The 72,089-nt window shown below is 43.4% G+C and overlaps 2 protein-coding genes across 2 annotated transcripts; both read left to right on the forward strand.

The window, feature by feature from the left end:
- The first annotated feature begins 36,565 nt into the window (after positions 1-36,565).
- Positions 36,566-37,244, forward strand: SPRR4 (small proline rich protein 4). Its single transcript, XM_020903568.2, has one exon. The coding sequence runs from the start codon at positions 36,581-36,583 to the stop codon at positions 36,806-36,808; it is 228 nt and encodes a 75-aa protein (XP_020759227.2). The 5' UTR covers positions 36,566-36,580; the 3' UTR covers positions 36,809-37,244.
- An 18,312-nt stretch (positions 37,245-55,556) lies between these two features.
- LOC110143825 (cornifin-like) lies at positions 55,557-57,356 on the forward strand. The gene is made up of 2 exons (XM_020903569.2): positions 55,557-55,603; positions 56,639-57,356. The coding sequence occupies exon 2, from the start codon at positions 56,658-56,660 to the stop codon at positions 57,045-57,047; it is 390 nt and encodes a 129-aa protein (XP_020759228.1). The 5' UTR covers positions 55,557-55,603; positions 56,639-56,657; the 3' UTR covers positions 57,048-57,356.
- Positions 57,357-72,089: the final 14,733 nt, after the last annotated feature.

The following is a 72,089-nucleotide window of genomic DNA, read 5'->3' on the forward strand; positions in this document are numbered from 1 at the left end:
TTTTCTCAGTGGTGGGTAGGCCAGAGGGCTGAAGCCCCCATTTTTTCCCTTGTAATACCACAGGTGAAAAACCAAAGCCACTTGCCCTGTTTTCTCACCAGTTCAGGCTGAATGTGGTTCTGAGCCCAGGTTAAGTCAAGTTCAGAACTATAATGAGTTCAATGAATTTCCCAGAGAGCCGCTCACCCCTCAGTTGTCACTTTCCTAATGCTCTTCTGTGTACCCTGCCTGGCCCACCCCTCACCCCATCAACCAGAACATCTTGGAACACTGCCCTCACACCCCCTCACACCCAGCACTGTCCTAAATGCTTCCTTGGGACCATCCCAGATGCCAAGGTTCTAAATCAAAAGTCACGAGTGGGTTTGAAAATCCGAGGCAGCCAGGCCTTGTAAAGTGATGGAGAGGTGGGGCAGGGGCCGGAGTGATGGTACTGTCATCCCCAAGTCCCGCCAAACCAAGAGGGAAGTTGCCAGCCTAGGAGGTGACTAAAACCTGGAATTTGAGGAAGGTACATTCTACTGTGACTAGGGCCTAATTAGGACGCCCCAATCCTAGGCCACCTCATGGCCTCAGACAGGGATTCGAGATGTATAAAAGGTGGACAGGCTCAGAGCATCCCACAGCACCCTTCAGCATCCCCGCACTCCAGCAGCTAGTGAACGAAGGTAAGTCTGACAAAGGAGCACCTCTCCTGGAAGCCTGGCTCCACGTGGTCCCCACTCTGCTGGGAACTGAGGCCACAGATTGGGGTGGTTGGTCAGAGAGGCCTCATTTGGGCATCTCTCTCCTACGTATCATTTCAGACCTACCTATCTTGGGCTGCAAGTCAACAGCCGAAGGGTACTAGAAGTTGGGTTGAGATGGGAGAGGAGGGTCTGCCGAGAGGCCCATGCCTGAGGCTCCTGGAGGCCTGTGAGGTGTGAGTTTGTGTGTGGCCAGGCGCTGAGCAGGGCTGGGTAAAATGAAAGGGAGGCAACCAGCTCAGGGGCAAAACTGCCCTTAAGTGGACGGTAAATGCAGGGAAGAAGGAGAACTCCTTAGCCATCGGGGTACGGAGGCCCCGGGAGCTCAGAGCAGCAGGGACCAGGCCTCGTGGCGCCGTGGCCACGCCCTGCTCTGAGAGCTGGGGACGGCTGCCTCCAGCCCCCTGTGCAGAGTGCTTATGGAGCAGTTACTTCCCTCTCTGAGTTTTGCTTTCCTCAACTATAATTAAGCGTTGAGCTAAAAGGTCCTCCTTGTCTCTAGATTCCCCTTTTCTACGAATTCTCTTAGAGAGCGGTTAAGATGCTCCTTGTTAGCCTTTTAAAATTGTTAGAAATTTATTTAATAAGTCAAAAATCCTTACAACAGTACTTATCACGTGCTGATTCTTGTGTGTGTATATACATATTGTGTGTATATACATATTTATGTGTGTAAGTATGTGTGTTTGTCTGTATGGATTCTTATATATTCATTTACTGCTTCCAATGACCTTAAGAAAAGGACAAAGAAGTTAAGCAACTTGCTCAGACTCACGCAGCTGGTTAATGGTTTAGCCAAGACTCAGCTCCCAGGAGATCTGGTTCTATATTCTACAATTTTTGCTGTGGCAGTGGATTGCTTTTTGTTCTCCTTCTCACTGTCTTTCTTTCTTACTCTTTACTTCTCTCTCCTCTTTCTCTCCCTTTTAACATCTTTGTTTTCTTCTACCTCTCTCCCTTTCTCTTCTCCCCTTTTCCTCCCTTCCATCTCTCCTTCTTTCCTCCCATGTTTGTCTCAAAACAACAACAACAACAACAACCAACAACCTTGAAATGGCTTACAAACTGTAGCTACAATTTATACAGACACACACACATGCATACACACACCTTAAATCAGTGAAGCCACCAGGGCAAGGTCAAAGCGGGGTGGGTGTGAACAAGGCAGGAGGTTCTCCCAGTAAGGCTCCAGCCTTCCTCACTTCTGTGTCTTTCTGCTTCCAGTGCACATCCTGCCCAGAATGTCTCAGCAGAAGCAGAAGCAGTGTGCTCCCCCACAGCTGTGCTGCCCCCCACCGAAACAGTGCTGCCCCCCGCCCCAGCCGTGCTGCCCTCCACCGAAGCAGTACTGCCCCCCACCCCAGCCATGCTGCCCTCCACCAAGGCAGTGCTGCCCCCCACCCCAGCAGTGCTGTCCCCCACCAAAGCAGTGCTGTCCTCCACCCCAGCAGTGCTGCCCCCCACCAAAGCAGTGCTGCCCCCCACCCCAGCCATGCTGCCCCCCACCAAGGCAGTGCTGCCCCCCACCCCAGCCATGCTGCCCCCCACCAAGGCAGTGCTGCCCCCCACCCCAGCAGTGCTGTCCCCCACCAAAGCAGTGCTGCCCCCCACCAAAGCAGTGCTGCCCCCCACCAAAGCAGTGCTGCCCCCCACCAAAGCAGTGCTGCCCCCCACCAAAGCAGTGCTGAGCCCTGCCTCAGCAGACCCAGGAGCCTTGCCAGCCTCTACCTAAGTGCAAGGAGTCCTATGCCCCCAAGTGCCAACAGAAGCACTCACCCCTTCAGCAGTGCCAGAAGTCCAATAAGAAATATGCCCAGGCATGAGGCCAAGGGCTAACCCACCAGGAGAACAGAGAGCATGGAGCCCACTCCCCTCTCTCAGTCAGCTGTCAGCCCCACTCACCCCCGGTTCCTGGAGGCAGCCACTCTTCGGGAAAAGGCGGCAACAACAGGACGGCAGCTTCCCGGATCTCAACCTCTTATTAATTAGCAGCTGCAATTTCCATCTCAGATGAGAATCTGGTTCTAAACCGACTATTCACCTTTGCTGACACGTACCTACATCACCCTGTCGGCTTCTTGGAAACTTGGGCAGCATGCCCAGATGCCGTTTTCTAACACCCTTCATTTGCTGCTCCTGTTTTCCAAACAATTAAACACAGTTCTTCTGGCATTAATGTCTCAGTTCGATTATTTGTATTATGTTTGCTAACCCAGAGCCCTAGGAGGGCTAGGTGTGTGGGTGCAGGTGGAGGAGAAGGTATGGGGAGATACACTTTTGAGCTGAGAAACATTTACTGTGGTCCTGCCAAGGTGAGGAGAAGAGATGGACACTTCTGCACCATGCAAACACATCCTCTATCCATGGACAATGAGAACACCCCTTAGAAACAGGGGCATATGATGCCCATGTGCAAAAAAAAAAAAAAATTCCTTATCCTTGTAAGGTGCAGAAAGAGTAAGGGAACCCTCAGCCAGGAACTACATAATAGAGAAGAGGATTGAAGCAAGTAAGTTGTAATTCAAAGAACACATTCCAAAGACTGATGGGCCTGGAGTCTCAGTGGTAAAGAATCCATATGCTAATGCAGGAGACACAGATTCAATCCCTGATTCAGTTGTAGAGTGACTGGGCCCGCGTGCCACAGCTATTGAGCCTGTGCTCTAGAGCCCTGGAGCTGCAGCTACTGAGCCATGAGAAGCAGCTACTGAAGCCTGCGCACCCTAGAGCCTGTGCTCAGAAGCAAGAGAAGCCACTGCAATGAGAGGCCAGCACACCAGGATTAGAGAGTAGCCCCCATCTGCCACAATTAGAGAACACCTGCAAAGCAGCAAAGACACAACACAGCCAAAAATAAAGAAATATTATTTTTTAAAATGTGTTTAAAAAGTTCTCCAGAGTAAAAGAAAAGATCAAAGTTTCTTCAAGCTAGCCAAATGCATAATTAGGATATCTACTCCCAATATTTATTAAAATTGTAGCCCCCATTGTTTCCCCCATGGGGATTCTCCTGGGCTATTTTTCTCTCACTGCCCTCCTACTTTCAGTTCCCTAAATTCTTGGGGTATGCAGATAGTCTGGTCATTCAGACCCCCAGGTAATCCAAACTTCTTGTTTCTACTGCGTTCACTATCCCCTTACCTTCCCATCAAATCCTTCTCTCACAAAGTAGTCCATTAATAGGAGTATTTGAATCTCTGTTCTCATACCTACCTCCCCTTTCATGACAGGGGAGTCACTAAGAACTAATAGAAGTACCCAAAAGGAGCCAGAAAGGAAAATAACATAAACTAAAAGTCTGAATTATCCCAAACCTATTCTGTAGAATTCAGAATTAGCTGAAGACTGAAGCTCTAGCTTTGCTTCCCTGGTTGACTTGTCTCTTCCTCTATTGTTCCTTTCCATGCCTTTCAGCTATGCTCCATCCATCCATCAATTCATCCATCACCAATCCATCGATCCCTTCCATCGATCCCATCAGCAGCTCTTTGGTAAGCACCTCCCATCTCATTTGCATAGCATGTAATAGGTGCTGTGAAAACACAGACTCACACACCCAGGCTTCAGATTTCTTGGTTTGATAATCCCTGTAAGAAGACCAAGCTGAGATCCTCAAGATAACAAAGAACAATTAGATGAGATGGATTCTTTCTAAAGGATAACTTGGAAGCTACAGATACATCATTTATGTCTTTGAAATTCAGACGAAACAGAATACCCAGGGCTGATGCAGGAAGGAAGGAGAACTTGGTCATCTCTGTCATCATGGCATCCACCACAGGGCTCCCAGAAAATGTTTGTTCCATGAGGAACACCAGTAGAAGGGGGCTTCAGAATGGGATTTGGGTAGGCAGGGAGGAGCCGTTCCAGAATCAGGTACAGCATGAACCAATGGTGAGAGTCCAGGTGTATCCAGGCCAGCCCTCCTGGGTCTCAGCCCCGGTCCATGGTGGACCGCACCAACTGACCACCACAGAAATCTGGAGAGTGACTCCAGTGTAAACAACTCCCCCGGAGAGCTGCATTCAACAGATTTCAAGTATGACACAAAAAAGCATTGAAAAGCTGTACAAACCTTAGAAGAACCCCCTGAAAATAAATGATGAGCAGTTTTAGACATTTCCCCATAGGGAGATATGTTATTCAGCAGAGCCTCCATATATCTACTCTCGTGATTCTCATACATGACCTTCCCCCAAATTTCTCGTTTGGGTTTTTACTTCTCTTTCCTCATTCCATCTCACTCAGCAGCTTAACAGGAGGTTTACTTTTGCCTCTTTGGGCTCCACGAATGATCATAATCGGCATGTGTACACATGTGCTTATGTGCGGACCACTTTGCAGATTTTCTGTTATCTCCAGCATACTGGTTTTGGATCCCAGATCCACCCTTACACTACTCCAGGTCTCACTTTTCTCATCTGAATAGTGGAGAGAATAATACCTGCCACCTGGGGTTGAAGGGGAGTGGTGTGCAATTTTTGTTGTTGTTGTTCAGTCCCTCAGTTGTGTCCCACCCTTTGTGATGCCATGGACTGCAGTATGCCAGGATTCCTGTCCTTCATCATCTCCCAGAGATTGCTCAAAATCGTGTCCATTGAGCGGTGATACCGTCCAACCATCTCGTCCTCTGTCATCCCCTTCTCTTCATGCCTTCAATCTTTTCCAGCATCATGGTCTTTGCTGAGGAGTCAACTCTTTGCATCAGTTAGCCAAAGCATTGGGGCTTCAGCTCAGCATTAACCCTTCCAATGAACACCCAGGACTGATCTTTAGGATGGACTGGTTGGATCTCCTTGCAATCCAAGGGACTCTCAAGAGTCTTCTCCAACACTACAATTTAAAAGCATCAATTCTTTCGTGTTTAGCATTCTTTATGGTCCAGCTCTCACATCTATACATGACTACTGTAAAAACTATTGTTTTGACTATATGGACCTTTGTCAGCAAAGTAATGTCTCTGCTTTCTAATACGCTGTCTAAGTTGGTCTTAGCTTTCCTTCCAAGGAGCAAATATCTTTGACTTCATGCCCGCAGTCACCATCTGCAGTGATTGTGGAGCCCAAGAAAATAAAGTCTCTCACTGTTTCCACTGTTTCCCCATCTATTTGCAATGAAGTGATGGGACCGGATGCCATGATCTTTGTTTTCTGAGTTTTAAGCCAGCTTTTTCTCTCTCTCGCTTCCTTTAATAGTTCCTCCTCACTTTCTGCCACAGGATGGTGTCATCTCCATATCTGAGGTTATTGATATTTCTCCCAGCAATCTTGATTCCAGCTTGTGCTTCTTCCAGTCCAGCGTTTCTCATGATGTACTTTGCATATAAGTTAAATAAGCGGGGAAACAATATACAGCCTTGATGTACTCCTTTCTCAATTTGGAACCAGTCTGTTGTTTCATGTCTAGTTCTAACTGTTGCTTCTTGACCTGCATATAGGTTTCGCAGGAGGTAGGTAAGGTAGTCTGGTATTCTCATTTCTTTAAGAATTTTCCACATTTTGTTGTGATCCACACAGTCAAAGGCTTTAATGTAGTCAATGAAGCAGAAGTAGATGTTTTTCTGGAATTCTCTTTCTTTTTCTATGATCCAGTGGATGTTGGCAATTTAATCTCTGGTTCCTCTGCCTTTTCTAAATCCAGCTTGAACATCTGGAAGTTCTCAGTTCATGTACTGTTGAAACCTGGCTTGGAGAATTTCAAGCATTACTTTGCTAACATGTAAAGTGAGTGCAATTGTGTGGTAGTTTGAACATTCTTTGGCATTGCCTTTTATTGGGATTGGAATGAAAACTGAGCTTTTCCAGTCCTGTGGCCACTGATAAGTTTTCCAAATTTTCTGGCATATTGAGAGCAACATTTTAACAGCATCATCTTTTAGGATTTGAAATAGCTCATCTGAAATTTCATCATCATCACTAGCTTTGTTCATAGTGATGCTTCCTAAGGCTCACATGGCTTCACACTCCAGTGTGTCTGGCTTTAGATGAGTGATCTATCTACAGAGCCACACCATCGTGGCTATTTGGGTCATGAAGATTTTTTTTTTTGTATAGTTCTTCTGTGTATTCTTGCCACCTCTTCTTAATATTTACTGCTTCTGTTAGGTCCATATGGTTTCTGTTCTTTATTGTGCCCATCTTTGTATGAAATATTCCCTTCGCATCTCTAATTTTCTTGAAGAGATATCTAGTTCTTCCCATTCTATTGTTTTCCTCTTTCTTTGCATTGTTCATTTAGAAAGAGGTGTTAAATAAGACAATGTAAATAAATAATAAGTAGAATGTAACCAAAACTAGGAGGTTTTTATATTTTCCATTTTATTAAACACTTAGAATAAATGTTATGTATTGCAGGGATTTCAAAAAGTATCATTTTATGTAAATTATGCTTTTCCTTTCCATCTGACTGGTATTTGCTGAATAGACTATGAGATTTGTGATAAAAATTTGTGACAAAAAATCTAGAGCTGGAGATGTCTTTCCTGTGAGAAATATCAGGACCTAGACTTTGCTGAATTCGTTCACTTTTTGGTTCCACATCAGCATTCACCAGTAGCTCACCTGTGTGTGATTTAAAAGCAGAGGTATGGAGAAGGAAGTGATGACCCACGCCAGTATTCTTGCCTGAGAAATTGCATGAACAGAGGAACTTGGTGGGCTACAATCCGTGGGGTCACAAAGAGTTTCATACAACTTAGCAACTAAACAATAACCCATACATAACAAGTATTGAATGAATGTTACTGCTGCTTTTACTATTATTCTCCACTTTCTGAGTCAGCAGCAAGACCCTCCACTTATTTCTGCCAACCTGGGTACACAGGCCCCACCCCTGTAGTGAGACAAAGGTGTGAGGGTCAGGATACATCTTAGAGTCAAGGACAAGGACCGGCTGTGTAGAACAAAGGGTCTGAGGGTTGTTCACGGGTGGAAACAATTTACTCCAGGATATAATCACCCCATTTGGTGGTTGCCTTTTCTTCCAGAATCTTCCCTTTTTTAACACTTGCCCACGATGGATACTGCTCTTGAGGTAGTCCTGGGCAGCTCTAGCCCACAGTAAAATTTCTCTGTCAATTTATACAGCCAGCCATGCCTTTCGGAGGCAGACCCTACTCCCTGGAGGCAAGAGCTGAGGCTGATATGCTTAGGGAGTGTGAGCAGGGCAGGGCCATGGTGTGTGCCAAGCACTCCCACACACTGATACCACCCTATTGAAGTAGGTGTTGCTTTTCCCATTAGAGTTAGGGGTGAGGTGCAGAGAAGCTTCTTACTGCTCACAGCAGCAACAGCCTGTAGGTGGTAGAGCTGAGATTCAAACTTGTGATGCTCTGGCTCTCTGGTCTGAATTCTTTGCTCTGACCCTATCAGTTGCTGGAAGAAGCATAAAGTCTGGATCCCATCTTTTCAGAACTTACAATCCACCCGTTTGTTGGGAAGGCAAAGCCAGCATGTTCATACACTCACACATGTTTATACAGGGGTACCTGCTCATGCATGTTCACATACTCACACCTGTTTATACAGGGGTACCTGCTCATGCATGTTCATACACTCACACCTGTTTATACAGGGGTACCTGCTCATGCATGTTCACACACTCACACATGTTTATACAGGGGTACCTGCTCATGCATGTTCATACACTCACATAAAAGACACACATTTGTACATGTGTGCTAAGTCGCCTCAATTGTGTCCAACTCTTTGCGACCCTATGGTCTGTAGCCTGCCAGACTCCTCTGTCCCTGGGATTCTCCAGGCAAGAATACTGGGGTGGGTTTCCATGTCTTCCTCCAGGGGATCTTCCTGACCCAGGGATCGAACCCATATCTCTTGCATCTCCTTCATTGGAAGGCAGTTTCTTTACCACTAGCACTACCTGGGAAGCCCGCAGATCTCACACACACACACACACACACACACACAGGGTTATCATTCAAAGTGAATTCTGCAGATTTGGAGACTGACATTAAGCACTGAGATCCACCAGTGTCCCAGAGGCCCCAGCTGTGGCAGTCATTGGTCAGCAGCTTCCTGATGCTGTAGGTCTGAGCTGACTGGAAGTCAGTCAGGGCAGGAGCTCTGGTGGGCAGGGGGCCTGGTGCAGAGGCTACCTGCCACTTGTTACAGAAGTAGTTTTAACATTTAACTCTGGATTCATCAACACCTATTTATACCTGCTGAATGTCAGCCCTGTGCACATTCACTCTTGCACACTCAAGTTCATCTTCCCACATATATTCATTCATGAGCCCTCCTGTGAGACAAAGACTCACCACACCCTGACACAAAATTGCATGCTGTCAATCACCCTGAAATACATGTTCACATACCAACTCACACTCACAGACACCTGAATGCACCAACACGCATGCTCACTTTGTCATTCTTATTTATGTGCATGGCCCCAAAGCATAAAGTCCAGACCTGTCCCCGGTTTCTGCAACATCCCAACAGGATGTCTGTCCATCGGTCTCGAGTCAATTTCCATAGCACAAAGATCTCAGGATAAAGAGTATGATGCTGAGGGCTTGGAAAGAGGTGTGCCTTCCTCTGGGAAGGCTATAGTTACATATTCCAAATAAAGAAATTCCTTAGAAGGTAGTATGGGGCAAGTAAAAGAACAAACACCCATCCTGGAGCCTGGCAGAGCTGAGTTTAAATCCTCTCTTCCCTACTTTTTTATTGAGTGACCTTAGCCATAAAAGTGTCTAAACTATAAAATGAGAATGACTCAAACTTCAAGGCTGAGTTAGAAACTCGAGCAGAGGTTCTGCCAGGCAGTGGAGGCTTGCCCTTCCCTCTTCCCTTCTCCCTCCCCCACAATCCCCCTGGGAAAGTGAGGCCGTCTCTCAGCCACCCATCTGCTGGGCACACCCCCTGCCATTCCCCAGGGGATACCCAGCTGGTGATGGATTTTAGCAGGTAAACTTTGGCTCCAGCCACCAGGGATTCTTCACAAGGATCCCTGGGTTTGACCCCATTCAGTAGGCTCTGCCTTCCCCTGCATGTCTGTGCTTGGGCTGGTGTTCCTGGGGAATCACAGACAGCTGGCATGGAAGCCACATGGGCTTGGCCTGTGCCCAGGTCTGCTGAGGTCTCCTGGGTCACTGAGTGCCGTTCATCTCAGTGGGGGTGTGTGTGTGTGAGCACTGCGGTTGTCTGGGGTCTCAGTGAGTGTGTGTGTGTGTAAGCACTGTGGTTGTCTGGGGTCTCAGTGAGTGTGTGTGTGTGTGTGAGCACTGCAGTTGTCTGGGGTCTCATTGGGTGTGTGTGTGTGTAAGCACTGCGGTTGTCTGGGGTGGTCCAGGGCAGAGAACAGTCGCCAGTGTTGACTCTGACTCCAGGCTTCTGTTGTTCAGTCCTCTGTCTTCTGGAATTTTTATGCCAGCTGTCAGGTATCAGACAAGGCTGCTTCCAACTTACTCTTTAGCAACATAAAAAGGAAACCATTCTGTGCCCTCCGCTTTCCAAGCAACCCCTGGGCTTGAGTCTCCTCTGTCCCCAAGGGCTAATAGAACAAGGAGGTTCACCTCCTGTGGGTTTTAGGAGGCACTAAATATAGCTCCACATAAAGAGTGTTGGACAGGAGTCATGAGAACCAGTTGCTGCCTAGGTTCTGCCGTGGGCCACCCATTTGATCCTGAGCAAGTCAGTTCCTTTTCCCAGGCCTCTCCTGGGCTTCCTCACCCGCCCATGACCACGCTGGGCTTGCAGGAGTTTTCCTCAGCTTCCTTCCTGCTCTGACTCGGTATACGGTGACTGACTCTAATCATTATTTCTCCTAACAACTCACAGTCACGGAAAACCCTATAAAGAGGTAAGAATGGAATGACGAGATGGGGCCACCCAGGCACTAGAGCATTTTGTAAGGATTCCTCCCAGAGGCTCAGAGCAAGTTTAGCTGAAATCCACATCTATACGTTCAAGTCCCTCAGCCTTAGGACTGTCAGCTGCAAACTGGCACTTGCCAAGAGTATTGCCAGTGACTGAACAGCCAAGGCATTTGCCCTCTGTCTCTGCAAAGATCGAACCTTGTGCTGCTGCTGCTGTCAACCTTCAGCACCCACTGAGAGAGTTCAGGGTGGGGTGGGGCACTCTGTGCTCCAGGGAATCTGGTGGGACAAGTCTTTAGATAGTTGAGTATTTTCAGGAACTGATTTCAGGATTCCAAACCTTGCATTTCCTCATATTTAGAAAAGCACTAAATCCCTGCCTGATGACATCAGCTCCTCGTGACTAGCAGAAAACCTTTTGTAAAATGAAAGCTTGATTGTATTGAACCCCCCTTCACCAAAATCTTATATATAGACTTTCCCCCACTGCATCTTTTGAGCAGTTTCTCAGAGCTATCTGAGGTATTGTTTCCCAGGCTGCAGTCCTCATTTTGCCCCAAATAAAACTTAACTCACAGCTCTCAAGTTGTACATCTTTTATAGTCGACAGGACAAACTTGTTTCCCTCCAGGGAACCAAGATACACACACACAGCCTGAAATCAGTTATATATATATAATATATATATGTATTATACTATGTATATAAATATATAGAAATATTATAATTTCATGCTATAAATATTTTATATTAAATTATAAATATAATTTATGATTAACCTTAAAATTTAAACTTTGTATTTAACTATATTAAATATTTAAACCAAATATTAGATATTTAAAATAAACGTAAGTATGTATATATTTGGGGGCTTCTCCAGAGGCTCAGCAGTAAAGAATCTGCCTGCAATGCAGGAGTCACTGGAGATGCAGGTTTGATCCCTGGGTGGTGAATATTCCCTGGAGGAAGGCATGGCAACCCACTCCAGTATTCTTGCCTGGAGAATCCCATGGACAGAGGAGTCTGGCAGGCTACAGACCATAGGGTCGCAAAGAGTCGGACACGACTGAAGCAACTTAGCATTCACACACACATGCATGTATATATTTATATTTTAAAACTGTGTTTTACTACTCTAAGTGAGGCACTAAACTAGAATTTTAACACTCTTGTGCATGCGTGCTCGGTAACTTCAGTCATGTCTGACTCTTTGCAACCCTATGGATTGTAGCTCTCCAGGCTCCTCGGTCCCTAAAGAGCCTCTTGACGAAAGTGAAAGAGGAGAGTGAAAAAGTTGGCTTAAAACTCAACATTCAGAAAACAAAGATCATGGCACCTGGTCCCATCATTTCAGGGCAAATAGATGGGGAAACAATGGAAACAGTGACAGACTTTATTTTGGGGAGTTCCAAAGTCACTGCAGAAGGTGATTGCAGCCATGAAATTAAAAGATGATTGCTCCTTGGAATAAAAGCTAGGACCAACCTCAACAGCATATTAAAAAGCAAAGACATTACTTTGTCAACAAAGGTTCATCTAGTCAAAGCTATGGTTTTTCCAGTAGTCATGTATGGATGTGAGAGCTGGACTCTAAAGAAAACTGAGCGCAGAAGAATTGATTCTTTTGAAATGTGGTGTTGGAGAGTCCCCTGGACTGCAAGAAGATCAAGCCAGTCAATCTTAAAGGAAATCAATCCTAAATATTCATTGGAAGGACTGATGCTGATGCTAAAACTCCAATATTTTGGCCACCTGATGCAAAGAACTTACTGAAGGAGTCTTTTGGGCTTAGAAAAGAGAACAACAGTTTCAAAGGCCCCTTGCTGAGTCATCTACCTTTGGAGAAAACAAAGCATAACTTCAGTTCCATCCTGATGCTCCAGGCCAGTTGCATCTATCTGGGACTTGTCACCCCCTGTCTGGAAACCTACCACCCCCTCCACCCGCCCAGAAGACTTATCACCCCCTGCCCAACTACAAGTGTCATCTCAACAAAAGAATACACAAAATATCCCGCCTGATTGACGTTTCCCTTATTGCTTCCACAAACCTCCCTATAAATATGAAGCCTCCTCTGGTCATTAGGCCGACTGTCGCCCCTCCTTGCCTGAATAAAGGTAACCTACTTCTGTTGAGGTTGTCTTTCCTTTTCTGCCTCGCCGGAACTATGCCTTACACTTACTCATTGGAAAAGACCCTGATGCTGGGAAAGATTGAGGGCAGGAGGAGAAGGGGATGACAGAGAATGAGATGGTTGGATTGCATCACCAACTCAATGGACATGAGTTTGAGCAAGCTTTGGGAGTTAGTGAAGAACAGGGAGGCCTGGCGTGCTGCAGTCCATGGGGTCACAAAGAGTCTGATACAACTGAGCGACTGGACTGAAATGAACCTGGTAAAGAGAACTGCAGGTGACTGATGGAATGCTTGGAATGCTGAGGCATTCCATTCTGGCCTCTGTGGAACTGGCCAGGAGGCCTCTTTCTTGATCATAATGGCCTTGAGGAAAAAGAGTGAATAGCAAGACACCTCTGCACAGAACTAGAGCTTCTGTGTTGGGAGAGGATAAAGATTAGCTTGTGGTTTTTTAAGGTTGATTGATTACAGCCAGTCACATTCCATTTAAATCTTCACTGAATGTCCTTATTCTATTCTCTGCAGCAAACTAGCTCAGGATGGGGCTTTGTGCCTTGGCTTCCTGCAGACAAAGTGTGTGTGTGCTGTGCACATGCATGCATGTATGCTATTCTGTATGTGGACAGCCAGGAAAGTACCACCAGCTTTCATAATCTTAATAAAGTTTCCTACTGGTCTTATATTAGGACTGAGCCCCCTGTGGAGAGAGTTGTAAAATCAGAATCTTGGTTATAAAGATGCTCATTTTGACACTCCTTAGAACCCATAGTTTGGCCACCTGATGTGAAGACCTGACTCATTGGAAAAGACCCTGATGCTGGGAAAGATTGAAGACAGGAGCAGAAGGGGATGACAGAGGATGAGATGGTTGGATGGCATTACCAACTCAATGAACATGAGTTTGAGCAAGCTCCAGGAGTTGGTGATGGACAGGGAAGCCTGGCATGCTGCAGTACAAGGGGGTCACAAGGAGTCAGACATGACTGAGCAACTGAACCAAACTGAAGTAGAACAGACTGGGAGTAGTTCATAGAACAGAATAATGCTGGCTTTGCTATTCCAGGGAGGCTGGTGACCTGTGGTTGCAGAGTAGATGCCATGATAAAAGGAAAAGTAGAAAAGACAGAATGCTTCCCAGGTGGCGCTAGTGGTTAAAGAACCCACTTGCCAATGCAGCAAATATAAGACGTAGGTTCGATCCCTGGGTCAGGAAGATCCCCTGAAGAAGGGCATGGCAACCTACTCCAGTATTCTTCTCTAGAGAATCCAAAGGACAGAAGAGCCTGGTAGGCTACAGTCCAAAGGGTCACAAAGAGTTGTACATGACTGAAGTGACTTAGCATAAGCATGAGAAAAGACAGAATCAAACAGCTGAAACCAGCAACCTTGCAAAGAGGTGAGCGAGGCCAGGCGTGTACCCAGGATGCCTGCACATGCCAACAAGGATGCACACACAGTTCAGAGGGTGGCTGATTGCCATCTCCTTCTCCCTCTGGATTGGGCCAGGGGTCCTCATGTGCTCACAATCTAGGGGCACACTCCAGCACTAGGAGACTTTCCACAGCTAGACCTGGGCTTCCTAACTTCTTCCCTGCTCATTTGAAGACAGTGCTTTGTTGGAGCAGTGATTCTTAAAGGGAAAAGATGTCAGGGGTCTCTCTCCAGAATCATGTCCAGAAGCTTACCCCAGGGAAATTTAAATGTCCTATGGCTTCCTCTATCACAGCCTTGTCTAACTCAGTGAAACTAAGCCATGCCATGTGGGGCCACCCAAGACAGATGGGTCATGGTGGAGAGGTCTGACAGAATGTGGTCCACCGGAAAAGGGAATGGCAAACCACTTCAGTATTCTTGCCTTGGGAACCCCATGAACAGTATGAAAAGGCAGAAAGATAGGACACTGAAAGATGAACTCCCCAGGTCGGTAGGTGCCTAATAGGCTACTGGAGATCAGTGGAGAAATAACTCCAGAAACAATGAAGGGATGGAGCCAAAGCAAAAACAACACCCAGTTGTGGATGGGACTGGTGATAGAAATAAGATTCGATGTTGTAAAGAGCAATATTGCATACGAACCTGGAATGTTAGGTTCATGAATCAAGGCGAATTGGAAGTGGTCAAATAGGAGATGGCAAGAGTGAATATCGAACAACAGACTGGTTCCAAATAGGAAAAGGAGTACGTCAAGGCTGTACATTGTCACCCTGCTTATTTAACTTACATGCAGAGTACATCATGAGAAACGCTGGGCTGGAGGAAGCACAAGCTGGAATCAAAATTGCCATAAGAAATGTCAATAACCTCAGATATGCAGATAACACCACCTTTATGGCAGAAAGTGAAGAAAAACTTGATGAAAGTGAAAGAGGAGAGTGAAAAAGTTGGCTTAAAGCTCAACATTCAGAAAACTAAGATCATGGCATCTGGTCCCATCACTTCATGGCAAATAGATGGGGAAACAGTGGAAACAGTGGCTGACTTTATTTTGGGGAGCTCCAAAATCACCACAGATGGTGATTGCAGCCTGAAATTAAAAGATGCTTACTCCTTGGAAGGAAAGTTATGACCAACCTAGACAGCATATTAAAAATCAGAGACGCTATTTTGTCAACAAAGGTCCACCTAGTCAAGGCTATGGTTTTTCCAGTGGTCATGTATGGATGTGAGAGATGGACTATAAAGAAAGCTGAGCACTGAAGAATTAATGTTTTTGAACTGTGGTATTGGAGAAGACTCTTGAGAGTCCCTTGGACTGCAAGGAGATCCAACCAGTCCGTCCTAAAGGAGATCAGTCCTGGGTATTCATTGGAAAGGACTGATGTTGAAGCTGAACTCCAATACTTTGGCCACCTGATGCAAAAAGCCAACTCATTGGAAAAGACCCTGATGCTGGGAAAGATTGAGGGCACTAGGAGAAGGGGATGACAGAAGATGAGATGTTTGGATGGCATCACTGACTCAATGAACATGGGTTTGGGTGGACTCCGGGAGTTGGTGATGGACAGGGAGGCCTGGTGTGCTGCAGTTCATCGGGTCACAAAGAATCGGAGACGACTGAGAGACTGAACTGAACTGAATGGCTTCCCTTAAGAGTTCTGCCCTTAACTGCCCTGAAGAGCCAATAACACACACTGTTATACTCATCCAGCCACTTTTCTTCCTGTCCCATTCACTGCCTGTTTGTTCTCCAAACACAGGGCTTGGCACTGATAGTTCCTCCATAAAGCGTACGTAAGGACTAGCATGGGTCTCTGAGGCAGTGGTTTCACGTGTGAATGGGGCCATCTACAGTCAAGGCTTGCTCCCTGCACTCACCAAGTGTCTGGTTGGTAAGCCCTCATTCTCTAGTCTACAGACTCCTTGAAAGAATCATAGCATGTGGCCTGAACATCCTGAACCCTGCCTATCTGCATGCCCTGTGCAGGAAGAATACAGTCAAGAGGCATGAAGAGCCTTGAGTTTGGGGGTGATATGGCTTGACACAATACAGAGTTCAGTCTTAGAACCAAACAGACGTAGACTTGAATTCTGACACAAACATCTCCCAGCTACATGACTCAGGACAAATCACTTAGCCTCTCTGGGTTTCAGTTTCCTTGTCTGCTAAGAGTAGGTAGTATTTTTCTGGCAAGGACTGTTTGCAACAGTGTAGAGAGCCTTGCATTTTAGGTTGCCGCTGTTCAGTTAATGGAAGCCCTTGAAAGTGTCTTCCCTTATCCTCCATCCAGGTTGGCTCTCCTGAACCACAGAGTACTCACCTCTTCCCCACCGCATGTCCTGACCCAAAACAGCCTGTCTAGTTTGAACCCCATTGCCAAGGGAACCTTGGAATTGCACTGGCTCCAGTGGAGAAGCAGTCGGCCCTTCCCCTGAGGGTAGTGTGGCCCAACTTGAGAGACCTTCAGAGGGAAACATACTGGCCCAAGTCCTCAGTTTCTTTGCCTGTAAAGTGAAGGGATCACCAGGGTCACCTCAGCATCTAAGGCTCCACTCTGGGTCTGAACCTGCCCGCTGAAGGAGGAGACAGTCAGCTCAGTTGCTCAGTCATGTTCAACTTTTTGAGACCTCATGATTGACAGCATACCAGGCTTCCCTGTCCATCACCAACTCCCGGAGCTTGCTCAAACTCACGTCAATCGAGTTGGTGATGCCATCCAACCATCTTATCCTCTGTCGTCCTCTTCTCCTTCTGCCTTCAATCCTTCCCAGCATCAGGGTCTTTTCCAATGAGTCAGTTCTTCACATCAGGTGGCCAAAGGTTTGGAGCTTAAGCTTCAGCTTCAGTCTTTCCAATGAATATTCAGGGCTGATTTCCTTTAGGATTGATTGGTTTGATCTCCTTGCAGTCCAAGGGAATTTCAAAAGTCTTCTCCAACACCACAGTTCAAAAGCATCAGTTCTTCGGTGCTCAGCTTTCTTTATGGTTCAACTCTCACATCCATACATGACTTACTGGAAAAATCATAGTTTTGACTAGAGAGACCCTCATCAGCAAAGTAATGCCTCTACTTTTTCATATGCTGTTGAGGTTGGTCATAGCTTTTCTTCCAAGGAGCAAGTGTCTTTCAATTTCATGGCTGGAGTCACCATCTGCAGCGATTTTGGAGCCCCCCAAAATAAAGTCTCTCACTGTTTACATTGTTTCCCATCTATTCGCCATGAAGTGATGGGACCAGATGCCATGATCTTAGTTTTCTGAATGTTGAGTTTTAAGCCAGCTTTTTTATTCTTCTTTTTCACCTTCATCAAGAGGCTCTTTAGTTCCTCTTTGCTTTTTGCCATAAGGGTGGTGTCCTCTGCATATCTGAGGTTATTGATATTTCTCCCAGCAATCTTGATTCCAGCTTGTGCTTCATCCAGCCCAGCATTTCACATGATACATTTTGCATAGAAGTTAAATAAGCAGGTGACCATATACAACCTTGACGTTCTCCTTTCCCAATTTGGAACGAATCCATTGTTCCATGTCCAGTTCGAACTGTTGCTCCTTGACTTGCATACAGATTTTGCAGGAGACAGGTAAGGTAGTCTGGTATTCCCATCTCTTGAAGAATTTTCCACAGCTTGTTGTGATCCACACAATCAAAGGCTATGGTGTAGTCAATGAAGCAGAAGTAGATTTTTTTTGGAACTCTCTTGCTTTTTTGATGATCCAATGGATGCTGGCAATTTGATCTCTGGTTCCTCTGCCTTTTCTAAATCCCGCTTGAACATCTGGAAGTTCTCAGTTCATGTAATGTTGAAGCCTAGCTTGGAGAATTTTGAGAATTACTTTTCCAGCGTGTGAGATAGTTGCAATTGTGTGGTAGTTTGAACATTTTTCGGCATTGCCCTTCATGGGATTGGAATGAAAACTGATCTTTTCTAGTCCTGTGGCCACTGATGAGTTTTTCAAATTTGCTGATATATTGAGTGCAGCACTTTCACAGTATCATCTTTTAGGATTTGAAATAGCTCAACTGGAATTCCATCACCTCCACTAGCTTTGTTTGTAGTGATACTTCTTAAGGCCCACTTAACTTCACATTCCAGGCTGTCTGGCTCTAGGTGAGTGATCACACCATCATGGTTATCTGGATCATGAAGATCGTTATTGTACAGTTCTTCTGTATATTCTTGCCACCTCTTCTTAAGATCTTCTGCTTCTGTTAGGTCCATACAGTTTCTGTTCTTTATTGTGCCCATCTTTGCATGAAATGTTCTCTTAGTATCTCTAGTTTTCTTGAAGAGATCTCTAGTCTTTCCCATTCTATTGTTTTCCTCTATTTCTTTGCATTGATCACTGAGGAAGGTTTTCTTAACTCACCTTCCTCTTCTCTGGAACTCTGCATTCAGATGAGTATATCTTTCCTTTTCTCCTTTGCCTTTTGCTCGTCTTCTTTTCTCAGCTATTTGTAAGGCCTCCTCAGACAACCATTTTGCCTTTTTACATTTCTTTTTCCTGTACAATGTCACAAACCTCTGTCCATAGTTTTTGAGGCACTCTGTCTATCAGATCTAATCCCTTGAATCAATTTGTCCCTTCTACTGTATAATTGTAAGGGATTTGATTTAGGTCATGTCTGAATGGTCTAGTGGTTTTCCCTACTTTCTTTAATTTAAGTCTGAATTTGGCAATAAGGAGTTCATGATCTGAGCTACAGTCAGCTCCCAGTCTTATTTTTGCTGACTGTATAGAGTTCTCCATCTTCAGCTGCAAAGAATATAATCAATCTGATTTTGGTATGGCCATCTGGTGATGTCCATGTGTAGAGTCTTATCTTGTGTTGTTGAAAGAGGGTGTTTGCTATGACCATTGCATTCTCTTTTCAAAACTCTGTTAGCCTTTGCTCTGTTTCATTTTATAGTCCAAGTCCAAACTTGCCTGTCACTCCAGGTATCTCTGGACTTCCTACTTTTGCATTCCAGTCCTCTATGATGAAGAGGACATCTTTTTTTGGTGTTAGTTCCAGAAAGTCTTGTAGGTCCTCATAGAACCATCCTTCAATTTCTTCAGCTTTAGTGGTTGGGGCATAGACTTGGATTACTGTGATACTGAATGGTTTGCCTTGGAATTAACAGAAATCATTCTGTCATTTTTGAAATTGCACCCAAGTACTGCATTTCAGACTCTTGTTGACTATGAGGGCTAATCCATTTCTTCTAAGGGATCCTTGCCAACAGTAGTAGATATAATGGTCATCCGAATTAGATTCACACATTCTTATCCATTTTAGTTCACTGATTCCTAAAATGTCAGTGTTCACTCTTGCCATCTCCTGTTTGACCACTTTCAAATCATGGACCTAACATCCCAGGTTCCAATGCAATATTGCTCTTTACAGCATTGGATTTTGCTTCCATCACCAATCACATCCACAACTGGGTGGTGTTTTCATTTTAGCTCCATCTCTTCATTCTTTCTGGAGCTATTTCTCACTCTTCTCCAGTAGCATATTGGGCACCTACTGACTTGGGGAGTTCATCTTTCAGTGTCATATATTTTTGCCTTTTTATACTATTCATGGGGTTCTCAAGGCAAGAATATTGAAGTCATTTGCCATTCCCTTCTCCAGTGGACCACATTTTGTCAGAACTCTTCACAACGACCTGTCCATGTTGGGTGGCCCTACACAGCATGGCTCATAGTTTCATTGAGTTAGACAAGTCTGTGATCCATGTGATCAGTTTGGTTAGTTTGCTGACTCATTGAAAAAGACCCTGATGCTGGAAAAGACTGAAAGCAGGGGAAGGGGACAAGAGAGGATGAGGTGTTTGGATGGTATCACTGACCTGATGGACATGAGTTTGAGCAAGCCCGGGGAATTGGTGTTGGACAGGGAAGCCTGACATTCTACAGCCCATTATGTTGCAAAGAGTTGGACATGACTGAAGGAGAAACTCAGCTGAAATTGGAAGTAGTTGCACTGGCTTGGCAGCTCCAGCAGGTGGCACTCTGTCCTCAGTTCAGCTCAGTGTAATATGTAGGATGTGGTTTGGCACAAAATCCTGTGAGGAAACAGTTTTATTTAGCTTCCCAACCACAGACAGAAAGTCCTTTGTAGGCAAATGTCAGTTGCCCACAAGCTGATGGCCCTTTCCTTGTGCTATGTAAGCCCAGGCTTGCTCCTCCATCCCCCTCCCCTCCCTTCTCCTGCATCCCACCTCTGCTTACAGTCACCTATTCACACTTGTCACACATGTCTACACACGCCCCACACATGGCACATACACACATACCTGAGTCACTGTCCTGGCTACTACTCAGCACGCACTGGACTTAAAAACGTACTTTCCCTTTGGGCAGAGTCAAGCTGAACTAGGAATACATTCTCCTTGAGAGAAGTTCATTCTTGCATATCTCTATCAGTCAGGATAGGCTAAGTTATGCTTCAGTAACAAAAGAGCCCCACATTCAGTGCCTTAACACAACAAAGGTTTATTGCTTGCTCACCTTACATGTCTACCCAGGGTCAACTGCAGTCCTGCTACACATTAATTTGACTTAAGGATGCAAGCTTACAGTGCAGCTTCAATCAGGAACAAGGTCAGGCTTCATGGCAGAGAGGAAAGAAGGCATAAGGAACATGGCTTTTAAGGTTTACAGTCTTATAGGCAGCACAAGTCGCATGGCTGGGGCTGCCATCATCACCAAGGCAGGCAAGGATACCCCCTGGGGCAGAGGGGCATTGGCTACAAAACACTTATGAGCATAGTGCAGTCTACCTCACCCATGCAAAGAGATTCTCAGATATCTGCCCTTTGTAATTATTGATATCATTGTTGTCTTTTGAACTTGAGTATCGTCCTGGAAAACCTAGCCAGTCTTTGTTAAGTTCTCTTGTATGTAAAAGTCTGCCAAGGCCCTGAATAGGAGGAGGGACTGAGTCTGAGAAAGATAGGTACCTGCTCTTCACAGGCTCACTATCCAGCAAGGAATAAAAGCCACAGGCTGATCGTGAAGTTCAAAGAAGACATGCTTGACATAGGCCACATGTAGAAGCACGAAAAATACGAGGCAGGGAGAGATCCATGATGGGGAGGAATTGGGGCTTGCCTGTGTCAGGCAGACGAGGTAAGAGACTCTCACAGCCACACACCTGGAGAGGCTGGATTCACATATGCTCCAGATGGACTACATATTTGGTTTGTATGAACATATATTTTTTGTATGTCTATTTTGGACAAGGCACTCTATAGGAGTCAAAGGAGTAGGCAGTGTTATTTCTGCCCTCCAGGAGCTCACAGTTTACAAAGGGATGGAGCAGAGGAAACTGTTCCAAAAGAGAATCAGCACCAGGACAAGAGTTTCCATAACAAACACAGATACTAAATGCTGCTTGGGTAATACAGATTGGTGGGGGGTACTCAGGGAAGAAGTAAATTAGTCGTTGAAGTTCTGAGATCAGTCAGGCACAAGTTAAGGACAGGCACTCCAGGCAGAGGGAGTGGCGTGCTGGAAAAAGGAGAGTGAAAAAGATAGAATATTCTTTATATATAAAGTCTTACTCATTAAGTCACGTCCAACTCTTTGCAACCTCATGGCAGTTGTATCCTGCCAGGATCCTCTGTCCATGGGATTTTTAAGGCAAGAATGCTGGAGTGGGTTGCCATTTCCTTCTCCAGGGGATCTTTTCAACCCAGGGATTGAAACATCATCTCCTGCATTGCAGGCAGATTCTTTACCATCTGAGCTACTGAGTTTTTTTCCTTCATATATATTTATCTTTTCTTATATATATATATATATATATATTTATTTAATTTATGTTTATATATATTTTCTTATATATATTTATTAAAAGTATATAAATTATATATATAATTTTATTTATAAATTAGAGGATAACTAGTTTACAATATTGTGATGATTTTTGCCATACATCAGCATGAATTGGCACTTGGTATACATATCTCCCCTCCCTCTTGAACCCCATTCCTGCTTCCCTCCTCATTCCACTCCTCTAGGTTGTCACAGAGCACTGACTTTGGGTTTCCTGCATCATACATCGAATTTCCACGGGTTATCTATTTTACATATGGCAATATATATATTTCAAGACTATTCTCTCATATCATCCCACTATCTCCTTCCCCAACTCTGTCCAAAGTATCTGTGTCTCCTTTACTGCCCTGCAAGGAGGTACATGTATGTGTACCGCAAGTCCCTTATCTGTTCTTCAAGAGAGACTATTCTTTAAAAAAAAAAAAAAACCTGTAAATAGTCAGTATGTTCCGTAATAACCTCTATGGGAAAAGAATCTGAAAAAGAATGGATGGCAACTCACTTCAATATCCTTGCCTGGAAAATCCATGGACAGAGGAGCCTGTCGGCTGCAGTCCATGGGGTCACAAAGAATTGGATGCCACAGGGTGACTAAACCACAACAATATTCATATGTATAACTGAATCACGTGCACCTGAAAACTAATACAACATTGTCAATCAACTACACTCCACTACAAAACAAAAGCTGAATTAAAAAATAAAATTAAATTAAAAAAATAGTTATCATGGCTTATGGTTGAAACAGTAGAGTATCTGTGCATAGAGAAAAAGCCAGGTGGGATAACTGGAGAGAGAGGAGACTAGAAGCCTCTCAGCAAGGGACAAGAGTAGAAAAGGGCCTTTTCACCTCTGTCAGCAACCAGGGACTTTTTCCCGAGGCCTTTGAGGAATCACTGAAGGGTTTATCTGTGGAGTGGCTTGGTTACTATGGATACAAGCTACCTGTATCCAGGTTATTGTCCTGCCCCTTCTTTCTCATCCAGGTCAGGAGCGATGGCTGTGGCAGGGTATGAAATTGCCTGTCAGTCAGCTGAGTAGATGCAGGGTCGGTCACCACATAACGCTACGAGCCCTGGTCCACCCTGGGGGCTTCAGTCATCACCAGGCACTGTCTGAAGCCGAGCCTGGCAGCCCTTGCTTGCTGCCTGTACATCACTTTCCCAAGGAAGGTCTCTGTGGTCAGAGAGCAGGGTATAAACTGGGCAAACTGGCCCAGCTTGTGCCATCCACTAACTTGTCTGTTTGATTTGGTTCCCTATCTTGGCCGCCATCACAGAGGCCCTTCCCTGACCTGAGAGATGATCTGAGCCCCAGAACCACACCCCCAGACCCCAAAACCCAGGGAACAATCAGGCTCCCCAGTGAGCAAATGTCCTCTGGTCCCAAATACCCTCTTACAGGAAAAGAGCCACTGTCTGACCATAACTGCCTCTGGCTGGCGTTCCCTTGAAGTCACATCCACTGACCTCAGTTGACAAGGAATGAAAATCACAGAGAACTCCTAAGAAAAAGAAAGAAAACTAGGAAATGATTTTCCAGTTCATAGTATACACTCCTCAGGGGCTCCCATACACAGGATCCTCTTTTGTGCCATTTGTCCCATGTTCCCAAGAAAACTTCCTTTGCTATACTATACAGAGATCTGCTTTTGAAAATTAGTCATCAGCTAGTTGGCCAACCACTCAGCCAGTCAGTAAATCAGTTTGTCAACCACTCAACAGTCAGTCAGTTGTTCAGTGAACTGGCCAGTCAGTCAGCTAGTTTGTTGGCTCATTTCTTATTTATACATTTGCTTACTCACTTGCTCCATCTTTTAGCTCACTCACTGACTCACTCATTCAACAGCATCCTTTAGTAATTGGGCCATTCACCAACTAGCTAGTCTATCCAAGAACCAATTTTCACCAGGTGTCAGGTCTGTCCTGAACATCTCTCCTTCCCTTAGGAAGCTTGCTGTTTGTGTGTAAAGAAGCACCCCATTTACCATGCACATACACGCATGTGCATACACACACACGCACACAGGCACACACACCCATCCAGGCACCTGGGCCTCTTACAGATAATGGATGGTTTCAGCATCAATCTTCAAGTTTGAGGGAATAGAAAGACAGTGTGGTGGTTGAAATGGGCTTCCCAGGTGGCACAGTGGTAAAGAAACCACCTTCCAATGCAGGGGATGTAAGAAATGCAGATTTGATCCTTAGGTTGAGAAGATCCCCTGGAGGAGGAAATGGCAACCCAGTCTAGCATTCTTTTTTTTTTTTTTCTATTATTATTAGTTGGAGGCTAATTACTTTACAACATTGTAGTGGTTTTTGCCATACATTGACATAAATCAGCCATGGATTTACTGTGTTCCCCATCCTGACCCCCCCTCCCACCTCCTTCCCCATCCCATCTCTCTGGGTCATCTGAAAGATGGTAATGATAACCCTATATGCAAGACAGAAAAAGAGACACAGATGTATAGAACAGACTTTTGGACTCTATGGGAGAAGGCGAGGGTGGGATGATCTGACAGAACAGCATCAAAACATGTATATTATCAAGTGTGGAGCAGATCGCCAGTCTAGGTTGGATGCATGAGACAAGTGCCCACTCTAGTGTTCTCGCCGGGAGAATCCCCTGGACAGAGGAACCTGGAGGGCTACAGTCCATGGGCTCATAAAGAGTCGGACATGACTGGGCATGCTCACCATGTGATTAGGATAAATAAGGAGAGCTATTTAGAGGTGGCAAGTATCTCTGAACTTGGAAAAATGGTTTAGTCCAAAACATACCTGGGCACTTCATCGGTTCTGACAGTTAAGCCAAAGTATATAACCTTGTGTTTACCATTTACTTCAATTCATTCATTTAAATATCATTCATCTTTTCATTCATGCATTTATTTGCTTCTATTTCTGAAGTGGATATAATAGATGTTTGGCTAGTATGGGGGTAGATGACAAACACATGAATATATGAGGAGGGTGAAACTGCTCCTATCAAGGAATTTATATTGATGCTGAGATAAATAACATATATTTTATAATTTGTATGTATACCAAGTAAAAACATTAGATGAAAAGTGCTCCAAATAGTTATAAATAAAAAGTTGTGGGGTTGAGCAGAAGAGGAAAGCACTTCTTTGGGGAGAGAATAAGTGCAGAGGTCCTGGAGAAGGTAATGTTACCAACTGGGGTGGAAACCAAACTCAAGTTGGCCACTTGTCACTCAAAAGTTGATGTTCAAGAGACAGGGATTGGTGGAACAGAAAGACGCTTTATTCAGAAAACCGGCAACCTGGAAGATGGTGAATTAGCATCCCAAAAAGGATCTCGCAGTTGCTGGCCAGAGGACAAACGCTTTCAAAGGAATGCTCCTATATTTTCTCTGTGGGTTGGCAGACTGGTAGGAAGAGAAGCCAGATTTCTAGTGAATACAGAGTAAATGAGTGAGCAGGATCTAGGAAGCAGTCATTTAAATAGCTTTCCTGGAATGGAATTAGCTCAACATTAGCATTAGGAGCAATAGAGGGTTGCAATGTCCAGACACTCAGACTCTCCATCAGTTATTTTTGTTATCCACAGGAAGATGATTTGACTGTTTATAATAGCACCTCTATGTGAAAGACAGCATATTAAAAAGCAGAGACATTACTTTGCCAACAAAGGTCTGTCTAGTCAAGGTTATGGTTTTTCCAGTGGTCATGTATGGATCTGAGAGTTGGACCATAAAGAAAGCTGAGTGCTGAAGAATTGATGCTTTTGAACTGTGGTGTTGGAGAAGACTCTTAAGAGTTCATTGGACTGCAAGGAGATCCAACCAGTCCATCCTAAAGGAAATCAGTCCTAAATATTCACTGGAAGGACTGATGCTGAAGCTGAAACTCCAATACTTTGGCCACCTGATACGAAGAGCTGACTCATTTGAAAAGACCCTGATACTGCGAAAGATTAAAGGAGGGAGGAGAAAGGGAAGACAGAGGATGAGATGGCTGGATGGTATCACTGACTCAATGGACATGAGTCTGAGTAAACTCTGGGAGTTGGTGATGGACAGGGAGGCCTGGCATGCTGCAGTCCAAGGTGTCGAAAAGAATCAGACACGACTGAGCGACTGAACTGAACTGATGTGAAATGTTTATATTTTACATTTCCTTATTTTGATATTTTGAAGACACTGCTGTCAACAGATAGAGTATATTTTTAAGGAAATAAATCATACTGGACCCTTCCAAAAGATTTTTAAATTTTGGTTGGTGACCCAAACAGCTTGAAGCAGTCTTTGCAAAATATGTTAATAAAGGAAATAATGGAAATACTTGAAGGACAAACCTGGCTTCTTTTTCAAGAGTTAATATATCAATAAATTATTGGGACAAAAAATAGTAATTAATTAAATAAAAATAAAGAAAGGCTTCAAGGATGTACCACTGAGGGCTACGTGCAGAACAGTGTAGCTGGCTCCCATAATCATGTTGAAACCAGGCTGGTCGGTGTCATCTTGGTTGTTTTAAGAACAGTTAATCTTCAACTCCTGTGTCAATTTATTCTTTTTCTTGAGGCCAGTTCCTGGAATCGTGAAAATCACAGATTCAGTACAGCTCAAGATGAAGCAGATGATGTCATGACTATAGTCTGGTCAGCACGTAGTTAGTTTTTCCATCCAGTAGCAGTTACTGTACCTGCAAAACAAGTCAGGAATGTGTCTCAGACACTGTTATCTATGTACTTCAGGGAGGAAATAAACATCCTGTGACTGCTATATGACTGATTTACTGTGTAAATTGTAACCAGTTCTCCTGCCCCAGCTGCTATTTTTTTCACTACATGTCTACATCCTTTCAATCGTTAATTCTTGAGCCAGTCATTTGTGACTCAGGAGAGGCCCCTAGCAGACTAAAATCTTTTTCTTTGCAGAAAGGTACGGAAGGGCTTTTGTACCTGTGAGGGCCCAGCGAGGTCCTGCTCAATTTTAGCAACATTTTGAATGGTTCTTAGAGATTACCTTGAATTTTGCTGGGATGTTTGATAGTAGAGGGTCATCACAGTTCAAATGGTTTGAGGCAAGTTTTGGAAACAGCAGTCCTCTTAGCAGCTGTGTTAAGGAGCGGTGGGAGCTCAGATGGGGATTCTAGGTGGTGTCAGCTTGTGCAGGATTTTTAAACAGCTCATATCTTTTCTCCTTCTTCAAGTGCTTCAGTTATCCTCACTCATAAGTCCTAGTACCGTATACCACTCCCTGCTTTAGGCTAAGCCGGGGATGTGACTGCCTGCACACGGGGCCACTTCTGCTTCTCATGGCAGGCATCTCTAGTCAATATGTTCACGCTTTCAGATCAAGCTGAAACTCAACCTCAGTCCTCTCAATTCACTGTTGATTTCAAAGGGATGAATGCGGTTTGCCTTCCCAGACCTAATGTATGTTTATAGGATCTTAGCCCTTAATGGGACTTTGGAGGAACTCTTTGAGGTTTTTCAGGTGGCTTTAGTGTTAAAGAAGCCAGCTGTCAATGCAGGAGACACGAGTTTGATCCCTTGGAAGAGGATATAGCACCCTGCTCCAGTATCCTTGCCTGGAAAATCCCATGGGCAGAGGAATCTGGCAGGCTATAGTCTATGGGGTGGCAGAGTCAGACACCACTGACCACAGCACAGCACAGAGGAAATGTTAGCCAATCACCTCGTATTGGAGAACAAAAATGTTGAGGCCCAGACAAGTTAAGGAATGTGGTCAGTATCTCAAACGCAGTGAGGGGCAAGAATCAGTAGAATTATTTCTTAACTGCCCTGGCTCCTTCCCTATGTCTCTAAGGACACTGTGCTACATCCAAGTGGTATTTCAGCACCACTCGACTTCCAAGAGGCTGACCTTGGCTCTGTTCTCAGAGATGGATGCTTTGCCACTCACCCCCTCTGCTTCCACAGCCAGCTTCAACTTCCACAGGTGAATCCACGGGTGTTCCATTGGAACTAACCTCTCACTAAGTCCATGTCTTTATTTCCCCTATATATAACTCCCAGGACCATGGAGGGTCTTCCAGAAAGGGATGGAGGAAAGAGATAAACTAATCACACATTTTTGGAAACTCATCCTTTTACTCTCCTCTCTCCATGGGCCTGCTTTGAATACTCTGATATAAAGTATCTAATATTATGATCTGAGTGTTTCATTTGCAAACAGATAAATTAGAGGATGAAATGATCCATGTTACAAGTGGATTTCCCACATTAAAAAAAAAAGGTCACAAGGTCTCTTTAAGTAGCATCTGCTAAAGTGTTTGTTGATAGATTATTAAGTAATTAGTGGAGGTAAACCTGAAACTGAAATGTTCTAAGCCATGACTACTGGTTAAGTATTAGGCAGAAACTAAGCTAATGCAAATATCACATGATTATGATTTTTAAAATAAGATGCAATTTGCTCAATTTTAAGTTTGCATTTTACTGGATAAACAGCTAAAATACAGGAAGACGGCAGCTCCAAACCTCCACTGTCCTCTCTACTAGTAACTCAGAATTCCCCTTTTTGGTTTTCTTTGTTTCATTCCTGAAAATAACATGACAAGTATGTTCCATGTGTCTCCAGATGGAAACATCAACTCTTCTTTCCCCCCTAAACCCAGAGGCAAAAGTGCCCTCGTGAAGATGTGTCTGGATAGAGAGTTAGATGATTAGCATGGTCTCTGACAAGGTCCCCTCCCAGTGTCAGACATCTGCTGCCTGGTCACCACATTGTTTGTCTGCAGGGTGGGGCTGGGGTTTCTCAAGTTTTGACTCACCTTCAGAAATGAGGCTTACCTGTGCCCTCCCCTTTCTAATGGAGTCATGGGTACACACCTGCTCTCAGGTGTCTGCTCCCTAGAGAGGCAAGATGCAAAGCCTGAGTTCCTGATTTCAGTGCAACATGGTGCTCTGAGGATGACAGAGAAGATGTAGGACTCATGATCGATTGACCAGGCAACAGTCTCATGGCCTTGCTGGAGCAGTGTGGGTGGGAGTGGGCGCTACAGAGCCATCATTCCACTAGCTTCTCAGGACCCACCTCATCTGGAGGAGGTGTTTACATGAGGTGATTTGAGGGGGTGCCAGGAAGTGCCCACTCCTCTTTTGAAAGAACAATTCATTCTCCCAGCCACTTGGGGTGCTTGGAAATGGGTCATAACTGATCTAAGAGACTTAGGTGGGCCTTCCTTTCTGGGTTCCAGATCTAGCCACCATCAGAGCCATAATTTTTTCATCGATAAAATTAGAAATACAATTAGCTTTCTTCATAGAGTCTTGTGAAAACTGTATATAGAGGTGCTTTATAAGGTTTAATGACCAAAAATATGCACCTGTGTCTGGCAGTGCAGGGGAGGGGGATCAGTTAGGGCTTCTTAGAGCAGTAGTTCCCAGCCATTTTGGTACCAGGGACCAGTTTTGTGGAAGAAATTTTCACACAGACTGGGGCAGGGGAGGTGGTTTGGGGATGATTCAAGCATACTTTTTGTGTACTTTGTTTGTTCTATTGTTGTTACATCAGCTCCATCTCAGATCAATAGGCATTAGATCCCAATGGTTGGGGACCCCTGTTTTAGAGGAAGAAGGGTGGACAGGCTTGATGGGAAAGAGAGCACCTGTCAACCAGGGAGGAAAGAGGATAGGGATCTGGTGCAAACGATGGAGACCACGAGAATCAGCTTCCTAATTCTGCCATTAACATAACATATGCTAGATATCAGCCCAGGGACACAGGCACTTCAGCTGACTGTAAATTACTGTGAAGTCAGGAGACCTGTGATCCAACCCTGGCTTTGACACTAACTCTGTGTGACCTTGGGTCAAGCATGTCCTCATTACAAGTCTCAAATTTCTCCTTCTGTGAAATAGGGATAATGTGGCCAAGATGGAAGTTGAATGCCATAGTTTTGAAAAGTTTAACATGTGAGATGTGTATGAGCTTGAATGACTCTTGGAGATTTATGACCTGGAGGACACAGCCACCTCAAGTCCATCCATGATCTCTATAAAGGCCATCCTCAGGGTATCATCCTCTGAGATGAAAATTGTGTCATAAGCCAGAGTCCATCATTAGATAGAGTTCTCCAAAGTGAGCAATAGTTGTTGATAGACAAAGTAAGAAGTCAAAGAACAGACTGAGGAAAATAGGAAGTAAAATTTATCCCAGAGAGGTTGTGAGGGTGACATGGATATGAAGGGTGGAAAACCCACCCCTTCCTGAGTATCACACATTGATTGATGCCTTCTAGATGCCAGATGTGGAAGAACACCTTGATATGTTTCTACACCAATTCATCCTGCCGCATGCTTCCCTTTTGGAGAATTTGCATCATGATGAACTAATAGAACAAGAAGTTCTTGAGCTACTTGAACAAAGCAAATTTGACCTTGGAGTACAAAATGAAGCAGGGCAATGCTAACAGAGTTTTCCCAAGAGAACACACTGGTCATAACAAACACCTTCTTCCAACAACACAAGACAAGACTCTACACATGGACATCACCAGATGGTCAATACCAAAATCAGATTGATTATATTCTTTGTAGCTGAAGATGGAGAACTCTATACAATCAGCAAAAACAAGACCAGGAGCTGGCTGTGGCTCAGATCATGAATTCCTTATTGCCAAATTCAGACTTAAATTGAAGAAAGTAGGGAAAACCACTAGACCATTCAGACATGACCTAAATCAAATCCCTTATGATAATACAGTGAAAGTGACAAATAGATTCAAGAGGTTAGATCTGATATACGGAGTGTCTGAAGAACTAGGGATGGAGGTTCTGACATTGTACAGGAGGCAATGATCAAGACTATCACCAAGAAAAAGAAATGCAAAAAGGCAAAATGTTTGTCTGAGGAGGCCTTACAAATAGCTGAGAAAAGAAGACAAGCAAAAGGCAAAGGAGAAAAGGAAAGATATACCCATCTGAATGCAGAGTTCCAAAGAAGAGCAAGGAAAGATAAGAAAGCCTTCCTCAGTGATTGGTGCAAAGAAATAGAGGAAAACAATAGAATGGGAAAGACTAGAGATCTCTTCAAGAAAATTAGAGATACCAAGTGAAAATTTCATGCAAAGAGGGATACAATAAAGGACAGAAATGGTATGGATCTAACAGAAACAGAGATATTAAAAAGAGGTGGCAAGAATACACAGAAGAACTATACAAAAAAGATCTTCATGACCCAGATAACTACGGTGGTGTGATAACTCACCTAGAGCCAGATAGCATGAAATGTGAAGTTAAGTGGGCCTTAGGAACCATCACTATGAACAAAGCTAGTGGAGGTGATGGAATTCCAGTTGAGCTATTTCAAATCCTAAAAGATGATGCTGTGAAAGTGCTGCACTCAATATGCCAGGAAATTTGGAAAACTCAGCAGTGGCCACAGGACTGGAAAAGGTCAATTTTCATTCCAATCCCAAAGAAAGGCAATTGGAATTTTCATTCCAATTCCAAAGAATGTTCAAACTACCGCACAATCGCACTCATCTCATGCACTAGCAAATTAATGCTCAAAATTATCCACGCCAGGCTTCAACAGTATGTGAACTGTATTTCCAGATATAAGGCAGAGGAACCAGAGATCAAATTGCCAACATCCATTGAGTCATCAAAAAAAGCAAGAGAATTCCAGAAAACATCTCCTTCTGCTTTACTGATTATGCCAAAGCCTTTGACTGTGTGGATCACAACAAACTGTAGAAGATTCTTAAAGTGATGGGAATACCAAACACCTTACCTGCCTCCTGAGAAATCTGTATGCAGGTCAAGAACAACAGTCAGAACTGGGCATGGAACAACAGACTGGTTCCAAATTGGGAAAGGAGTACATGAAGGCTGTATATTGTCACCGTGCTTATTTAACTTCTATGCAGAATGCATCATGCAAAATGCTAGGCTGGATGAAGCACAATTGGAATCAAGACTGATGGGAGAAATATCAATAATCTTAGATATGCAGAGGACACCGCCCTTATGGCAAATAGCTAAGAGGAACTAAAGAGCCTCTTGGTGAAAGAGAAAGAGAGTGGAAAAGCTGGCTTAAAACTCAACATTCAAAAAATTAAGATCATGCCATCTGGCCCCATCACTTCATGGCAAGTAGATGGAGAAACAATGGAAACAGTGAGAGACTTTATTTTGGGGGGCTCCAAAATCACTGCAGATGGTGGCTGCAGCCATGAAATTAGAAAATGCTAGCTCCTTGGAAGAAAAGCTATGACCAATCTAGACAGCATATTAAAAAGCAGAGATATTACTTTGCTGACAAAGACCCATCTAGTCAAAGCTATGGTTTTTCCAGTAGTCATGCATGGATGTGAGAGTTGGACTATGAAGAAAACTGAGCCCCAAAGAATTGATGCTTTTGAACTGTGGTGTTGGAGAAGACTAGAGAGCCTTGGAAGTCAAGGAGATCAAACTAGTCAATGCTAAATGAAACCAGTCCTGAATATCTGTTGGAAGGACTGAGACTGAAGCTGAAATTTCAATACTTTGGCTACATGATGTGAAGAGCTGACTCATTGGAAGAGACCCTGATGCTGGGAAAGATTGAAGGCAGGAGGAGAAGGGGACAACAGAGGATGAGATGGTTGGATGGCATCACTGATCGATGGACATGAGTTTGAGCAAGCTCCAGGAGTTGGTGTGGACAAGGAATTTTGGCGTGTTGCAGCCCATAGGGTTGCAAAGAGTCGGACACTACTGAGTGACCTGAAGTGAACTGAACTGAACTCATATAGTGGGAGCAGGGAAGAGACGGGTGTAGGTGGAGAAGGTGTTTTATCCTGAAGATGGAAGGCAGGACCTGGAATCTGGAACTCAGGGTGCTACATCCTTGAAGTTGTTAAGCTCAAGAAAGAGGTAGAGTAGGAAACCTGGCTTGCATGAGAAATATGGAAAGGATTACCTATTAAGTGAGGCTGACCCCTCAATATGACCAACGTTCAGTCTATACATGACAGGAAGCTCAGAAAAAACATTAGTCATGGTCTCCACCCAGTGACAGGCACTTGCCTATGGCAGGGACACCAGCCTCTGTGATGTAGTGGAAATGAGCCCTGGGCCAGGGCCGTCCAGTTCCTTGCCTACTAGCTTTTTCTTGTTGAGCAAGTCAGTGAACTTCTTTGGATCTACATGTTTAAACTATAAAATCAGATTTGCACAACTAACAGAATTGCCACAATGCTTAAATAGGGTAAGGGGTACGCTTTGCTCTAATACTGACAGAAATTACTTCATCAATGGCCCTCAACAGGATCCTGAGGTTTGGGGCAGTGGTCCAAAACTGAACCCACCCCTTCCTAAGAAGGTTTTCTTTTCCCAGGAGGCCAAGAAGTGGGATGGGGGGTGGGACCAGGGCACCTTTCTCCCATCTGAATTAGTTTTGAGTAAAGTTGCCAGATTGAGCAAATAAAAATACAGTCTGCCCAGTTACACTTAAATTTCATATAAACAACAAATATTGTAGTATGTTTTCTGCAATATTTGGGACATACTTATAGACATTACTTTGCCAACAAATGTCCATCTAGTCAAGGCTATGGTTTTTCCAGTGGTCATGTATGGATGTGAGAGTTGGACTGTGAAGAAAGCTGAGCACCAAAGAATTGATGCTCTTGAACTGTGTTGTTGGAGGAGACTTGCCAGTCCCTTGGACTGCAAGGAGATCCAAGCAGTCCATCCTAAAGGAGATCAGTCCTGGGTATTCATTGGCAGGACTGATGCTGAAGCTGAAACTTCAATACTTTGGCCACCTCATGCGAAGAGTTGACTCATTGGAAAAGACCCTGATGCTGGGAGGGATTGGGGGCAGGAGGAGAAGGGGATGACAGAGGATGAGATGTTTGGATGGCATCACCGACTCGATGGACATGAGTTTGAGTAAACTCCGGGAGTTGGTGATGGACAGGGAGGCCTGGCGTGCTGTGACTCATGGGGTTGCAAAGAGTCGGACACGACTGAGCGACTGAACTGAACTGAATGGAATATTGAAAAACTCTGCTTATCTGAATTCAAATTTAGCTAATGGCCCTATATTTTACCTAGAAACTCTACCCAGAAGCCCATTTTTTCCCACTCTCTTTCACCATCACTAATATCCAAAGCAGCCTGACTCCTGGTTGGTAGGTGGGGGACAGCACCACCATGTTCTTTGTGTGATCAAAAGGAAGCCTCGTAGAATATCATGTAAGCAGCCCCTTCTGGACTGGGCAAATCTTGAGCACTGTGTCAGGTGTCCCTTTATAATGCTTAAGGGTCTGGATTCTTTGAATCCACTAGATCAGAGTTCAAATTCAATCTCTGCACTTTACTTCCTATGTGATCTTTGCCAGCCTTACTTTTCTCACATGCAAAATAGTAACAATGGCATCATCTTACAGGGATTATAAAGGTAAAATAAAACAATGGGCATGAAAGGTTATCTCAGGGCTGGGCACCAGTGAATGCTCAAAAAATGGCAGCAATAGCAGACAAGGTTATGCTCCTTTTTTTTGGCTGTACCTCATGGCATGAAGAACTTCCCCCGCCAGGAATCAAACCCACCCCCCTTACAGTGGAAACCCGGAGTCCTAACCACTGGACTGCCAGGAAAGTCCTACATTCCTATTTTTGTTGGAAGTGCCCCCAGCCCATATTCCTTCCCGCTTTGCCTCTTCCTTCCTTCCTGTTTCTTATAACTCTAGGTCTACAAGCAGAGCTTCACATAAGTCCTATTTTTAAAAGACTTTGAGTCCTTGAATTTGAGGCGACACCTTAGTGGATGAAGTCAGCTCAGGTAGCCAAGACACAGAATGCTGGAGTATCTAGTGGGTGGTTTTCATTAAAACAGGCCAGTAAAGCAAGTCTCTGGAGGAAGTGCAGGTGGGAGAAGTGGGTTAGGAATTCCTTAGAAGATGGTTATGAAGGCCACACCAGGTGCCTGGGGCAGCCTGGGGACCTTTAAAAGGTTCCCAGGAGTAGTTGGTGTGAACCTGTGCTCAGCCGAATCTCCTAGGGTCTGGCTCATACCTCTGGTAAGTAGTGAGGGATTTGTCCTCCTGGGATCTGCTGGGCCCTTTTCTACTCCTTGAACTGTCTTGAGCCGCTAGGCCAAGCTCCTCTCCTGTTCTTGGGTAACCAGAGAAGTAACATAAGCCTTGTGACAATTAAGAAAATGTCACACTAATTGCTACTTAAGAAATTCAATCTCCCTCACCAATGCTAGGTCCAACTAATTTCCTAGTTCTCAGTTTGATTCCCTAGTAAGAGGAATTTTGTCATTGAGGGGAGATATTTAGAGCTACAGCATTTTGTAGCCTCCTCCAAATCTTTCTTCTGCCTTCACAGTCCTACCAACAAGCTCTCTCAAACTTTCCTTTTAGGTTTACAGAAGCTGGTCTACTAAACATTGTATTTTATACTCTGTAGCCATCATGCCTCTCTATCATGATTGCCATCTGGAAACTATACTTCCTATATATAGTCATGAGCTTAAAAGATGAGGGCCGTGCCTACAAAGAGAACCAGAGACATGTGTCAGAGTTGGAAAGGCCTAAGAGCCCTTCTGGATCAATAGCTCCCAAACAGAGGCATGGAGGTCCAGAGATGGCAGATTTCCCAGAGATGAGCCTGGCCAGCGAGGGGCAAGGTTGGATCTAGAACCTCTGCCTGTGCCTTCTTGACCACTGTTCTTTCCTCTGGACCAGGGTGCATGAATGCTTGCATGCTAAGTCACTTTAGTCATGTCTGACTCTTTGCGACCCTGTGGACCATAGCCCGCCAGGCTCTTCTGTCCGTAGGATTCTCCAGGCCAGAATACTGGAGTAGGTCGCTATGCTCTCCTCCAGGGGGCCTTCCCAACCCAGGGATTGTACCCGTGTCTCTTATGACTCCTGCATTGGCAGGCAGGTTCTTTGGACCAGGGTGTCTCTTGGTAAAATATCCTCCTATAATCCCTTACCTCCAGCGATCTATTTGATCTTCAATTTCCTGGTTCTCCATGGAGAGCCAGAACCACTATTCCCCAACTGCATTAAATGACTTATGTTTACATCCCATGGTAAGTCAGGGGTAGAGCCAGGATTAGAACTGAGCTCCCACAACAGGTGTACTCCAGCCCCGTCACTCATACACCACGACATTCTGTCTTCCCTCTGAGGCAGAATCTGCTCCTGATCTCTTTTTCATGCCTTTCCACCTTCACTCACACTCATCATCACTTCTGAAAGTAGACAGTTGGTATTGCCAACCCATCAGCCAAGATCTCATACCTTGATCTAGTAAAATATCTGGACCATCTTTTCATCCTCAGCTCAGCACCCCATCTTATTTCCTGTTAAGACTAAGAAATACATCATATATTCAATTGGGTCAGGCATCCATGGGAAGATTGAGGAAGATTAGAAATCAGAGTTTCAAAGACAAAGGGAGAAAGAAAGAGAGATTGCAATGAGTGTGTGTGAACCAACTCACTAGTCAACTTGAAGCTGTTAATTACTTACCCTTTGCTAGAGGAGAAAATCCTCTTTAGGAGTCAGAGGGAGAAGAGGTGGAGGGAGCTGATCTCATAGTGTCTCTACCTGGGTTTCTTCCAGGCTCACCTGTTCCTGCAGCCATGTCTTCCCAGCAGCAGCAGCAGCAGCAGTGCCTGCCCCAGATGATCCAACAGCAGCAGGTGAAGCAGCCGTGCCAGCCACCCCCTGTCAAATGTCAAGAGACGTGTGCACCTAAAACCAAGGATCCATGCGCTCCCCAGGCCAAGAAGCAATGTCCACCCAAGGGCACAGCCATCCCAGCCCAGCAGAAGTGTCCCGCAACCCAGCAAGCCCCCAAGAGTAAATAGAAGTAAGGATGGACTGAGATATACCTGCCTGCCATCCAGGCTACCAGATGCAGCCTTCTCTTCCTTCTGTTTCTCCTCTGATCCTCAGCTCCAGGATTTGCCCTCCTCTCCCACCTCCCCCTACTTAGTGTCCAATGAAGCACAGTCAGGATTTCTTCCTACAGAACCCCTTGTCTCACACATCCCTTGCTCCCAGTGTTCTTCTATTCCCCACTCTGACTCTCTCCTAGATGAACATGAGTGAGTTCCCAGCCTCTCCAGCTTCCAGTTTGGCCACAGCTATGGCCCCATCCATGTCCTAAAGCAAAAAATATATCTGGGCTCATGGGGACACCAAAGGCTGATGCATAGCTTCTGTCTCACTCCCTTTCCCAATTCCCCATCCCTGAGCTTCCCTCCTATTTCTTCCTCTAATAAATCTGCGCTTCATATCATTGCCTGTGTCCTGGCCCCAGTCTGTGATGTGGAGGCAATATTGGGGGAAGTGAGTATGTGAGTACACATGTTCTTATCAATACATCCTTAGGGGGCATGGGCATAGCTGCTCTCTAGTAACTAATGACGAGGGATGTCAGATGCTGACACATCTCTGGTAAAGGACGGGGAGAGAAATTCCAGGACTAGTTGACAGGAGTCTGGGAAACTCTTGCAAGCCAGTTGAATCTAAGAAAGGACAAAGAGTGGAAAAGTTTGGGAACTCCCAGCCTACTAGATGAATGTGTCTTTTGCCTATTGGAAGTTATTCTGAAAAAGAAGAAAGAACATACATAAATGACATGAGCATTACCAACCACTTCTACGAACACGTGTAAATGGATTTTTCATGTATTTATTTACTGTCCATTCATTTATTCCTTAACCCACACTCACTCATTCACTTGCTTATTTACCCACTCACTGAATATCTAGCAGATTCTAGCATGAAAATATTTTCCTCTCTGCCATGCTGCTTTTCCAGAGCTCTCCTGAGAGTCTATCCTGAGTTTTAGTCTATTTTCTCATGTAGGGAAAAACTGCCCCAGTACAAGTACAGAGTTTGTGCAGTTTTACAGTTGATTTTGTCAGTTAGCCCAATTTTGTGTAGCTTGTGAAAGAAGCCTAGATTTTACAGCTGGATTCCTAACTCTGGTCTGAGACTGGCTGCCTACATTAGAAAGAAGTAACAAAACTTCCCAATATAAAAAGAGATGAGAGACTTGGAAGGAGAGACCTTGTGTGGGAGGGAGATGATAAACACACAGTCAGATTTTCCTGCTTGGAGTTTTACTCTTCCTTTGGGATTTGCTCACTGAATTCCAGCTGGGCAACAGCAATCATAAATTGCTTCTTCATTTAACACACTGGCCTGAAAAGGAATAATATTATCTTCTCCATTTCCCCTTCAAATTACCATCTATGGCTAATATTTCAAAATAGTCATGACTTAAAACTTGGTAGGTACAGGCATTAACTAGGAAAGTCATAATGTTCTAAAAAACAGTTAAGATTCAGAAGTGAATGCTTCTAAGTCAAAGAATTATTTGACAGTCAAAGAATTATTATCTGAGCCCTGGCCCTTGCATCTGTTATTAATTCCTCTGGTGGGTAGAAAGGCTGGTATATCTTAGCAGACCCATTCCCTCCACCAAAACTCCAGCCAGATTCTCAGTCACCCAGACATGGCTTTCCATGTCTACCAGGAAGGCCCTGGCAAGTCCTTCCACTCAGACTTTTGGGTTCCAGAGATGACAGACTTCCTTGGACTTCCATTAAGAGGAGTGACTGAGACAATGAGCTCTGCTGGAGGCTGAATCCCCAGTCATTAGCTCAGTGAGGGGGAGAGACATCCATGCCTGGGACACGAGTGGCCAAGGACAGAGTCTTAGCTCTCTGTGAATATGAAGGACCCATCTCCTCCATAAGGCAACAAGTTTTTAATTTAATGCCACCAAGCAGAGATTCACAGAGTAACAATGTCTTAGATATGAAAATCTCATTCATATATATGGTGGAAGAAAGGTAATTTGTTCATTCCTGGCTTCCCTTCACATCACTTCGGTTCAGTCACTCAGTCATGTCTGACTCTTTGCAACCCCATGGACTGCAGCCTGACAGGCTTCCCTGTCCATTACTAACTCCCAGAGTTTGCTCAAACTCATGGCCATTGATCAGTGATGCCATCCAACCATCTCAACCTCTGCCATCCCTTCTCCTGCCTTCAATCTTTCCCAGCATCAGGGTATTTTCCAATGAGTCAGTTCTTCGCATCAGTTGGCCAAATGATTAGAGCTTCAACATCAGCATCAGTTCATCCAATAAATATTCAGGACTGATATCCTTTAGGACTGACTGGTTTGATCTCCTTGATGTCCAAGGGATTCTCAAGAGTCTTCTCCAACACCACAGTTCAAAAGCATCAGTTCTATGGTGCTCAGCTTTCTTTATCGTCCAACTCTCACATCCATGCATGAGTACTGGAAAAACCATAGCTTTGACTAGAGGGGCCTTTGTCAGCAAAGTAATGTCTCTCCTTTTTAATGTGGTGTCTAGGTTGGTCATAGCTTTTCTTCCAAGGAGCAAGAGTCTTTTAATTTCATGGCTATACTCACCATCTGCAGTGATTTTGGAGCCCAAGAAAATAAAGTCTCTCACTGTTTCCATTGTTTCCCCACCTATTTCCCATGAAGTGATGGGACCAGATGCCATGATCTTCATTTTATGAATGGTGAGTTTTAAGCCAGCTTTTCCACTCTCCTCTTTCACTTTCATCAAGAGGCCCTTTAGTTCCTTTTGCTTTCTGCCATAAGGGTGGTGTGTATCTGAGGTTATTGATATTTCTCCTGGCAATTTTGATTCCAGCTTGTGCTTCATCTAGCCCAGCATTTCCCTTGATGTACTCTGCACATAAGTTAAATAATCAGGGTGACAATATACAGCCTTGATGTACTCCTTTCCCATTTTGAACCAGTCCATTGTTCCATGTCCAATTCTAACTGTTGCTCCTTGACTAACATACAGATTTTTCAGGAAGGCAGGTAAGGTGGTCTGGTATTCCCATCTCTTGAAGAGTTTTCCACAGTTTGTTGTGATCCACAGTCAAAGACTTTAAAGTAGTCAAGGCAGCAGAAGTAGATGTTTTTCTGAAATTCTCTTGCTTTTTCTATGATCCCCTTCACATAAAGTAACATAATGTCAGAACACAAAGGGGCATTATGCATCATTTGCTTCAACATCATGGACCAAAGAGAAAATGTAAAAGCTCTCCCATAATTCCTATATACTCTGAAATATAAAAATTACTGGACTACTCCAAAACTCCTACCACAATGCTGCAGCATGAGGTAATTACTTTTTCCCAAATACATCATTAAGCTATGATACCTCTGTTTTTTGGTTTACACTACTCCTTCTGCCTAAAATACCAGCTCTTCACTTTGCCCTGTAGGAGATCCTTTGGTCTTAAAGGTCTGGTTCAGATTTTTCCATGGAACCTCACTCAATATCTGGAAAGAACTGAAACCTCCCACAAGCTCTTATGACACTTAGATTTCTATTATTAAGTAATATAATTATTATAATTATTTTATGAATCATGCATATAATTGTTTTTTTGCATTGTATTTCTCTTTTATATGTTTCTTTCCCCTATTATATTATGAAACCTTGAAGTCTAAGATCTTACTATTCTTAATATTTCCCAATTGCACAATGACTGGCTTTTCCAAATAAAGCTAGAACTTCTGATTCTGAGTGAAATGGGTTTGCTTGTGGCCAACTAGCAGTCTAATAAAAGCTAGAAGAAGTTTATAAATATCTGAAGTTGGCTGGGGTCCCCAAAACTCCAGAGATAAGATAACTTAAGAGGCGAGTTGCACTTTGTAACCCTGGGATCATTTGTGAATTCTGGGCATGAGTAGAAGAATGAAAACCTGGATTTTCTACTGTGAAAGACTCGTGGGGAGGCAGAAACCAAAAGAGGTGGTAGTTGCTTTGAGGGGCTTCAAGCAAGTGACTAATTTCCATGTTAGTGAATATTTAGTGAATGAGGGAATTTACAGGTCAAGATACTAAAAACCTAAGCAGAAAGTTTCTGAAAAGAAGAGTGGAGTTTTTAGTAGTTTTAGAAGACATTGATTGGAGTATGTGAACTGCCAAGGAGAAGGGTTTTGGGGAATACACCAGATTGGAAGTTTAAAACTGTAAGGCCAGGGCAAACCAATCTGTTATGATAGAAAATAGAATAGTGATCATCCCTGGAGAGACTGGAGGGGACATAGTGGAGCTTTCCTGGCCTCCAGAAATGTTCTCCCTCCTGTGGGTGATGGTTATGTGGGTGCATATGCATATGCAAAACTCATTGAGCTATACTGAAAATATGTGCACTTTTCGTTTTGTTAGTTTTTAACTTCAATGAAAATAGAGACAAATATCTCATAATATGCGTGTGTGTATCAAATCATATTGTACACCTAAAATTTATACAATATTATATATCATTTGTATCTCAATAAAGCTGGGGAGTAGGAAAGAAACGAAAGGTGTCAATTGCCTTAAATAAATTTAAAATAAATAATAATTTATATAATAAATAATTCATTGAAAGATATGTGAGACCTCTGTACTAAAAACATAAAACATTATTGAAACAAAAGAACTAAAAGCACAGCCATGACATGTGCTGGAAGACTCTATTACCACCTAACAGATTCATACAAACAATCATCTGACTCATTACAAAAAGTAAATAGCATTATAAAAATTAGAAGAGTATTTTTTAATAAATGGTGATGTGTCAAATAGATATTCATATGTCCATAACATTCAGATACATGTTAACCACCACCTTACACATTCACAAAAGTAATCCTTGATACACTATAGACCTGAATTTGAAAATTAAAAATATATGATTTTGGAAGAAAACATAGAAGAGCTTGGTGTAAGCAAAAATTTCCTAAACAGCACAAAAGTGTCATCTATTAAAAATTTAATTTGGTTACATTAAAACTAAGAACTTCAGTTCACCAAAATATACACAACGACACAGACTTGGAAAACTGTATGCACATACACACATATGTATATTCTTGTGTATGCATGTATATGTGTATGAGTGTTTGTATGCAATATAGATATAAAATATAATTATGGTCACTTCAGGTCAGGAAGCAACAGTTAGAACTGGACATGGAACAACAGACTGGTTCCAAATAGGAAAAGGAGTACGTCAAGGCTGTATATTGTCACCCTGCTTATTTAACTTATATGTAGAGTACATCATGAGAAATGCTGGGCTGGAAGAAGCACAAGCTGGAATCAAGATTGCTAGGAGAAATATCAATAACCTCAGATACGCAGATGACACCACCCTTATGGCAGAAAGCAAAAAGAAGAACTAAAGAGCCTCTTAAGAGGAGAGTGAAAAAGTTGGCTTAAAGCTCAACATTCAGAAAACTAAGATCATGGCATCTGGTCCCATCACCTCATGGGAAATAGATGGGGAAACAGTGGAAACACAGTTAGACTTTATTTTTTTGGGCTCCAAAATCACTGCAGATGGTGACTGCAGCCATGAAATTAAAAGATGCTTACTCCTTGGAAGGAAAGTCATGACCAACCTAGATAGCATATTTAAAAGCAGAGACATTACTTTGCCAACAAAGGTCCGTCTGGTCAAGGCTATGGTTTTTCCAGTGGTCATGTATGGATGTGAGAGTTGGACTATGAAGAAAGCTGAGTGCCGAAAAATTGATGCTTTTGAACTGTGGTGTTGGAGAAGACTCTTGAGAGTCCCTTGGACTGCAAGGAGATCCAAGCAGTCCATCCTAAAGGAGATCAGTCCTGGGTGTTCATTGGAAGGACTGATGTTGAAGCTGAAACTCCAATACTTTGGCCACCTCATGCTAAGAGTTGACTTTTTGGAAAAGACCCTGATGCTGGGAGGGATTGAGGGCAGGAGGAGAAGGAGATGACAGAGGATGAGATGTTTGGATGGCATCACCGACTCGATGGGCATGAGTCTGAGTAAACTCCGGGAGTTGGTGATGGACAGGGAGGCCTGGCATGCTGCGATTCATGGGGTCGCAAAGAGTCGGACACAACTGAGCGACTGAACTGAACTGAACTGATATAAATATAAGATATAAAATAGATAAAGCATTGTATTCAGAATATATAAAGGACTCCTAGATCAATAAAAATCACTGTTTTTTAGGTAACCTACTAGAAAAATGGGCAAAGATTTGAACAGGTCATGAAAGAAAATGAGCAATAACTGTATAAAAAGATGCTGAACACTCTCTCTGATATCTTCAAGGATATACAAATTATAATGAAAGCATGGTACCACTACACAATCCAACATATTAGCTAAAATTAAAAGCACAAACAATACTAGGTTCTCATAAGAAATGGATAAATCGGAACTGTTGATGGGAGCCTACACGGGGCAGCCACTTTGAAAAACTATTGCACAGTACTTTCTAACATTGAGCATACACATCTCATCCCAGCAAGTTCATTCTTCAGAGTATATACAACAGGAGTGTATACATATGACACTAAAGCACGTGTATGAAGATGCTCATAGCAGCAGAATTTGTAATAAGTCCAAGCCAAAAATATTCTAAATACCCATTTAATTATACAATGGGATGCTACAAAACAATGACATTAGACACATTATCCTATACAGCATGGGCAAATCTCATAAACACAGTCTTGAGGGAAAGAATGCAGACATTAAAATCACATATTGAATGATTCTATTTACAGAGTCAGAATGACTAGAAGGTGAGAGGAAGGCTGTAGTAGGGGAAATTGGTCAAATTCTGTCTTTATCTGGGTCCTAGGTAAATGGATGCAGCCACTTTGTGAAATTTCATTGAACTGCATGCAGTTTCCTGTATGGGTCTTACCTCATGGTAAAGAATCTGCCTGCAATGCAGGAGATGCAGGTTTGATCCCTGGGTCAGGAAGATCTCCTGGAAGAGGAAATGGAAACCCACTCCAGTACTCTTGCCTGGAGAATCCCATGGACAAAGGAGCCTGGCGGGCTACAGTCAGTGGAGTCACAAATTGTTGGACACTACTGAGGCGACTTAGCATACACACAGTTTCCAATATAATATCCTGCTTCCAATTTTTTAAAGGTTATATTTCCAACCTTAATTTACTTGAAAAATGATGCTTTTTTTTCAATGTTCCTGTGTGTATTTCACTAATTTCCTCTCCCATCATGTCTTCAAACCCCATTCAAAATAAATCAATAAGATTAAAACAATATTTCTGTTCTTCTGCAGAAAGGAAAGTGTACTTAGAACTCTAAATACTACAGAAACGGGGGGAAGGCTCATTGCCATTTTCTCTCTCTATCCTTCTTCCTCCACTTGCCTGGAAAATTCTCTCCACCCCAGAGCAAAATAATGCCCCACCTGATCCACTTGCCCAACTGGGTGATCACAAACCTGGTCGGCTCCTATTTTCTGCCACTGCCTCTTCTGACCAAGAGCCCCTTAGAGACCAAGTGCCCAGGCATGGGTGTCTGCACTGGAGCTGTTCTGACAGTTCCTTTGGAGAAAGGGACATGGGTTCTGTAGTCAGACTGAACAGCACTGAATCTCAGAATCTCTTGTTTCCTAATTGTCCAACTGCATCCAGTCACTTACATCCCGAGACTTAGTTTCCTCATATGTGAAAAACTGTAATGGTTTAATAACAATTATTTGCAGAATTTTTGTGGTGATAATATCTATAAGTTGACTGTATTGTATATTGTATATGCTCAATTGACATATTATATATGCTCAATAAATGGTTAGTCTTACAACTATCTTTTACAACTGGGGAAGGTAGCTCCAAAACATTAGCCTAAGGACACCCCTATGCCTAGAGAGTGGCCATATGGAAGTGTCTCTTCTGACTCAGGAATCTATGCTAACTGTAAATTGTCTCTTTCCCAGCGTGGAGAGCACCCAGGTCCAGGAAAGAAGGGACATGGGTCCTTGTTCTGGCTCTGCTACTAAATAGACCGATGGTTTTCAGTAAGTCCCTTAACCTGGGTCCTTTGTCCACAAAATGAGAAGCTGGATTGGATGTTTTCTTTCTGCCCAACAATTAGGTGGGTCCATGCATTGGGGTAGGGCTTCCTCAGTGGCTCAGCAGGTAAAGAATCCACCTGCAACACAGGAGACACAGGAGACGTGAGTTCAATCCCTGGGTCAGGAAGATCCCCTGGAGAAGGAAATGGTGTATTCTTGCCTGGAGAATCCCATGGACAATTGGGGTGAGGGGTGCTTTGTACTTTTGTAAGTGCTATTCCCTACCCCACCCTCTCTATTCCCATAAGAGTGGATCTGCTGATCTAATATGTAAAGTCCACATGTTCTGGGCATGGGCAAAGTCCAGGAAATGAGAGAATAAACAAATGAAAGAAGGTCAGGGGACTTCCCTGGCCGTCCAGTGGTTAGCACTTCACTTTCCAATGCAGGGGGTGAGGGTTCAAACCCTGGTCGGGAAGCTAAGATCCCACACATCTCATGGCCAAAAAAAAAAAAAGAAAAGAAAAAAAAACCCCAAAACATAAAACAGAAGCAATACTGTAACAAATTCAATAAAGAATTTTTTTTTTAGAGAATGTCAGACTTATGAACAATTTCAGATGAAAGTAAACCAGAAAATATTTTTTAAAAGTTGCAACTGTGCATTTTAGGTTTTGAAAAGTAAAGATTTATTTTGAATTGGCAGAGGAAGGAGGGAGGCGGGAAGCTATAATTTTCAGTACTTTGGGACTCCAAAGTTCATAATTTGGCCCTGCCAGAAGCTTCCTGGATGTGGGAGGCATAGACCTCTAATTCACTGAAGGAAATAAGAATATGTCACTCCAGATATGCCTCTTTGACATAAAAAATTATTTCATGCTGAAAGCAATTAAGAAACAGCAAAGACAGAAAAATCAACCTCCCCACCCCGCTCCTTTTGGCCTAAAAGCAGAATATAAATTCTAATACTGGGGATAGAATCTCATCAGACCAGAGATGGCAGGAGAGGAATCTGCAAACCAATCTTCCTCCATTAGTTCCTGCTCATTTATTTACCTCCCCACAGTCTGCTGCCCTTGGAAACCTAAAATTGCTTTCCTTTGCCCTGTCATTTCTCTACAGATGTATTGGTATTTTTTGAAGATGCTATACAAGCCACAGTCCTGGGCCATAGCTTTGAGTTACTTATTGTTTTAGAGTGATGTGCGCTGTGTGCATTAATAAACTGATTTTCTCTTGTTGATCTCTTTCTTTTTTTAAGGAGTCCTAGGTAAAAACCTAAAATGGGTAGAGGTAAAGTCTTGTTTCCTTTACACTACCAAAAATTGTCAGTATCCTGAGCATGATGGTATACAAGCAGGTGACACAGAATCATCTCTTGGCTTCAGGCCACTGAGTCCAAAACCAGCCCAGGCAAACCAGCCTGAGCCTGTCTTTTGATGATTCCCTGGAGGGAAGGTGGGGGTTCAAGGGTATGTGGAAGTACTTAGCCTTCTTTGAATGGAACTTAATTGCTTTTCAAGGTTCCCAATATCCTTAGGCCAAACACTCACATCCACGAGCATCTAGTTGCATCAACATCAACACCAACAAGTGCCCCAGTAAATTAGCACCACCCTGTACCTCCTTCCACCTGAAGGAGTTATGGACTGGGGCTCCTTGTCTGCATTAAAGTCCTAAGAGTTGAGATATTCTGTTGGAGCAATGATTTTCAAACCTGCTTGCCTCTGAGGACTTAAAAAAAAAAATCAACTGATTAAATAAATCTCAAGTGGAGTCCATAGGGATATTTTTAAAGATACCAGATACTGTCCATTTCAATCAAGGTAGAAAAACTATTGGGTTTAGAATCTAGTGTTTCCCAACTTATCTGGTCACAAAAACCACATGATGAGCACTTTAGAAATACAGATCCCCAGGCGTCCTCTGGCTACTCGTATTACATGAAGATGAATAGGTTGTTGCTGTATTTTAACAAGCACCTCAAGTGACTCTTATGCTTAGGTCAGTTAGGGGAACACTCCTCACTGATGGGTACTGAGTCCCAGAAGCTCACAGAAGGCTGCCCATTTCTCTACCAGACTTCGTATAGGCTGGGACTCCATGCTTGACATGTGGTTGTCATTCAGCAAATATGTGTTAAATAAATGGCTGACTACTTCCCAAATCAAGACAATTATGGAATGTCCTGAGTCACTGGAGACGAGTTTCTAACAACAAATGTACTTCAGACTCTCAGGAGAAGCAGTGCACTTGATATCTAGAATCTATCTGCTATGCTCCGCTCACTACCATAGTCACTTTACATGTATAATCTTACTTAATAGTAGCTCTGGAAGCACATCTTGTCATTCCTAATGTATTGTAAGATAAATTGAGATTGATTAAGGTCTCAGAGTCACAATGCTAAATTTGCTTCTTGGCCCTTCCACCTATTTACCATGTAAATTTGGGCAGGGGACATTCTCTGTGCTTCAGCTTCCACATCTGCAGAAAGGCTTTCATGACCTGCTCCTAGCAGTGATGTTGTGGGGATTAGTGTCAAGTGCCTAGAACAAAGTCTAACACTGTGTAGATGCCATGTCTTCTCCAAGTGATCTCCCCAACTCAGGAATTGAACCCAGGGTCTCATGTGTCTCCTGCATTGGCAAGCAGATTCTTTACCACTGAGCCACCAGGGAGGCCCTAATCAAATAGGAGCTATTATTATTAAGAAACTTTCCCAATCTCTCTCTGTCTCTCTCTCTCTCTCTCTCTCACACACACACACACACACACACACACAGCTAGTAAGGAGCAGAGCTAGAACTTGAACATAAGACTTTATGTTTTCAAATCTGTGATCTGTATTTTTAAATTTATTGTTGTTTTAAAAATTATTTATTTTTTGGTTGTTCCAGGTCTTAGTCGTGGTGCATGAGATCTTTAGTTGCAGCATTGGGATCTAGTTCCCTGACCAGGAATTGAATCTGGGCCCGAGCATTGGGAGGGCAGAGTCTTAGCCACTGGACCATGGAAGTCCCCTCAAATCTGTGACATCTAGAAGCCATTCTGCACTCTGGAGGTGTTTTCTGTAGAGGTGGATCAGTGATGAAGCAAGCACAGCTGAACAAACAAGACGGAACCAACAACTACAAACAGCAGTCACCTCCAAGAGGGTTTTGGACTCTCCGTCCAAAGATGCTTAGTCATGTGGTTATCAGTCTGCCCCTTCAACAGCCCAAGGGGCAATGAGTGATCAGTGGGGGGCATTTATCTATGATATAAATCTGAACCATCCCTGATTCCATTTCAAAACTCAGTAGCCTCTTGTTCTCTCTGTGTATGTCTTTGATCATGTATACCCTATCCTACTTCTATTTCAAGATAGAGAAACTCTGTCTAGAAAAAACAACAGTTAGGCAAATGCTCGTTCAGCTGTGTGAGAATGTCAGGACCCAACCAGGATTCCCCCTCCTCCCTCCGCTCCCTCTTCTTCTTCTTATCCTATTCCTTGTCCTATCCTCCCTCTCCTCCTTCTAAGAGTAGCTCTCCAGCATATAGAATATCCCACAAGTATTGAGAAGCAATATGGCAAAGTTGTTAAGGGGCTGTGTCCTGGCACATCCTACTTTTATGACCTCTTGGGAAAGTTCCTTTTCATTTTTCTGCCTCAATTTCCTTACCTAGGGCATGTCCACATCATTGCCTGATCGGCAACTTTAGCCAGACCCTGCCCTCCAACTTGAGTAAAGTATGGACTGCATGGTCATTGCCAGTAACCAATAACTTATATATAATCTGACGAACACGTGCATCTGCAAGCGTCGTAGAAAACGTGAGAGGCGATAAAGCAACGGTAAAGCCCAAGCGTGTGGCCCCACTCTAGAAGGGCACCCTGTCCTTGGGTCCCTTCTCTTTCACACACACGCACAATGAGAGAAGAAGACGAAAAACACACAGACAAGAGAAAGAAGATTCATGAGATTTGAAGTGAAAGGAAACAATGAGACAAATTAGCAAGAATGACTATGTACAACATTCGTTCATCCTAACAGTGTTTGAAGCACCATTTCATTTAATCTTTACAATAATCTTGTGAAATGCAATTAAAGTTCCTATTATAAAAAATAGGATGTTGAAGTGTTGGAAGGTTAGGTAACTTGCTCAAGGTCATCTAACTAACAAGAGCATAACAACTGGCCCAGGCACTAAGCCTTGGCCCTTTCTTTCTTCTTACCTCAAGTAAAAGAAGCAAGATTTAAATTTTTATCCATCCTTTCAGGGGGAAAGAAAAGAGGGAGGGTAAAGAACTCTGTTCTTAGGAAGACAGGTTTCTATCTGATTCTTCCACTAAAGAAGCCATGAAGCACTATTCATAATAGCCAAGATACTAAAGCAACCTAAATGTTCATCAACGGAGGAGTGAATAAAGAATATGTGGCATATATAGCTATAGATATAGATATTACAATGTGTGTATATATATATATATGTATATATATATATTTATGCAATGAAATATCACTCAGTCATAAAAAAGAACAAAATGATGCCACTTGCATCACGGATGGACCTAGAGGTTGTCATAAGGGAAGCAAGTAAGAAAAAAGAAAGGCAAATATCATATGATATCATTTATATGTGAAATCTTTTAAAAATGTTACAAATGACTTTATCTGTAAAACATAAATAGTCACGGATATAGAAAACAAACTTTCGTTACCGAGGGGGAGGGGTAAACTGGGAGACTGAGATTGCCATATACACACTACTGTATGTAAGTAAATTCCTGATAATGGACAAGGTCAGTGTTCACTCCCGTCCCAAGAAGGGCAGCGCCACACAATGCTCAGACTACCACACAATCACACTCATCCACACGCTAGTAAACCAATGCTCAAAATTCTCCAAGCCAGGCTTCAGCAATACATGAACCGTAAGCTTCCAGATGTTCAAGCTAGTTTTAGAAAAGGCAGAGGAACCAGAGATCAAATTGCCAACATCTGCTGGATCATCAAAAAAGCAAGAGAGTTCCAGAAAAACATCTATTTCTGCTTTATTGACTACGCCAAAGCCTTTGACTGTGTGGCTCACAATAAACTGTGGAAAATTCTGAAAGAGATGGGAATACCAGTCCACCTCACCTGCCTCTTGAGAAACCTGTATGCAGGTCAGGAAGCAACAGTTAGAACTGGATGTGGAACAACAGACTGGTTCCAAATAGGAAAAGGAGTATGTCAAGGCTGTATATTGTCACCCTGCTTACTTAACTTACATGCAGAGTTGCTGCTGCTAAGTCACTTCAGTCGTGTCCCATAGCTGGCAGCCCACCAGACTCCGCCGTCCCTGGGATTCTCCAGGCAAGAACACTGGAGTGGGTTGTCATTTCCTTCTCCAATGCATGAAAGTGAAAAGTGAAAGTGAAGTCTCTCAGTTGTGTCCGACTCTTAGCAACCCCATGGACTGCAGCCTACCAGGCTTCTCCGTCCATGGGATTTTCCAGGCAAGAGTACTGGAGTGGGGTGCCATTGCCGAGTACATCACGAGAAACGCTGGGCTGGAGGAAGCACAAGTTGGAATCAAGATTGCCAGGAGAAATATCAATAACCTCAGATATGCAGATGACACCACCCTTATGGCAGAAAGTGAAGAAGAACTAAAGAGCCTCCTGATGAAAGTGAAAGAGGAGAGTGAAAAAGTTGGCTTAAAGCTTAACATTCAGAACACTAAGATCATGGCATCTGGTTCCATCACTTCATGGCAAATAGATAGGGAAACAGTGGAAACAGTGGCTGACTTTAGTTTTCTGGACTCCAAAATCACCACAGATGGTGATTGCAGCCATGAAATTAAAAGAGGCTTACTCCTTGGAAGGAAAGTTATGACCAAAATATAGACAGCATATTAAAAAGCAGAGACATTACCTTGTCAACAAACGTCCATCTAGTCAAGGTTATGGTTTTTCCAGTGGTCATGTATGGATGTGAGAGTTGGACTATAAAGTCCAATTGAGCTGAGCACCGAAGAATTGATGCTTTTGAACTGTGGTGTTGGAGGAGACTCTTGAGAGTCTCTTGGACTGCATGGAGATCCAACCAGTCCATCCTAAAGGAGGTCAGTCCTGAATATTCATTAGAAGGACTGATTTTGAAGCTGAAACTCCAATACTTTGGCCACCCAATGGGAAGAGCTGACTCATTTGAAAAGACCCTGATGCTGGGAAGGATTGGGGGCAGAAGGGGAAGGGGATGACAGAGGATGAGATGGTTGGATGGCATCACTGACTCAACAGACGTGGGTTTGGGTGGACTCCAGGAGTTCATGATCGACAGGGAGGCCTGGCGTGCTGCAGTTCATGGGGTTGCAAAGAGTCAGACACGACTGAGCGACTGAACTGAACCGAACTGAATAATGATCTACTGAATAGCACAGAGAGCTCTTCTCAGAAGTCAGTAATGACCTTCATGGGAAAAGAATCTGGAAAAAAAAAAAGTGGATATGTGTATTACTGATTCACTTTGCCGTGTACCTGAAACTAACACTCCTGGTGAGCTACAGTCCATGGGGTCACAATGAGTGGACAGGACTGAGTGACTAACACTCTGAAACTAGTGCACCGTTGTACATCAGCTAGATTCCAATAAAGAAAGAGGCTGTTTGGCCTGGACCAAGTCCCTTCCACATTCCACCTCCCTCTTGCGCCCTGCAGACTGGGCCGGGCAGAGGCTCACCAGCACTAGGACTTCTGCGCTCTCTCCAGCTCACCATTCATGTGGGCAACCAGTGCTCCTGTTGCCTCCTGTGCCGAAGCAACCAGGAGGCTTCTAAACACCTAGGTCTGGTCCTTCGTCTCCTTTTCTTTTATAGATGGGGGCACTGTGTGTTATAGACTTTGTTTTCCTTTAACCATCTGAGCCTGAAATGTGGGTGGGTGGGGGGTCAACATTCTGGTCTCCTGAGCTCCTCACAATGTCAGGGGGAGGGTGACAGTAAAACTCTCACATGTTTCTAGATGTTACCATATTTTAAATATGGGTTCCTGTGGTAAAATGATGGGCTTTTGAATTTGGCAAGTCAGTCCCTGTGTGCTCTGGGCCTTGGGGAAGGAAAGCAGGAGGGAGTGACCTCAGTCAGAAAAGGGAGAGTGTGATCACTGTGTTCACAAGTCTGGGGGTCCCCTTCCTTGCTCTGTACACAAGTGAGGAACTAGCTCCACACTCAGAGCTAGCTAGTGGAGGAAAGATTCCCCAGCTGGTCCCGAGGGGAGCAGGGTTTTGACTGCGGAGGAGCAGCAGCCTCCTGTGAAAGGTCAAGGAATTCTGAGAGACGCATTCGCCATCAGAAACCACCCAGTTTCCCCTTTCTTTGTGTGGGAAGTTTATGGAGCCAGGTTCACTGGCTAACCCAACCCTGATGGTAAAAATCAGACCTTCTTTGAAAGGGAGAACTGACTTAATACCAACCACTGGTGAGCTTCAAATGAACAAATGGGGAAAATGATGTCAGGGGTCAAGGGAAAGTTACAGAGTCGGGATCCAGAGCAGTGTGGGGTGGAGCGCAGGAAGCACAAGTCAAGACAGGCAGGAGAACCCAGTCAGGGTGGGGTACTGGGTAACAGGGAAATTCTTTGACATCCAGAGCCAAGACCCAGAGCTGGGTTCAGATCGTCCAGAGCCTGAGACAAGCTGGGTGATACCACAGGACAGAGAGCAGGAAGCAGGTTCCTCAGGCCTGAGAATCTTACCACATGTAGCAACAGATTCTGCCCCAAGCCCCCTATGTCAGGAGCCTGTGAGAAGGAGGTTGGGTGAAGAGAGGGACCTGGCCCAAGCCCAGAGGAGTGTTAAAGTGAGGTGAGAGGCTAGGAGCTCGGCCGTCATCATGGTGCTGGTAGCAGGCCAGAGGGAGACAGATCATTAAACTGGCTGACCATGAACACTGGGTGGAGAAGGCAGCGGAAGCTGTCTGTCCCTAAGCTTTGCTGAACCCTAACTCTCCCTTTCAACTCATTTCTCGGAAATCAGATTATGCCATTCATCCATTCACCCATTCATTGAGTCAGTCAGTCAGTCATTCTATAGTCACCAAGCCACTGAGCAGCCCCTACTTGCCAGGCACCATGGGTGGATGTGGACCGAGGGTGACGGGCGCGCAGTGGGAGGCCCAGCTAGGACTCAGGGTCATAAGAGATGACCGCCTGCGGAGCCAGCATGTGCTCCATAAACATTTAGGTTTGTGTTTGGGGGTAGAGGAAGGAGGAGCTATCTATACACCTGGGTTTAAGGGTGACTAGGATTCTCCGAAGGCCACACCTAGTAACATACTGTGTTTTGAGGGAAGCAGTGACTTCAGATTCATGTTGCGTTCATCAGAGGAAATTGCCAGTGTAAGGACAATCAGGGAATCCCTGCTCTTATGTCCCCAGAAAGAGAAGCCCATGGTGAGGAGACTCTCTAGGATCCGACCATCATGGAGGGAAGCTATGCCTGGGCAGATGCTCAGAAGTATCTACTGCTATACTCAATGCTATTACTGTTAAGGGCACCTAGGTTCTGTCACTATGCCCCTGGGACTTCCTCCAACGTGAAAACAACTATGCTTCAAATGGACATTTAAGCATTTCAGCCTTTCTCTTCCTCTCTTAGACCCAAGCCACTGAGCAATGATAAACTAGATGAGCCCCTTACTTTGCCCTATGCTAACTCATGCCCCTTCTATTTTTTAGCAATGCTGGAAATACCTTCTGTTTATCCCCAGAGCCACTTTAAACATTCAGCAGCTTTCCCCCCTACTTAAGAGGACTTATCTTAGCAAATATTAAGGGCTCACTCAAAAGGCAAGGCTCTTCCTGACCTCACACTGCCACTCACACAATACTTTCCCAGGACTCTGAGTGGGCCCAGCTCCAAGCCAGGAAGGCTGAGCTCCCCCTTTCCACCTTTAGTCATTTTCCTGCCTGAGCTTAATTTGCTCTGTAGGCATTAGGAGCAAGGATGGGTTAGTACAAAGATGAACATAGGATTTCTGTGTGGAATTCGTTTTCTCTTGGGGTCTCTTGTTTGATCTTGGGTGAGTTATTTCACCTCTCACAGCCTCAAACTCTTATCACTTGAGAAGCGTGGATCTAGTGAAGATCTCAGAGACCCATTAAACTAGAAGCTCTGAACTAGGCTGTGACCCTCACCCTAGGGAGTTCTTACTCTGAGGGGAAGGGGTCTTCATACTGGGAAAGCTCCTAGAATGAGACATAACAGGTGTATATTAAGGACTTGTTCAATGTTTATTGAATGAATGAGGATATAGATATTACTATGGGAACACTGTTGAATTGATGGTTTTGAACTGTGATATTGGAGAAGACTCATGAGGGTTCCTTGGCCTGCAAAGAGATCCAACCAGTGTATCCTAAAGGAAATCAGTCCTGAATATTCATTGGAAGGACTGATGCTGAAGCTGAAGCTCCAATAATTTGGCCACCTGATGTGAAGAGCTGACTCATTAGAAAAGACCCTGATGCTGGGAAAGATTGAAGGCAGCAGGAGAAGGGGACGACAGAGGATGAGATGGTTAAATGGTGTAACCAACTGATTGGACATGAGTTTGAGCAAGCTCTGGGAGACGGTGAAGGACAGGGAAGTCTGGTGTGACACATTTCTGAGTCCATGGGGTCACAAAGAACCGGATACAACTGAGAGAATGAACAACAACAGCAACTGTTGTTTTGAGCAGACACATTTCTGATGCCCAGAAATCCTCCCCAAAGACACAGAGCCAGAGAGAGGAGGAAACCATTGCAGCCAGCAAGATTCTCAAGGTGTTGGGTCTGGAGTAGGAAGTGGGCAAGAGGTGAGGAAGTGTTCATTCTGGAGGGCTCCATGAATGGACTGGGGATAAAGGTGGTTAGAGAAGACGACCAGGGTTTCAGGTGGGGGTGGTATAGAGTTGTGTTAGGAAAGAGGGCAGGGCCATGTCCAGAAGGCTGGGTGGAGTGGAGAGAAAAGTTTATCCCAGAAGAGGAATTAGCTCTTTAAAATCTCTGAAATAGGAGAGGGGTGAAGGTGTGGTTGGGGAAAGCAAAGCAGGTTTACCCAGATTAGCAACCAGTCAGAGAGGGGTGAGGTTGGTGGTGGTGGTGGGGGGGTGATAATTAAGTAATTCCAAATGTGTGTAGTTTAATGGAGTTAGGAGAGGACAGGGGGATGAACATAAGGGTGTAGGACATTTCAGACAAGGACTCTATAACCAGTCAATTTCGTGATCTCTTGCATCTACCATTATAAGGCAGACAGCACGTGACCACTTCAGCTCATCTGATCCCCTTCCTTTCCCACTTGTTCATCTGCTCAAATGTGTTCTATCCCACAGCACATGAGGAACAGCCATCCCAAGGAAAAAGGCAGCAGAAAGTGGCACTACCACAAAAGGACTCAGTTCTTTCTTCAGGATTAGCTCATGAAACACTCCAGGAAGCCTGAGGTTCACCCCTCCCCCAAACAAGCCCTATTCTGGGTCTAAGGGGGAGGGGCAATTGGAATTAGGCCCAGGTGACATCACTGTCATGCAGCCAGTGCCAAAGAATATCAAGTGGGTGGTTTTCATCACAAAAGCTGAGCCAACTGATAATTGAGGGGAGTCAGGTGAATCATGTTTGACAGGTAAGGAATGAAAACAGAGGGGCCCCCAACGATTGTATTTCCTTGAGGCAGGGCTCATTCATTGTATAAAAAGCCAGCTGGCCCGTTGACTTCACAACCAACTGGAGCAACCAGACAACCTGTTCTTCTCTGTGTACCAGGTGAGTCTCTGATTAGAACCCATTTGAAATTTTTATTTTATCATTGTTGGAAAGTGGACAGAGGCAAACATGTATAAGAGGGCTGAAGAAGGGCTATCTTTATTGTAAATGAAACATGGTTTGTGTTTGAAAGGACATTAGAGCTGGTGAAGGTAGCCCCTTCAGTGGACAGCTATGGAACTGGGGGTCAGAAAGGAGGACAATCTGTAAGTTCTCAAGGTAAATTAGCGGTAGTGTTATCACTAGAACTCAGGACACACTTAGCAACACCATGATTCTCTGTTTATGATAACTTATTATACAAATTTTAATTCATAAGATGGACCTCTACTGAATATTTATTATATTTAAGGCACAGTGCTAGGCACTGTGGCGGGGATCAAATGGTCACAGAACTTACTCAGCAAACTTACAAGCTAGCAGGGAAGATAATGCATGTACACACGAGTAGATGAAATCTAAAGTAGATAGTGACTGGTATCAGAGAGGGGTCAGGGAAAGGCAGCGGCAGTTTGGGGGAGCTCAAGAAGAGCTCCTGGTAACGACGCATGATGTGAGCTATGATGGAGGAGTATTTGGACCCACAGAGATGGGAAGGGAAGCATTTCAGAGAGGACTGTGTACACAAAGGCCAGAGAAAAGTCAGAGAAACTTAGACTCTATAAACTCAAACAATAAGTCACAGGGTGTTCTGTGTGATACTAGAGGTGTGTACAGTGTGGTTCTTTCTACAACATCACTTTCTAAATGACTTAATATGTGGTCTTGAGTGTTTATCGATAAGGGATGTGACATGTCTGAGGAAGAAAGGGAGCCGAGGAATGAATCCCCCTGAAATGGCAGAGAAATGACTTGCCTTGAAGCTCCTCCTCTTGAAAAAAATCAGAAATTGTCAAAGCATATTTTAACTCTCAAATTTAGCTAGGAGGAACAGAGACTGTCTCCTCTAAAGGGGCCTGAAATGAAACTACTTGGCATTTAACTTGATTTCTTCTCTGTTTAATCAAATCATTGAGTCAGTTTTTCTGTCTCTAGGTCTAGCCTCCTTTGAAGGATGAGTTCCCATCAGCAGAAGCAGCCCTGCATCCCACCTCCACAGCTTCAGCAGCATCAGGTGAAACAGCCCTGCCAGCCTCCTCCCCAGGAACCATGCATCCCTCAAACCAAGGAGCCATGCCACACCAAGGTTCCAGAGCCCTGCCACCCCAAGGTTCCGGAGCCCTGCCACCCCAAGGTTCCTGAGCCATGCCACCCCAAGGTTCCGGAGCCCTGCCACCCCAAGGTTCCGGAGCCCTGCCACCCCAAGGTTCCGGAGCCCTGCCACCCCAAGGTTCCGGAGCCCTGCCACCCCAAGGTTCCGGAGCCCTGCCATCCCAAGGTTCCAGAGCCCTGTCCTTCACCAGTCGTCCCAGGGCCAGCTCAGCAGAAGACCAAGCAGAAGTAATGTGGTCCACATCCATGCCCTTGAGGAATTGACCACCAGCGGCTGAATCTCCTTTCCCATCTGCTTCTGTTGCCCCATTTGCAATTAGTGTGCTGTCAGCCTGAATCATAACCCCTCCTTCTTTGTACCCTGTAAAATGCTTCCCTCGCATTCAGTCTGGAAGGTTCCTGAGCTTCTGAATCAGGTTGTAAAGCTCACTGGCTGAGCTAGTCTTCCGGCTGCTCAGGGCTCATCTGAAGAAAGATGTTGGGGTTGGGGGAATCGAGTGAATCTTCCCTGCTCTGCCCCCATTAAATATGTTTAACTCAACAGCTGACTGTATGTGTCATTGGCTGATAGTTTCCTTCAAGGTTCTTTCATGTGAAGCAGAAACTGTCCACAGCAAGGGCTGGCTGTGAGAGCTGCAGTCAGAAAAGACTGAGACATCGGGAACATGTGTGTGTGCGTATACTCACAAGCACTGCTAGGCTGGCATTGGGAGAGCAGGCAAGACCACCAGAGTCTGTAACTTTGGACAGCCTGAGTTAGAGCAGGACTTCCTTCTTGAAAGAGTAAGTTATTCATATCTAAATCTCTGACTCTACCCACATTGCCTTTATTTTGTTGTTATTTCTTTATTATTATTCCTGTTCCAACATGATTATCTATTCTTCACTCATTCTCCCTGCCTGATGTACCCCACACATGGAGCCAAGCTCTTAAACACACTCACAGACACAAACACACACACACACATCTTCATCCACACATACCTGCCCACACAGTCACACACAGACACACACACACAGATCCCCCAAATTACAAAATACACACACACACACACACACACACACACACACACACACACAATGATTTAATCAACTTGCTCTTTTTTTGTTGTTCTTTCACTGGATCCCCAGCATGAAGACCCCAATACATAACAGCAGGAAGGAAGGTAGCAGCCACAGTGTGTGCCCTAGGAGGAACCTGAAAGGGGTGATCTTCACTGCTATCTCATAGGAACATACACTCACACAAATACACACTGACATAAAGACACACATGCCTTCCCCCTCTCTCCACACACACACAGGGTGCCTCTCAGAGTAGAATGTAAGAGCAAATGCAGCAAATAAAAATGGAAAAGAAAAGTTTAGGCAAGTATAAGGAGGAAAAGAGGTAAATCATATGAGACCAAAATTAAAATAAAGTTAAGGGAGAGCAGATAATAAGATACAAAAGGCAACCTAGGTATCCATTGATCGATGTGTGGATAGAGATGATGTGGTATATACATACACAACGGAATGTTACTAAACCACAATAAAGAAGAGAATCTTGCCATTTGCAGGAAAATGTATGGGCACAGAGGGTATTATGCTAAGTGAGATAAGTCACATAGAGAAAGACAAATACTGTATGATTTCACTTATATGTGGAGTCTTTAAAAAACAAATACCAAAAAACAGAAACAGATTCAAAGATACAGAGAATGAACAGAAGGTCACCAAAGGGGAGGGTTTGAGGTAATGGGCTTCTCTTGTGCCTCAGCTGGTAAAGAATCCACCTGCAATGTGGGAGACCTGGGTTCGATCCCTGGGATGGGAAGATCCCCTGGAGAAGGGAATGGCTACCCACTTCAGTATTCTGGCCTGGAGAATTCCATGGACTGTATAGTCCATGGGGTCGCAAAGAGTCAGACATGACTGAGCAACTTTCACTTTCACTTTGAAGTAATGGGCCAAATAAATGAAGGGAATTAACAGGTAAAAAGTTCCAGTTATAAAGTAAATGTCACAGAGCTATAATGAACAGTAAATACTGTCAATAATATTGCAATACTTAATGGTGACAGAGGATTACTAGACTTATTGTGGTGATCAATTAATGTATATATAAAAGGTGAATCTTTGACCACCTGATGAGAAGAATTGACTCATTTGAAAAGACCCTGATGCTGGGAAATATTGAAGGCTAGAGAGAAGGGGACAACAGAGGATGAGACAGTTGGATTGCAGCACCGACTCAATGGACATGAGTTTGAGTAAACTCCAGGAGTTGGCGATGGACAGGGAGGTCTGGCGTGTTGCAGTCCATGGGGTCGCAAGAGTCGGACACAACCGAGCAACTGAACTGAACTGAACTGAAAAGTTGAATCACTAAGTTGTACACCTGAAAGTAATATATTCTTTGTCAACTACACTTCAATAAAAAAATAAAAGGAAGAAGCCAATTGACAAAAAAAATTTTTTAAACATTTTCTACACCATAAATTGAAATTACATTTACTTATAACACTTCTTTAGCATGTTTCAAAAAAGTAAAGCTGTCCAAGATATTGATGAGCTAGAGGCAAGATTTTTTTCAGAACCTTCCTAAAGCCCTGCAGCTGTTTCCAGAACCACAGCCCCAAAAGAGAGGAGAGGGGATACAGTTAGATCTTGTGTGTGATATCCCACATAAACCCCCAATGCAATACTGAATCTTTTGGGGAAAGCCCTCCACTCTGTCCACCCCATTCACTACAAAGGACTGCAGTCTTGCCCACTGACTTTGAAGCTATGGCCACTAAAGATTAAATGACGGTATCAGGCCGAGGTGGAGTTCTCCCCATCTCAGCTACTCTTCTTTCAGCCCCTTTTCTCTCCAGGAAGTAGAATGTCAGGTCACCCAGCCAACACTAGAGGGCAGGGCACTGCTTGTATGTGAGAAATTTGAAACAAACTATGCACAGGTTGGTGAACTGCAAGTTCACAGCTTGGTTGCAGATCTCATCTGTGCAGATAAAGAAGTGTATGCTTGGTTCTCTTCATAGATATGTCTTGGTTTCCTCACCTTCACACTCTTTCTGTCCTAGGAGCACCGTGAGTCTTCCTGTGTCCTGAAGGAAAAAGAAGACAATTTGGTTTAGATGAAAACTGTTCTTCATCTAAAGATGAACAGGACAACACGCTGTTTCCTCCTGTCTCTGACTCGAAAGAAACTCTCTTCAACCACTTTTCCAGTGGCTTCCAGCATCTCCCTACGTAGTGCACTCAATTCTCTTCAACATTGGTCATCCTTTTCTTCTGTCTCTGCCTTCTGTCTCTTTCTGTTGTATGTCCAACATTCTGCCCCCAATCTCGGCCGCCCCCTCACCAACTACCTGACAAATGATGAGTCTATGTGATGTCTGCTGAAATGCAGAGTGGGCTATACCTTCCCCAGACAATGCTGTGGATTTGACAATGTTCTTTTTTGTTTTAAATTTATTTTAAATTAGAGGATAATTGCTTTACAATGTTGTACTGGTTTCTCTGTACAACAACATGAATCAGCCTTAAGTATACATATGCCCCACCCTCTTGAAACTTACCCCTTCCCCATTCTACCCCTCTAGAATGTCACAGAGCAACAGCTTGAGCTCCCCGTATTATACAACAACTTCCCATTGGCTATCTAGTTTACATACAGTAATGTATGTTTCAAGGCTACTTTCTCAATTCTTCCCGCCCTCTCCTTCCCCTGCTGTGTCCAAAAGTTCATTCTGTACATCTGCATCTCTATTCCTGCCATGCAAATAGGTTCATCAGTACCATTTTTCTAGATTGCATATATATGTGTTAATATACAGTATTTGTTTTTCTCTTTCTGACTTACTTCATTCACTCTGTACAACAGGATCTAGGTTCATCCACCTCAGTTCAACTGACTCAGATTTGTTCCTTTTATGGCTGAGAAATACTCCATTTATATAAATACCAAAATTTCTTTACCTATTTGTCTCTCAGTGGACATCTAGGTTGCTTCCATGTCCTGGCTATTGTAAATAGTGCTGCAATGAACATTGGAGTAAATGTGTCTTTTTCAATTATGGTTTTCTTAGGGTATATACACAGTAGTGAGACTGCTGTGTCATATGGCAGTTTTATTCCTAGTCTTTTTTTTTTTTTTTAAGGAATCTCCATATTGACAAGGGATTAACCTCCAAAGTATACAATAAGCTCATTCAACTCAATGTCAGAAAAATAATCAGAAAATGAGCAGAAGACCTAAACAGATATCTCTCCAAAAACATACAGATGGCCAATAAACACATGAAAAGATGCTCAACATCTCTTGTTATTAGAGAAAAGTAAATAAAACTACAATGAAATATCACCTCATATTCTTCAGAATGATGCTGCTGCTAAGTCGCTCCAGTCGTGTCTGACTCTGTGCGACCCCATAGATGGCAGCCCACCTAGTCACCATAAAAAAATCTACAAATAGTAAATGCTGGAAAGGATGTGGAGGAAAGGGAACCCTCTTGCCATGTTGGTGAGAATGTAAATTGATACAGCCACTATGGAGAGAGGAAGATTCTGAACCCCACTCTTTTAACACTGAGTTGCCACTGTCATTCAAACTGCCAGGTGATACAGGATGCCCATTTTAGCCGCATGGCTGCCCAGCTGTTCTAGGAATTTCAGGGGGCTTGTGTATTAGCTGGGAGATAACGTCCCGCTGCTCCACTTCTCTGTTACTAGGACCGTGTGGTTGCTAAGGAGCTTCAGTCACGTCCAGCTCTTTGTGACCTTATGGCCTGTAGCCTGCCGGGCTCTTCTGTCCATGAGATTTTCCAGGCAAGAATGCAGGGGTGGGTTGCCGTGCTCTCCGCCAGGGGATCTTCCTGACCCAGAGATCAAAACTGCACCCCTTGCATCTCCTGCACTGGCAGGCAGGCTGTTTACCACTAATGTCACCTGCGAAGCCCATGACTAGGACCACTTTATCCTGTAAATAACTATTTATCATAATTGCCACTCTTTTAAAGTTTTAATCTCAACCCACATTAGAGGGTCACATGAGTTAGAATTCTTGATATTCATGTCTTTTTTTCCAAGAAAACATATGACATAGGTGATGATCTTTTGGAACAGTATCTGCTTCATTTTCTAAACCACTTTGGTTTCACAGTACATAATAATGACAGTTTCTTCTTAACACAATTTAGAGGTTGAATCCTGGGGTTATTTGTTGCTTTCAACCAACATTTGCTGTTTCACAAAAGGAGAATTTTCTTTGACTGATGATGTAAGAAGGGAGAATCTTTGTAAGACAGGGAAAATTGCTGAAAGGAAAAAAAAAGTAAAAAAAGAAATAAAAAGCCATTTATTATAAGTTTAGGTGATCAAAGTATGTTTTCACACTTAAGACAGAGAATTTTACCAACTCATTATATGAGCATGTGTTCTCTTGTCTCTACTAACACCTTCATTTATTTCCTCAAACTTTCCTAAGTTTGAATAAAAGTAAACATAGTGCATCCTTTTTTGCTACCATCTGTAATTGTACTATGTGTTCCGAGCTGTGTCCCCTCTAGGATTAGAGACATAGACCCCAAAACCATGCCTGTGACTAAACTGCACAGAACTATACACACACACACACACACACACACACACACACAAAACACACACAAATGAATGCATACATGACTGGTGAAATCTTAATAAGCTCACTGTATTGTACCAATATTGATTTTGATATTGTGCTACAATTATGTGTGATGTTAACATCAGGGAGATGGGGGCAAAGATGTGCATTTCCCTGCACCTTCTTGTGAATCTACAGTTACTGCAAAATTAAAAGTTAAAAAATACATATAGAGCAGAGTGAATGCAGAAACTGATGTGAAAATATAATCATTAAAGAAATCTTCAAAAATTGAAAGAAATCAATTTCAAATTATTAAGGAGGTATTAAATGTGACATTGATATAAAACTTCAATATAAAGGCTTTTCAAACATTTTTAAAAAAAATCATTGGTCTATCTTACACCTTTACCTATCATTTATACATGATTTTCTAGCATCAAAAATTGGTCATATTGAAAATATTGGTTCATTGATTTATGCAGGTCTTATAAATGTTAACATGTTTCATTATATATTATAGAAATCACATTCATTAATATTGCCACTATATCATGAGAAAAAGGCATGAAGTGTTGGAAGCTGTAAAGCTCATAGTGCAATCAAGTAACCAAGACAGCATAACTCTTTCAAAATTATGATTTTGCTGAAAGCACACATTTAATCATTGGCAATAAATACTATTGCAAATAAATACCATTGTTGTTTAACAAGTGGCAACAAACCTAGCATCTGAAAATAATGCATATTTGTTGTCTCATAGCTACCAGGGATTAGGAGACTAAGGCACAGTTTAGCTAGGTACTGTGCTCAGGGTCTCATAGACTGTGATCCAGATGTCCACCAGGCTGTAGCTAACTTCCAAGCTCATTCAGCTTGTTGACAACATTCATTTCCTGTGGTTCCAGCTTTTTGCTGGCTGTCCAGTGGAATCCTCTCTCAGTTCCTAGAATCCACCTACAATTCCTGAGCGACTTCACTTTCTTTCTGGGGCTTCCCTGGTGGCTCAGAGGTTAAAGCGACTGCCTGCAATGCGGGAGAACTGGGTTCGGTCCCTGGGTTGGGAAGATCCCCTGGAGAAGGAAATGGCAACCCACTCTAGTATTCTTGCCTGGAGAATCCCATGGACGGAGGAGCCTGGTGGGCTACATTAGTCCATGAGGTCGCAAAGAGTCAGACATGACTGAGCGACTACAATTCCTAGGGCTCCAAAATTCCATGCCAAGTGAATTTCTCCAACATGGGCACATGGGCTCTTGCTTCATCAAGGCTGGAAGGGGAGTGTCTAGCTCTTGTCTGCTAGTCAGTCACACACATAACAAAATCACAGGAATGGTAATACCATATCCCTTTTTGTAATCCATAGGTCAGAAGCAGGTGACATCACAGGTCCACGTTCAAGGGGAGGGGATTACACGAAGTATAAATGCCAGGAAGGGAACTGTTTTGAACAGTACCTTAGGGTCTGATTGCCACAGATACTGTGAGTTGCTTTCCTTAAAATGACAGGCTCATTTAATTCTTTGTTGAAGAAATGTCTGCTGAATAGCCATCTGATTAACCACAGTTTGGCTATCAGTTATTCTTTCAAGTAAAAATAAAGCTTATGCTTCATGAAGAACAGCTAGTTCAGATCAAAATTCAGTGGACCAAAGGTTTTTTCTTTAGATAATTACCATGCTTTGAAAGGCAGGAGAAATGACATGTATATTACCCATTTTGTCACATGGAATTTCCAAGTAAAGCATATACTGAAGAGTGGAGATGTATTTAAAGGACATTCTCAGCTGGAACTGGCACTGCTCTCTCCAAGTGGATCATAGGTGAAGAATGCAATGATTGCTCCTTTTTAGAGAAGGCAAGTCAGAAGATAAGAGTGAGTAATTTTCACAAAGAATAAGGAATCCCTCACCACTGATGCTCTTGGTTCTGAGACCCAAAACGTTTTTGAAGCTGCCTTCCTTTTTGTTTTTGTTGACCCCTCTGTAGATAACAGATTTCTGCTTTAAAAAAAAAACTTTACACATAAGGAACTAATTTTCCAACTTCTGTAAGAATTGGGCATACAAATGGATAGTAGGCTGAGCTTTTTTTTTCTTTTAATAGTTTGATCTTATTTCTCAAATCCTTCAGAAGCTATTTAGCCCTCCTTCATTCTGACCCTTCTTCAACATATGACAGCCCTGAGAGTCTACTTTTATTGAGATGGTAATTTGTGAGGTTTTGGGTTTTTTAATTAATTAATTAATTAATTTTAATTGTGAGGTTTTAAATCTTCCCCATCTCATGGCTTTGTAAGCTGCCTTGCCTCAGGGGCCAATGCGGCTGGGCCAAAAAGGAGTTGCCTTATTTTTGCAAATCTAGTCACATTATGGATAGGATGGTAGACCAGAAATTCTCAAAGTATGACCTGCAGGTCCCTTGCTGGGGTGAGGGGGAGGGGAGGTCCCTGAGATTTTATCAGAGAGTCAAGACATTGTAAAATAATAAAACTTTTTATTAAGCTATTATTGCATAAATGATTCAATATAAATGAAGGCAAAGAGTACAATTCCTGGTACTTTAGCAAAAATCAAGGCAGTGGCACCAAGCAGTGCTAGTAAATAAGTTATGAAGTTATTTCATCCATATCTGATTTACAAATCTTACAGAGTAAGCAGTAAGCTGCTGCTGCTGCTGCTAAGCCACTTCGGTCGTGTCCAACTCTTAGCGACCCCATGGACTGCAGCCTACCAGGCTTCTCCATCCATGGGATTTTCCAGGCAAGAGTACTGGAGTGGAGTGCCATTGCCTTCTCCGAAGCAGTAAGAGAAACATTCAAATGATTGATATAGTCCACTAAGTCATCGCCTGCTATTCAGGATTTATTAAGCTCTGAAATGTGAAATCCTGTAGACAGCATCTCATAAAGGATGTGTTATCATCTTTATGGGGCAATAATTTGCTAAGTGGAATCCTGCTAGGTGGTGGTGACCAAGTTAGCTAGGAACAGTAGCAGGATGCTGATGATAACAAAGATAGTGATCTTAGAACACCAAAGCGTGTTCCTGGAGCGCCAGAGCCAACACCTGACTCACTGAGGCAGCTCGCATGCCCAGAATTCCCTGTCCAGCCCCTAAACCTGAGGCTGCCAGTGCTCTTTCTCCCTCTCATATTGGGATATTAGGTTGCCCTGCCTCTACTGGGCCAATCAGAGGGCTAAAATCCCACAAAAATGAATCAGGAACAGAATATGTGTGTAGAGAAACAGTCATAAATATGCCAGTGTAGGGAATGCACCAGAGTTCTAATTGCTCAGCCATGGGTATGTTTCTGTCTTATCATGCTTCTTTTCCATATTCTGGGTCACAAAGGCTTACATTTAAATTTAAATAGCCAGGTATGACTAGTGGCTACTGTATTGAACAGCCTAGTTCCAGAGCCAGTTCTAGGGCCTCTAAAATGGTGCTTTAGGTCAATTTCAAGTTTCCTACACTGATCCATCACATGATTTATCTGACCTAGGCACTGATTTCCATCATGGGGCAGTCTTCTCTCTCTTTTTGCATCTCAGATGGAACGTGTGTTTCGTAACATGTCCCAGCCTGAATCCCCACAGAAGATAATCTACAACAAAGTCTTAAGTGCAACTAATTTCTTCTTTGAGAATGTAATCCTACAGAGGAGGAAGAAGGGATTAAGGAAGAGTGAAACTAGGCCAAAGAAAACACAAATCTGTTACAAAGAATGTGTAACAAAGTAGACAACCATCAGGGGCATTTCCCTAATAATTTTTTTGCTTTGCATTTATCTGATAGTTAATTATGTTAAGCATCTTTTACATATCTGTTGACCATTTGTATGTCTTCATCAGAGAAATGTCTGTTCAAGTCCTTTGCTTATTTTTTAAATTAGGTTATTTGTTTTTCTACTGAATTGTAAGAGTTCCTTATAAATTTTGTAAATTAATCACTTATGAGATATATGGTTTCCATTCTGTAGACTGCCTTTTCACTCTGTTGATCCTTCACTGTATAGAAGTTTTTAACTTTGATGTAGTTTCTCATGACTATCTTTGCTTTCGTTGCCTGTACTTTTGGCTTCAAATCCATGAAATCACTGTCAATACCCCAATACAATCACAGTGCATTCCCCTATGTTTTCTTGTGAGTAGTGGAAGGTAGGAGTCCAAAATCCAAATTTTTATTTATTTATTTATTTTGGCATGTGGATAGCCCTTTTTCCCAACACCATTTGTGGAAGAGGCTATTCTTTCCATATTATGTGTCCTTAGCACCTTTGTCAAAGATTGGTTGGCTGTATACATGTGAATTTATTTCTGGGCTTTCTATTCTAATTCATTGGTCTATAAGTATTTATAGGAGTACAATACTGTCTTAATTATTGTTGCTTTGTAATATATTTTGAAATTGGAAAGTGTGCTGCCTCCAGCCTTGTTTTTTCTTTTTTTTCTCAAGATCATTTTTGGCAATTCTGGCTCTTTTGTGGTTCCAAATGGATATTATTAAAAGAATAAAGGGTAAGTGTTGAGGTTAAGGAGAAATTAGAATCCTTATACATCATTGGTGGGAATGTAAAATAAACAGCTGTGGAAAAAGTATAGAGATACCTCAGAAAAACAAAAATAGAGCTACCATATGATCTGACTTCACATTTGTGGGAATATATCCAAAAGAATTTAATCAAATTTTCTGTTGATGGGCAGGGCTATGTTCCCTCCCTATTGTTTGACCTGAGACCAAACTATCGTGGAGGTAATGAAGGTAATGGCAACCTCCTTCAAAAGTTCCCATGCACACACTGCTGCATTCAGTGCCCCTGACCCTGCAGCAGGCCACCGCCAGCCCACGCCTCTGCTGTGTACTCCTGGACACTCACAGGCAAGTCTGGGTCAATCTCTTGTAGTCACTGCTCCTTCCTCATGGGTCCTGGTGCACACAAGGTTTTGTTTGTGCCCTCCATGAGTCTCTTTCCCCAGTCATGTGCAAGTTCTGGCAGCTCTGTGTGGGGTTAATGGTGACCTCCTCCAAAAGGGTTTATGCCACACCTAGGTCTGCTGCACCCAGAGCCCCTGACCCTGCGCAGGCCACTGTGGAGGTGTACCCCCACAAGAGACACTCAAACACTCAAAGGCAGGTCGGACTTAGTCTCTGTAGGGTCTCCTGGTGCACACAAGGTTTTGTTTGAGCCCTCCAAGTGTCTCTAGCAGGTATGGGGTATGACTCTAAATGCAATATTGCCTCTCCTACCATCTTCTTGGGGCTTCTCCTTTGCTCTTGGACGTGGGGTATCTTTTTTGGGTGGAGCCAACATTCTCCTGTCAATGGTTACTCAGCAGTGAGTTTTACTTTTGGAGTTCTTTTAGAGTTCTCGCAGGAGAAGATGAGCACATGACCTTCTACTCTGCCATCTTAAAAATTGGATTAAAGATTTACTGTGCATGGCCCCACCCATCAGAACAGGATCCAGTTTCCCCCACAGTCAGTTTCTCCCATCAGGAAGCTTCCACAAGCCTCTTCCATGAGGGCGGACAGAATGAAAACCACAATCACAGAAAACTAATCAAACTGATCACATGGATCACAGCCTTGTCTAACTCAGTGAAACTATGAGCCATGCTGTATACGGCCACCAAAGAAGGAAGGGTCATGTGGAGAGTTCAGACAGAACGTGGTCCACTGCAGAAGGGAATGGCAAACCACTTCAGTACTCTTTCCTTGAGAACCCCATGAACAGTATAAAAAGGCAAAAAGATATGATACTGAAAGATGAACTCCCCAGGTCGGTAGGTACCTAATATGCTACTGGAGAAGAGTGGAAAAATAGCTACAGAAAAAGTGAAGAGATGAAGCCAAGCAAAAACAACAGCCAGTTGTGGACGTGACTGGTGATGGAAGTAAAGTCTGATGCTGTAAAGAACAATATTGCATATGAACCTGGAATGTCAGGTCCATGAATCAAGGTAAATTGGAAGTGGTCAAACAGGAGATGGCAAGAGTGAACATCGACAGTTTAGGAATCAGTGAAGTAAAATGGACTGGAATGGGTGAATTTAACTCAGATGACCATTATATCTACTACTGTGGGCAAGAATCCCTTAGAAGAAATGGAGTAACCCTCATAGTCAACAAAAGAGTCTGAAATGCAGTACTTGGGTGCAATCTCAAGAATGACAGAATGATCGCTGTTCATTTCCAAGGCAAACCGTTCAATATCACAGTAATCCAAGTCTATGCCCCAACCTGTAATGCTAAAGAAGCTGAAGCTGAATGGTTTTATGAAAACGTACAAGATCTTCCAGAAGTAACACTCAAAAAAGATGTCCTCTTCACTATAGGGACCGGAAAGCAAAATTTGGAAGTCAAGAGGTACATAGAGTAATAGGAAAATTTGACCTTGGAGTACAAAATGAAGTAGGGCAAGGCTAACAGTTTTGCCAAGAGAATGCGCTGGTCATAGCAAACACCCTCTTCCAAAAACACAAGAGAAGATTCTACACATGGACATAACCAGATGGTCAATACTGACATCAAATGGATTACATCCTTTGCAGCTAAAGATGGAAAGACCCTATACAGTCAGCAAAAACAAGACCAGGAGCTGACTGTGTCTCAGATCATGAACTCCTTACTGTCAGATTCAGACTTAGAAATCAAGGAAAGCAGGGAAGAAATCAGGGAAAGCAGGGAAGAAAGCAGGGGAAACCACTAGACCATTCAGGCATGACCTAAATCAAATCCCTATGATTATACAGTGGAAATGACAAATAGATTCCAGAGATTAGATCTGAGAGACAGAGTGACTGAAGAACTATGGACAGAGGTTCGTGACATTGTACAGGAAGCTGTGATCAAGACCACCCCCAAGAAAAATAAATGCAAAGAGGCAAAATGGTTGTCTGAGGAGGCCTTACAAATAGCTGAGAAAAGAGAAGTGAAAGGCAAAGGAGAAAAAGAGAGATACACCTATCTGAATGCAGAGTTCCAATGAATACCAAAGAGACATAAGAAATCCTTCCTCAGTGACCAATGTAAAGAAATAGAGGAAAACAATAGAATGGGAAAGACTAGAGATCTCTTCAAGAAAATTAAAGATACCAAGGGAACATTTCATGCAAAGATAGATACAATAAAGGAGAGAAATGGTAGGGACCTAACAGAAGCAGAAGATATTAAGAAGAGGTGACAAGAATACACAGAAGAACTTTACAAAAAAGATCTTCATGATGCAGATAACCACTATGGTGTGATCACTCACCTAGAGCCAGACAGCATGGAATGTGAAGTCAAATGGTCCTGAGGAAGCTTCACTGTGAACAAAGCTAGTGGAGGTGATGGAATTCCAGTTGAGCTATTTCAAATCCTAAAAGATGATGCTGTGAAAGTGCTGCACTCAATATGCCAGGAAATTTGGAAAACTCAACAGTGGCCACAGGACTGGAAAAGGTCAGTTTTTGTTCCAATCCCAAAGAAAGGCAATGCCAAAGAATGTTCAAACTACTGCACAATTGCATTCATCTCACACACCAGCAAAGTAATGCTCAAAATTCTCCAAGCCAGGCTTCAACAGTACATGAGCCATGAACTTCCAGATGTTCAAGCTGGATTTACAAAGGGCAGAGGAACCAGAGATCAAGTTTCCAACATCCATTGGATTGTCAAGAAAGCAAGAGAGTTCCAAAAAAACATCTACTTCTGCTTTATTAACTACACTAAAGCCTTTGACTGTGTGAATCACAACAAACTGTGGAAAATTCTTCAAGATAAGGAAAGACCAGACCACCTTACCTGCCTCCTGAGAAATCTGTATGCAGGTCAAGAAGCAACAGTTAGAACTGGACACAGAACAACAGACTGGTTCCATATTGGGAAAGGAGTACATCAAGGCTGTATATTGTCACCTTACTTATTTAACTTATATGCAGAGTACGTCATGTGAAATGCCAGGCTGAATGAAGCACAAGCTGGAATCAAGATTTCAGGGAGAAATATCAATAACCTCAGATACACAGATGACACCACCTTTACTACAGAAAGCGAAGAAATAAAGGGCCTCTTGATGAAAGTGAAAGAGGAGAGTGAAAAAGTTGGCATAATACTCAACATTCATAAAACTAAAAGCATGGCATCTAATCCCACCACTTCATGGCAAATAGATGGGGAAACAATGGAAACAGTTATAGGCTTTTTTTTTTCTTGGGCTCCAAAATCACTACAGATGGCAACTGCAACCATGAAATTAAGACAATTGCTCCTTGGAAGAAAAGCTATGGCCAACATAGACAGCATATTTAAAAGCAGAGACATTACTTTGCCAACAAAGGTCCATCTAGTCAAGGCTATTTTTTTCCAGTTGTCATGTATGGGTGTGAAAGTTGGACGATAAAGAAAGCTGAGCACCGAAGAGTTGATGTTTTTGAACTGTGGTGCTGGAGGATACTCTTAAGAGTCCCATGGACTTCAAGGAAATCAAACCAGTACATCCTAAAGGAAATCAGTCCTTACTGTTCATTGGAAGGACTGATGCTGAAGCTGAAGCTCCAATACTTTGGCCACCTAATGTGAAGAATTGACTCATGGTAAAGACTCTGATGCTGGGAAAGATTGAAGGCAGGAAGAGAACGGGATAAGAAAAGATGAGTTAGTTAGATGGCATCACCGACTCGACAGACATGAGTTTGAGCAAGCTCTGGGAGTTAGTGAAGGACAGGGAATCCTGGCATGCTGCAGTCCATGGGGTCACAGAGTCAGACACAACTGAGTGACTGAACTGAACTGATCCAAAAGAATTTAGATCATCATCTCCAGGAGGTAGCTACACACCAATGTCCTTTTTAGCACTATTTATAGTAGCCAAGATATGGAAACAATACAGTTGTCCATTAGCAGATTAATAGACAGAGAAAATATTGACATAAACAAAGTGGGATACTAGTCGCTCTTTAAAATGAAAGTAATCTTGCCATTCTCAACAACATGGATAAACCTGGAGAACATTAGGCTAAGTGAAATAAGCCAGTTACATGAGGACAAATACTGTATGATTCCATTTATATGAGGCATTTAAAATAGACTCATAGAAGCAGAGAGTATAGTGGTGTTTTTTATGGGTGAAATGGTAGGGCAAATGGAGCGTTGTTATTCAATGGATATCAAGTTTCAGTTATGCTATATGATTAAAGTCTAGAGATCAGTTCTCCAACATAATAGCTCTAGTTAACAATATGGTACAGTGTACTTAAACTTTAAGAGAATACATAAATTTCTCACCACAAAATAGTGGGGAGTGGGGAACACATTGGAAGTGTTGGATATGTCTCTCTTCTGTGAAGATGATATTACAGGTGTTTGCACACATCCAAACTCATATTTAGTTATACATATTAAATATGAAAAAGTGTGCCTCAGAAGGGTTTTCTCTGGGAATGAAAGGGGGAAGCGTTGTCTATCAACTCATGTATTCCAGTGGTAAGGTGTTGCTGTGAAGCATTAACTATTCAAGCCTGCATTTCTACAAATACATTAAAAGTCCCCCTTGATCCTCTAATTTACCCACACTGTTGTTTCTGTTTGGACAAGCATATTCACTGGCTTGGTGTTGACACTCTTTCTATCCTTCAGAGAAGTTTGGTTTCTTCACCAGTGCTATATGCCTTAAGGAAACTGG

The sequence above is a fragment of the Odocoileus virginianus genome, chromosome 5 (genome assembly GCF_023699985.2).
Source record: "Odocoileus virginianus isolate 20LAN1187 ecotype Illinois chromosome 5, Ovbor_1.2, whole genome shotgun sequence".
Taxonomy (NCBI): Eukaryota; Metazoa; Chordata; class Mammalia; order Artiodactyla; family Cervidae; genus Odocoileus; species Odocoileus virginianus.

Bases quoted from the DNA above. Each gene is read 5' to 3' on its own strand.
- SPRR4 (XM_020903568.2), top strand. From the start codon at position 36,581: ATGTCTTCCCAGCAGCAGCAGCAGCAGCAGTGCCTGCCCCAGATGATC.
- LOC110143825 (XM_020903569.2), top strand. From the start codon at position 56,658: ATGAGTTCCCATCAGCAGAAGCAGCCCTGCATCCCACCTCCACAGCTT.